Source organism: Diadema setosum, chromosome 2 (assembly GCF_964275005.1).
Source record: "Diadema setosum chromosome 2, eeDiaSeto1, whole genome shotgun sequence".
Lineage (NCBI taxonomy): Eukaryota > Metazoa > Echinodermata > Echinoidea > Diadematoida > Diadematidae > Diadema > Diadema setosum.
Window position 1 is genome coordinate 25,394,804 of NC_092686.1, and position 72,089 is coordinate 25,466,892.

At 38.0% G+C, this 72,089-nt stretch overlaps 1 protein-coding gene across 1 annotated transcript; it reads left to right on the forward strand.

Moving 5' to 3' along the window:
• Positions 1–15,028: 15,028 nt before the first annotated feature.
• LOC140241207 (N-acetylglucosamine-6-sulfatase-like) lies at positions 15,029–44,676 on the forward strand. Its single transcript, XM_072320963.1, has 12 exons — positions 15,029–15,364; positions 17,725–17,784; positions 18,935–19,138; positions 24,161–24,226; positions 27,070–27,168; positions 28,820–28,987; positions 30,128–30,210; positions 31,465–31,583; positions 33,755–33,957; positions 35,877–35,999; positions 39,625–39,735; positions 43,924–44,676. Exons 1-12 carry the CDS (start codon positions 15,128–15,130, stop codon positions 44,110–44,112), a joined length of 1,662 nt encoding a protein of 553 aa, XP_072177064.1. The 5' UTR covers positions 15,029–15,127; the 3' UTR covers positions 44,113–44,676.
• Positions 44,677–72,089: the final 27,413 nt, after the last annotated feature.

A 72,089-nucleotide genomic window follows, 5' to 3' on the forward strand; every position in this document is an offset into this window, starting at 1 on the left:
TACATTTGTATGTGAATATGCACATAAATATTACAGCGTGTATCAATGTCAGTAGAGAGCAGAAAAATTTCCATGTTATAATCTTTTAACAACAGTGATTACATTTTCTTGTCATCTTATGTTTCATTTAACAATATATTTGAGCCCCACAGATTGAAACAGTAATTAACTTATAACATACATTGTACAGTAAAGTTATCATGGTCTCAGATAGTAGGGCCTACAGTACAAGTGTACATCATCAGCAGACACGCAAACACATGGTAGGCCCTACACATTGTATTTGTACTACATGTAATTGTAGGCCTATTTCATGATATATTAAGCAAGAAATTTCCATTCTATTTTCTTCTCTCTGTGTAATCAGCATCAGGGCATGATAAAATGTATTTGTACAGAGGTACAGATCAGGTCTTCAGCAGGTATCAGCAATTCATCAGAACTGCAATTTTAATTTGGCATAGAATAGTTTATGAAGTTACGTGTACAGTAAATATCAACCACTCTTGAAATGGGTAGGCCTACAAGTGTACATGTACTTGCAGTTATTGTACATGTACTTGAAAATGAGCCATGAGCTCAATGCATGCAAGCAGATTTAAAGAAAAATAAATAAATAAATAAACACAGGTACATGTAGTGACAAATCATCACATACAATGTACCTCCCGTGAGCATGAACATTTTAGAGGCAGTATCTCAAAGAACACATCAAGAATTTGCAGCCTGGTGCTAATTCTACATTGTATTTTACTGATCATCCTACTTGAAAAGGCAGTTTCCGAACTTCTCAACCAAATGCAAACAGACAGAGGAAATCACTCCGGCCAGGAATCTATCCATTCAATTACTATGACACTATCAATGGAAGTCATCATCCATCTTGTCAGCAGCCAAGCCTTCCTGTACATCGTACAAGGGAGGGGGGGGGGTAGTAGGGGGAGGGGTTTTGATAGAAACACATACTGTACATGCAGGCAGCTACAACGTAGGCCTACAAATGTATGTACTTTGTTGGAATACAAAAGTGGTGTATTTATAAGTTAAAGATTGAGTAAAGAAAATGGGATTCATTCTAAGATAAAAATATTTGTACTTTCTCTCACACATGAAAGTAAAGTTCTGTTGTTCCAATCTTTTCATAGAATGATATCCCAGTACCATATGACTCTATTATGCCCATACAATGAATATCAACTTTACATGTTCATATGATGAATAGATATCAACTCAATTGTTATTCAGGTTAATGATAATACCACCAGTAAGAAAATAACTCAAATCACATTGCATTGATTGTGCTTCAGATACATGCTGTATGAAGGGGAAACACATTTCATATAATACAGATGATGGAGTTTCAACTGCTGTAGTCTGCCCTTGTTTGAAAATTAGTGAACACAAGACAAATTACATGTTGGTGCAAATTTACAGCTCAGACAATTTAGAATTAAAAAAAAAAATGCTGCAATTAATCATGCTCCCAGGGTGTGCTTGAGCCAGAGCCTCTTATGAAATTTCTCCAAATGAGCTTGATGCATATTACAACTGTTTTTAGTGAATTCATCAAGCTGGTGATTCACAACTGGTCCTTCATACAGTAAACTGGTCTGTTGGTACTACCAGTGCAGCAACTGATAGGTGTAATCAAATTAATGCAGTGAAACACTCTACATGTAGTATGGCATGCATTAGATAATTCCTCATGGCGGCACAGAGAACACAGTCATGGAATTAAAGGTACAACGTGTAATGTCATTTATAATACATCTGACCATGTGAAACAATAAAGATAGGGAACACTACACTACATGTACGTGGTATGCACGTACAGGTATGTGACAGATGTTCACTTCTGCCGATACCGAGTTAGGAGGTGTAAAAAACGGGGGGGGGGGGGGGGTGAAAAACTGCTAATTTTCATCAGCTTACACACAGTATTTCCTTCTTTTTCAGATTCACACTAGAGAAAGCAATTCCACTAGATGACATCACATGAAATGAATGCTTCATGACAAGTACATACAATTGTAATGTCAATGGTTAGTGATGACTTATTTTTGTCTTCTTTATGCAACTGTATTTTCTACTATCCTTATCTTTTTGTGATTCCATTGTAACATGTCTCATTGCTTCAAATTCCCATAACTTTTAAGAATTACATAAACCTTGATTCCCTGGATCTACAGCACTATTGCACTCCAAGCAGCAGAGAGATGGTTAACAAATTTTTACTTCTCTTTTGCAACGTCACACGTGTACCTTACAGCTGGATGACTGATTAATCAAAATTTGCAAACTACACTGTTCGTTATATTAAATGTTAACAACCAATGCAAAAGTGTGGGAGACCTATGAAGAATTACGAGACATTAGGCAATGATGGAAGATGATGAACATAAAATGTATAGTGTACATTGTAGAGATGGCATCTATGATTAAAATCATAATAATAATAATAATAATAATAATAATAATAATAATAAAATAGATTTAATGTGAGTTATATACTGATTGAATACAGAATTAGCTTTTACCATCAAATTTTGAAAGAATTATTTCTTTAGTTTATTTAATTGATTAGTAATCTAGAGAAACTGTTGTTATAGAGACATGCCCCATTCAAATGATTTTAAGCTGAAGCACAGTCTGTCGTGAGCACGAGCACTGTATCAAAGCAGTGCCTTTGTGACATGTACAGTGTACATGTACCTGCACAGCTGTACATCAGGACACTCCTCACAATGTATGCCCTATGTATTTGAACTTTAACAATGTACACCACAGCGATAATGAATAAATGGCAACGAAGGCAAGTTCCTTTTATTTCATTAGGTCTCAATTGTCAAAGACGAGTGTTTCCCTGCTTCTGTTGTTTGAAATGCACTTTTATACTGATCAGTAGAGTGTCACAGAAATCTATGCAACAATACAATTAGCCCGAGGGAAATTGAAACTCTTGGATCATTGATGAAGATTTCCCTACAGTAGCACAGACAGACAGACAGACAGGGAGAGAGAGAGGGGATGGAGAGAGTCAGAGAGAGAGAGATGTACATGTTGTATGATATCAACAGCACTTTTGTATTAAAGACAAAACAGGAATCTATGTGAAGCATTTTATAGAACTTTACTATTTGCACCTGTAGACACAAGGGTCCGAATTCATGAAGGTGGTACAAACAAAACCATGGCTTAAACCATGGACAAAAACTATGGATCGCCAAGTGTCGCACAGAATATTTCATTACGAAATTGGTCATTTCATCAACAAAATGACCGTTTCGTTAACGAAATTATCATTTCGTGGACTAAATGTTCATTTAGTTACAAAATGTTGTAATTTTGTTACAAAATAATCATTTTATCAACGAAATGACTGATTTCGTAACGAAATATCCCATGCGACACTTGGCACTCCATGGTTTTTGTCCATGGTTTAAACCATGGTTTCATTTGTACCACCTTCGTGAATTCGGGCCATGGAGTGTAGGACCATGAGTGGACCCACGCAATGTTAAAATGCAAACATGTGTTTTATGAGACACACTCAATCGTGATGCGATGAAGTGTGAAATCAGGTGTTATGATATTATTTTCATCAGTCTTAAAGGCCAACTCTATAATTCAAGATATGGCTGTACCTACTAAATGTACACATGGATTGACAATGTAAATGTTAAGAAAATTATTGGACATTACGTAAGTCATCACTCCATCTATAAAAATACTACTCTGATCATGAATTAAAAAAAAAACAACAACTACAGCTCTATCATAACAATTTAAAAGAAATATATATATTTCTATTCGAAAATTCCTTGCATGTAACTTACAAAGGAACCACTGGTGAATAGGTACCTATCATGTAGTTTGAGATGACACAGCGTGTACTGAGAGGGTACTGTATACCATACGTTAAATTTGAGAGCATACATTGTATATTCCACCACTTGGGACAAGTCTATACAAGATACATGTAACCACCTTGATGTAACTTTTAGAGTGTTTGAATCACAGTCACAGACGAGAAACATACATTTTAAGTAAGGATTACCTATCTTTTCAGAAGAAAAGCTAGTGATTTCCAACCTTTTAGATGATGTAAATGTATGGCGCAGGTCTTAAATGGGAGGCAATGTTTCAGGGAGTTCACATATTGTATCTGTGGACTTGCGAAATTCACGAAAATAAAAACATCCCCAAATGTGATGTGCTATACTACAGTATGAGACAACTTTTGTATGCATCTCATGTCTATTTCCCTTGCTTTGTTTTGCTTATTTTCTCTATCTTGTATACCAGCACAGAATAATGACCAGTACTGAATGTACTAACATTTAAATGCCAAATCTTCATGACACAACAAAACTGATGAAGGAAACTGCATACCATACTCTTTCCTGAGACAATCTGTCCGTAACACATTTCTTGAGAGTACAGTATCATACAATTGTATTAGGGTAATTAATGATAGTCTCATGGTGCGTATTTGAATACTTTCCTGTAATAACATTTTTTTTTATTAAAACAGGAGTGTGATGACATGTGTGTATACTTAGTGTTCATCAAATAGCATGAACAAAAAAAAAAATCACATATCCACTTTACTGATGAAAACTGGCACTTAAACAGACAACCTTTCTTCTAGAAGAAAAGATGCCATGACTCAGACAAAATGTGAAGTCATGCAAGCATAGCAACTTCGACTTCAGATTGGAAGCAATGCACTGAGACCATTTTTCTCATCTTACATTGCCACAGCGAAGTCATCCCAAGACACTGTGGGGATCCTGCCCTGTCTGGCCACTGGTGACTAAACACATCAATTCCACTAGATGCACTTCAGCACACACAGCAGGAGGGATATGGGTCAGGAGATTTTTGATTTGCAGCTGATATGACATCATCATTCTTATCCATTTTTTGGCCAGTGCATCAATTTCCAGTGCACTGAGCCTGTGTACATGTACTGTACTATACTGGAAGCTTCATTTTCCTTGACATCTTCATTGAGCAATGGAAAATGTCATGGAAGGCCCGAAGGAAAGCATATTACACATTAATACAACTCACCCGATCACAAATGATGGGAATTGAAGCATTACTCACGTACTGATGAAGGTAGTATCATGGTCGTTCTTTTTAAAGCTTGTGTCAAAAGACCACAAATTGTACATGGATCAAGTATTCAAAAAATACACACAACCTTTTTAAAACCAAAAATTTTTCGCATGCATGAAACTTTCGCAAATTTCATGAGAATTCAAGATTTGCAATTACTCAAGTAAAATGCCAGCAAAAGGTTTTGTCTACACAGTGCATTGAATGTCACTGAAAATTTGTGAATATTTTGTGCCGCTGGCTCCAATTCACAAAAGTTTCATGTCGCAAATGTTTCTGAATTTTCAGTACCATGTACATGTTTAACGCCTGGGACAAAATTGTGTAGGACAAGACTGATAATGCACAGTAATAATACACTGACCAAGGCACAGCTATTGTATGCAATATTTGGCTGCTGCTTTTTTTTTTTCTTCTTAGAAACGAACTTCTTCTTCTTCTTCCTTGTCCAGCACATGTATCCAATAACTTTATTTCAAGTTGAAAGGGAGAAAAAGTCAACCATACATTATATGTGCTGGTAATTTAAAAAAAAAAAAAAATACAAACATGCAACATGTACATACAAGTACATACAATGTAGTACATTTATACTTGTCAGTACAATCCAAATTTTGTGGCAAAGATTCAAACGATTTCAAAGTAGGAATACCCATATCATCTAGAGACACATTTGCATGCCTTTTAAAGATAGCAAATGATATACCTTTAACAACAGTTTTGTAGGGACTACACAAGTACACTGTACAGTACTTGTTGCAGTGCATAAATCAGTATCATGGGGACTTGAATTTTAAAAAAATGAATAAAAGCTCCATTTTCATCAAAAAATGATGTGCCACAAACATGTAGTTTAATTAATTGACATCGACATGGTGTACTTGTAAAAGCCAAGCAGGTTTTGATTATCATTATAACCTACAGGCTGTAAATTCTCTTAAATCTTGAATGATCAATTTGAAGTTCTATTGAACAACAAAATCTGCATTGATGCAAAGACCGTCTTTCTATGATTATAAATATTGTACAAATGAAACAAAATAGAGAACATTAATGCATATGTTTTACTTTACTTTTGAAATAGGTTACTTCTCAAACTGGATGCAAGTTTGTTTTTTGCTTTTTGTTTTTGTTTCTGTAGCTTTGATTTTGGTGTTTGCTGTTGTTGTTGTTTTGGGGGGTTGTCGCCTACTGTACTTCCTTCTGTGTTTTATTTTCAAAACATGCAATATCAACAAAAATAGAGTCAAATGACTGTGATGCCTAAGAGTGGAATACAGTGAATATCATCGGGATATCACATTGCATGCCAACAACTTTTTCTCTTTCACTTTCACAATCACGCACTCTTTTTGAATTTCTTTAGATCATAGATGATCCATATAATAGGCCTAGAAAGCAAACTTAATTGTGATACATGTGCAGACATCAATTACAAAGTTTACTGTGATCAATACTGCAAGTGTATAAATAGTATTAGATGGTCTATTTAAAACATTACCCAAGGGCATGGAATATAATTTCAGCAAATCCCTTCTGTTGTGAGATTGTAAGATTATTGATTTGAATTATGCTCATAAATGTTCAGTCATACGTTGTACAAGTACAACATATTGCCAAGGCCATGAATACTGAAGTAAACAAATTAATTATCACAGACTCCTACAATCTTTCTCATCTGTTCAACATTACAACAATCAGCAAGCTGGTGCTACATGCTGCCGCATTACCAAATTTATTACCATCCTACAATGTATTTTCTATAGTATTACTATACACATTGTAGGTCAGACATTCAAGGAGAATGTTGAGTTCTTTATATTCACCTGTTTAAACTGAATTTTGTGAAATCACAAGCAAGTGACACAGCAAATAAAAAAGGGGCAGAGCAAGCCAGTTTCGATGCAAGCTTAACGTTTGTTAGAGTAGAGATTTTTAAGACACATTTCCAAAAAGAAAAAAGAATAAAAGAAAACACACACTCACATTACGACTTACACATTATGTGTAAGAGGAAAAAAATACATTACTTTTCGTTTTACTAAAAGGAAATTCTCATAAGACAAAGACTGCGAAAAAGGAGCAGATGACAATGCAATGGTGGTGTCGTGACTCTCTCCCGAGGTCCCAAACTAAACGCGTGGTGACCGTAGGGGTTGCAGTGGTGTACACCGGTGTGGAAGCACCCTTACCACCACCACCTGCGCCGAGGTACAGCCCGGCGGACCCTAGCTGTTCCTCGCAGAGAGTCAAGAGAACAACACGGATTTCAACCTTTAACTTACAATGTATATGATTATTCAAGACATTAGATATCCACTCCAGTGTGTAAAGAACTTACCTTTCCTAATTTTCTCGTTTACGTCTATCCTTGTCAATAAGCGGATGTTGTCATCTTAGTAGAACAATTCCATGGTAATTTTCCGAATATCCTGACATAAATACTGTAGTAGACGAGCCACAGCAAACCGTTGGATGGTGGAACGATCCAAAATTTTCGGGGTATCGATCGTTTATAAAGGGCGATCAAAGTCGAAATCCCGTCAACTAATTAGACTAAAGATGGCGCTCGTTGTCGAAGTGAACAGTAGTGTGAACAAAAAAGGTTCATATGAGAAGGTACATGAATGGGTGTCACAGTTCTCAGTTAACCTCTTTGGAACTGAACCAGTAATCGTAGGGTTTCCATACTTTTTGCATGGCACTGTTTTTGTCTCTTTAAAAGAAAGATAAACAGTGATTAGGGGGGAAAAAAGAGTAGAAAACATACGGCACTGAAGTGAACTATATACAGACGAGTATCCTTGTTTAAAACCAACTCTGAAATCAACTGTATTCATTTCCTCTCCTCCAACTGCCAACTCCTTTGATCTCTTTCTTCTTTTCTTTTAATTATTCTTCTTCAACTACGCGAAAAGAAGAGGCATTAAGCCTCTATAGGGGATAAACAGAAGTCGTTGTTTTTTTGTATCTTATGGAATTGATTTATAAATCTCTTTTGAGACAACGATATAACGAAAATATAATGATAATTCAATATATTCTTATTTTTTTCTAATATGAAGAAAGAACACTTGTCTTGGCTTATTTCTTTCAAAAGGTAGGGGTAATAATCATACATGCTTTACAAACATTTTGTCAGTAATATGTAAAATGGGTGTGTTTTTTTTTTTTATGATACGAAATTCTGTGAAAAGTTTTCTAAAATGTAGTTTACCTGCTCTGGCATCACAAATGGTTGCAGTCCTCTGATCCATCCACTCTCATCGTTGCACTGAAACTATGTGAAAATTCATTTCCCTCAAATTTCACTTACCACATAAATATTTCTGCATTCAAGCAATCCATAAATACTTAGGTTCCATTCCTTTCTTCATGAATAAAGCCCAAGCTATAATTATTTGTTGTGTGCAGCCGAGAATGCGGATATACTACTTTCTAAATTCCGTGGATTGAAAGTCAATCTAATAGATTGTAGTCAGGGACCAATCCAAAATTGGATTGAAAGTTTCAATCGAATAAGATTAAATTCTATAGATATATAGATTGTAAACTTCAAGCCAACGTTTGGAATGGTCCCTACGACTACAATCTATTTCAATCTAAGAAATTTAGAGTGTAGACATATCCATTTAAAACCATATTTTTATTGTCGGTTCATCTTATTCCATTCACAATTATTTTTTTTTTCAAAACTCTTCACGCATATAGCGTGAGACAAAACTGAGCACACGCAATTTTAGAATGTCACATGTAATGAATAGCATGTGAGAATACGTTATAATGATCGTTGCAAAGAAGTAGGCCTATAGTACCAGCTCAATGCTTGATAAAGGAAACAAAATACTATACATAATTAAATTGTCGTTTGGGACAAGTGTGAATGTTTACGATGTTGATGTATGATAGGTATTTTGTCATTCCGAAAGTTTGTTATACCGAAACATCAAAAAATTCCCTGTTAATACTGATGGCTCTTATCCGAAAATGAAATACGGTTTTATTAATCCGACAATGAAGGTTCGTTGATCCGAGTATGAAAAGAAGGTGCGTATATTTTTAGGTCTATACCAACGAACCTTTGGAATTATGTAGATCTTCATTGTTTTCGGATTCGCGAACATTCGTAACAACGAACGTTCGGAATAACGATCCCTCAGAATAACGAACTGTAAACTTATAATATTATGAGAGGAGAGAGGGAGAGAGAGAGAGAGGAACCCCCCCCCCCCAAAAAAAAAGAAAAAAGAAAAAAGCACAATGTCTTTACGATTCTTATTAATAGGCATGGGTGCTTGTGATGATAATGCTTTCTTGGTTTGAATGTAGTGTTATTTATGTTGATCGTTTTGATATCTCCTGACCTCTATTTTGTAACTCTCTTCTTCTTTTTCTTCTTCTTTTTTTTGTATATAGATTTTTCCTCCCTTGAGATTGTATTCTTCTGTCTCTTCTATGCATGCTTGCTCGTCATTGTTACGGAGCATGATGGTAGTTAATAGAGGAAGATAAGCACTGCCTGATGGGCTATGGTGAATTTCCAAAAAGGTTTCGGAGTGACGTTCTGTGAAAAACAAATTTTGATGATATAGGGAAGTCGAGTAAAGAAAGTCCGCACAATCAAATTCAAAACTTCTGTTGTATGAAATGTCATGGTTTGCCTCAAAACAAATATGACATGTATTAACCATAAAGCGTCTCCTTAATTTCTTCTCATCGCTTACCATCGCTTACTGGGACCACATGTCTTGAAACCCACGATTGGTTTTTGTTTGATTTCATCGACATTGTGACATGAGGAATAAATCAATGATGAAGGTGAACGTTGTCTTTTGTTGTCATTTCATTATGTCGCCATTGTTCCGTTGTTGCTATGCTTGTTTGCTTATAGGAGATTGGATGTAAGCCACAAGCAGCTACAGTGTTCAATATTGATGAACAGTATAGATTATACATCTCTGCTTTTTTTCCTGCAATCTATGAGTGGAACAATCGATCAACCTCGCTGGTGTGGTTCATGCGTGGTTACTGAAAATCAGTTCGCTTTCAAAGATGTTAATCCAGCGCTTATATCACCAACCTAAAAGCCCGGTCACACAGCGCTTAACCGCTTAATCACGGCCAAAACACGTCAAAAAGTGGTCTCCCGTGAAGCAGACGATATTGTTCGCGTTGATGTCGAGTTTAAGACGGTAACGGTCGATTTATTGACGTGGCAGGACGCGGGGAAAAATCGGAACGGCGTCGGACGCGGTAAAAAGTTTTGAACTGCTCAAAATTTTATTCCGCGGACAACCACGGGCCGCACATCACGTGGTAAAGATCCGTGTTCCGGCAGTGATTAAAACTTGGGGAGACGCGGTAAGACGCGAAAAGTTTAGCGGTCTGTCACGGGCAGAACACGGTCATCGGACGCGTGTTACGCGTTGGTATCACGGGAAATAGCGTTTGTTTAGCGGCTTATCACTGACATATGGATTTTTCAGCGTACATACACGTGGTTGGACGTGGTTAGCCGTGCTTAGGCAGGGATTCAGCAGTGGAACAGCCGCCAACGGCCATACCCCGTACAAAGCACGGCAAAAACAAAATTGACCAAAAAATTACCTCTTACGACCACGTCCACCAGATTTTCATAACTTTTTGTACGTGATTTAGACGTGAAGTGCTGAGTGACCGGGGTTTAAAAGCCCGGTCACACATCGCTTTACGGCTTAATCACTGCCAAAATACGTCAAAAAGTGGTCTCCCGTGAAGCAGACGATGTTGTTCGAGTTAATATCGAGTTTAAGACGGGCTACGGTCGATTTATAGACGTGGCAGGACGCGGGGAAAAATCGGAACGGCGTCGGACGCGGTAAAAATTTTTGAACTGCTCAAAATTTTATTCCGCGGACAACCACGGGCGGCACACGTGGTAAAGATCCGTGTTCCGGCAGTGTTTAAAACTTGGGGAGACGCGGCCTAAGACGCGAAAGTTTAGCGGTCTGTCACGGGCAGAGCACGGTCATCTGAGGCATGTTACGCGTTGGTATCACGGGAAATAGCGTGTGTTTAACGGCTTATCACTGACAAATGGATTTTCCGCGTACATACACGTGGCTGGACGTGGTTAGTCGTGCTTAGGCAGTGCTTCAGCTGCAGTGAACAGCCGCCAACGGCCATATCCCGTATATACAAAGCACGGCCAAACCAAAATTGACCAGAAAATTATCACTTACGACCACGTCCACCAGATTTTCATAACTTTTTGTACGTGATTTAGACGTGGAGTGCTGTGTGACCGGGGCTTTACTAATGAAGCCCATTAATAGACCCTGGATGCGCCTATACGACCCGATTACTATTGAAATTTAGGCCATGATGGTGATTATACACCTCGAACATAGCTATGATAAAAGATCATATCCACCCTAAGAATACAACAGCATGCAGCAATTGGCCTATTCTAATACAGAATGATCACACCTCAAATGCTTTTAGCGTGATTTCCAAGGCCTATAATGTTAGCTATTGCCACAACAGCTACGTCTTTGCACGATGATCTTGCCATGGCCGGCGCCACTTTTTCATAAGTATGTGTGTGTGTGTGTGGGGGGGGGGGGGGGGGGAGGGGGGCACTTCAGACTCGGTCTTCATGGTGCCACTTTCGTTCCGGGTTTCTTCAGCTGACTTCAGCGCAAAAACAAAGCCTTAATTGGTATCGCGTTCACACTTCAAGGTTTCTATCTATTTCTTTCTAAGTTGCACTTACGTACTTCGGGGGGGGGGGGGTCAAAGTGGTGACACCTTATGTATTCCTTTGTATGGTGCCAAAAGAAAAAGTGGGAGGGGGGCCGAGCACCCCCCCCCCCTCCCTTTCCGGCCCGCCGGCCCTGAGCTCATAACGCCCGGATAACGGTATATGAAAAAACTGTAGTGCTGTCTGTCCTCGGTTCTTTTAGTCTATTTTCCCCGCCAGTATCATTCTCCGAAAGTGATCAATGTGCCATGGAGACCGCCCTCTCGCGGGATCATCACGGCGAACCCTCAGCCACTCGGAGATCCACTGAGCAACTTACTTTGATGTGCGACACAATCATTGTGCACGGATGTTGGAGCCGGGCGCCTTTGAATGTTTCTCAGACAAGGGCGCCGGAAGCGGGGGGAGGGGGGCAGGGGTGGCACTTGCCCCCCCCCCCCCCCAAACAAAATGTTGGGGGGACAAAACGAGTTTTTGCCCCCAAAGTGCCCTCTGTAACAACAAATTAAAATCACTGATTTAAAGACCAAAATGAACGATAAAGGCATATTTTTTTGTCTAAATGTTGTAATTTCATAACTGAAAATGCAAAAAATTTCGCTCCTAACGGGGCGAAAATTATAATACATTAACAACATACATTATAGTATCTATACACTAATAGTAACTTATGAGTAAATTTAGTGTAAAGATAGTAGCCTCGTGTCCTTGAGTGTGCCCGCTGAAACATAGCATACCTTTAGTAAACCTTACATTTTTCATTTTCTTCTTTGCTTTGCAGCAGTATAAGAATATTTTTTATTGTTCGAACGATGCGATCATGTTTAAGCTTTTAACGAGTACATTTCAGATAAATTGCAAAGTGAAAGTGGCTCGCTCGTTCTGCCCGTACTTATAGTATAAAATGAAAAGTCTTCATAAGTTATTATCATAGTCCTTCGCAGTGATTTCTTTTACTGTGTTTAATTCCTCAGAAATTTGATTTATGCTCTATAAAAGCCACTTTTATACTCTGTTTTTACAAAAAGTCCCTACCGTGGGAGGAGGTATCCCCCTCCCACATCCTCCCCCGCTCGGTCGCTTCGCTCCCTCGACGAGGATCTCACTCCATCACATAACATACCCCCGTATGTTAAGATCATAGTCCTTCCAACTGATTTTTTTTTTCAATATGTTAATTCCCTAGAAATTTGCTTTTAAGTTCTGTAAACACCACTTTTATACTCTGTTTTTACAAAAAGTCCCTATCGTGGGAGGGGGTGTCCCCCCTCCCATCACACCCTCCCCCCGCTCGGTCGCTTCGCTCCCTCGCCGAGGATATCGCACCATCACATTATTAATGTACTCCCGTATGTTATGATCATAGTCCTTCCAACTTATTTTTTCAATATGTTAATTCCCTAGAAATTTGCTTTTAAATGTTCTGTAAATGCCACTTTTATACTCTGTTTTTACAAAAAGTCCCTACCGTGGGAGGGGGTATCCCTCCTCCCACACCCTCCCACACCCTCATCATCATCATCGTCATAATCATCATCGTCATCGTCGTCATCGGCGTCATCATCGTCGTCATCGTCGTCGTCGTCGTCATCGTCGTCATCATCGTCATCATCGTTATAATCTTCATCATCATCGTCGTCATCGTCGTCATCGTCATCATCATCATGCATCATCGTCATCATCTCTAAGTTAACTACATACTCAGTAGTCATGATAACATAATGCAGTGTACGTATAGAAATCAATGTTGGGATCAAGCTGCTGATCTCATTAATTTCTGGTAGATATCGCTAGCAGAGTTTATAAGTTTATATACGTATAATGTTCAATTATGATACAACATAACAAATCGAACCAAAGGACAGAAAATGGTATTATTTTTATCAATATTGATGTTGGAGGAAGCTGTAGACAGGGGCGAATCCCGGAATTCTGTAAAGGGGATGGGAAGGGGGGGGGGGGGCGAAACAATATTTGTGGTGCTACTTTCAGGTTTAATTTCATTTTTTTCTTTTCATTTCTTTTGTTTTAACATTTAATAAAGAGGGGGCGAGAGCCCGGTGCGCTCACCTCTGGATCCGCCACTGGTAGTTATATTTTGGATTATGCCAAATACTGAGTACATCGTTTTCAGGTAGCGATCTAGTTAAAAGGTTGACAGATGTTATGAATCATGATAATCTGGAAGTCACGTTATTAGCCAAGAATTAGGACCCATTCACACAGACTCTTCCCCATGCACCATTCCCTCCCCATAGCAGAAGAAAAAGATGTTATACAGGTAATATTATAACTGATTCCAAGTTATCAAAGAAAATAGAATATCCATCATCTTAAAAGACCTATCTTACACTTATTCACTGAATGTTGTTGTTGTGGTTGTTGTTGTTGTTTTTTTTTTTTTTAAAGAAGCTTATTGTGTACACGAACATGTGCTGATTGGTGTTCAGGTGCACAGAGTGGCATGCATATGTTGGCGTTTATCGCAGTATTATGATCCGCGGACTTGGAGAAGAAAATATTCGGGTAGCAAATTTGAAATTCTATTTTCCATTTTCAGTTCTCATGAGGTTACCTTCATTTTGTTCATTAATAATTTTCCAGTTTTCCGATGATGAGAAACTCGATTTTGAGACAACATTTGATTTTTGTACTTTGATACCTTGCTACCCATGCAAAAATACGACCTTACTTTACTCGTGATGAGTGTGGTTGCGTAGGAGAACAAAACTGAGACCATTGGTTACACAAAAATTAGCAACCAAACGATAACAAACCATCACCACCACCACCACCACCATTAAACAACAACATCATCAACAACAACAACAACAAAGTCGCTTATCTCGGAGTCTTTTGCATATCCAGTGGGTGAATGGGCATAATGAATGTCGAGTATAATTCTTGTCATACTTGAGTATTCTTCTTCCATCCGATACATCTACTTTCTTGTTCACTTCCCTTCGAAAGAGAAATAATTATAAACGCATTGAATAAGGCTGTAGCGGAATCATGTGATCACGGCCCTGGCCACTGCAGGATCACAGGATGTGTACCTGTACCTAGCTAGCTATGTACGCTGTGCGATAAACCATAAGGCCTACAACTACAAGCGATTTCAAAAGTCAATGTCTAACCACGTCAACGAGGGAGACGTGGTGGTATTACGCCGAGAAAAGCTAAAAGAAGGCAGCTAGTTAGCCTTGCTTATTATAAGTGTCGTTTTGCGTCTGGATTTCAAGCTAATTTTACTTCAAAATTATGGGGCCAGGGCGAAGTTATTGCGTATTTGCGCTGGTTTTCTGCGAAGTTTTCCTTCTCGTAGCAAGGCTTCCTTCGTCTGGAGCGGTTCCTGATAACTCTCTCGGCCGAACCAGCCGGGCACCGGAGAGACGAGTGTCCGCTGGCAGCAAGTCGCGTGAGCAGCCAAGAGTTGCAGATAAACCCAACATTGTGTTCATACTCACTGATGATCAAGATGTTACCATGGACGCCATTGTGAGTATTGATTTGGAAATTGAACGATGCCCATTTTGTACGTCAACACTACTTTTTCTTTTCATTTTTCTGATATGATTTCCAAAAGAATAGAAAATCTATTGTGATCTTAATTCTTTTATCATCATTTATTTGTGCCGTTGGCGTGGATAGGGCTGTAGGACCCTACATGTACGTGTTATTTACATGTGGTACTCGCTCTACTCTGCTCTGTCACCACGATCACCATGTGAGCATGATCAACAATACTGCCCTACTTTGGCAAAAGGAAGCAAAAGTGACATTTCTTGTAAAAGAGCAAAATGTGTCTGTCATTTACACTGACGTCAATGCTTGACAATGGACTATCATGATGTCTTATCTAACATATATCTCTTAGTAGGATGAGTGTTTCTGCATGAAATTTGGCCCGGAAGAAGAGTGAATTATGAAAACATCAATAACTCAAATTCGGATGGTATGTCACTTGCTTCCTTTTGCCAAAGTAGGGCAGAATAGTACTCAGCGGTAGCACGTACTACTAGGTTGTTCAACCCTTTCAGCTGAATTCAGCTGAATTCAGGGAGCTACAACAAGAAGCACTTAATGCAGAATTTGTGTGTTTGTTTGTGTGTGAGTGTGAGTGACTGTGTGTGTGTGTGTGTGTGTGTGATGTGTCATGTGTGGGTACTGTAGGAAAAGATATGCCCTAGATTAAGAATTCAAGCAACAATAAGAAAAGTCTATCAAACTACTAACTGAGGGTTATTTCTTTAAATATATAATGAAAAATTTGCTCGTTACAGTACTATGGAATATGATACCTACAACGAACGCTAATAATAGTACCTTTACAGGTACATTGTGCAAAACACAATATTTTTATTGCATGAAATCTTTGTGAATTGGAGGTGACTGCCTTTTTCGTGGCATGAAATTTTCGCAAGTTGCTTCTAACATTCAATGTGTATAGTGTAGATTAAAGAACTTTCATGTGCACGTTAATTTCAGGAATCTTGGCTCTCACAAAATTAAAATGCACGAAAAAAATTCCTCGTTTCACAGTACCAGGTATTATATTTTGAACAAAGTTTTGACATAAACTTTCAAAATTTCATTAATTGGAAGTGAAAATTTACAGGCAGGGTCATACATCCACATGCCAGGGTGCTACATAACTCTTTCTTTTCTTCTTCTTACCATTTGCCCGGTTGGGCATGCAGTTTTTAGATTGTTGCAGAACACTTGCCCGATCATGAATTTTGCTTGCCTGAGAAGAAATTCCAAAAACATACAGGAAACAGATAAAACAAGGCAAGGCTTAATGAAACAAAATAATTTGAATAAACAACGTACAGACTGTAGGTTGATTCCTATGCTTTAGCACATTAGAATAACAAACTTGGTTTGATCAAGTCTTGGTGTTGGACTTATTTACATACAGTTTGTGTACAAGTAAGTGTTGGAGAGTTGCTGAAATGAAATTAAACTGCATTGCACCACTAAACAGTCGTTATCTTTTGGCTTCTGTATGGTTGACTTCACAGCTTTGAAGGGGGCAAAATTGAAAAGAAGGTAGCTTCAAAACTTGTGCTTGCCCAATTCAGGCGAGCATTTTTTTTTTTCTCATTGTTCAAAACCCTTGCCCGACTTTCACTTGCCTCTGGCAATCCAGCAAGTGCTTGGATAAATGTAGCACCCTGGCGCACATAATCAAAGTACATGTCATATTCTATGATCACTGTCTTGCTACATGTAGGTACAGGTTGTAAGCTAGTAACAGACTACAATCAGGACATGTGTAAGAAGACCAGAAAAGTAAGTAGAAAAGATGGTGAGAACTAAGTGGGAAACCATTTGAAGCGCATAAAATTGTCCAGAGTATAAGAAAAATAAAGTTACCGGTAGTTCCTTCTTGATTGAGCACTGCAGTTGGATTTATGTGTACATGTACATTGCATACTCTGTGTATCCAACCACTCGTGCCATTGATACAGTCACACACATGTGATTGCATTTAAAACTGCCAAATTTCGTATATTGCCCCAAATGCATATCCATGCTGATAAAAATATTTGCACATATGGTTCTCAGCCAAGTTTTAGTCATTCATAACTGCATCTTTTAATTCTATTCACAACAAAATGTAGAGACTGACTGTGCTCATACTGAAGAAAACTGCTGGCATACATGTACCTGCTATGTATAAAGCTTTTGATACTATATGATTCCTGTGCATTCAGTGTTCTCTTTAGGAGGCACTTTTGATGTTTTTTTTTTTTTTTATATTTCAACTATGCAGTAGCATGGAGATACCATACCATGGAGTGTTTCATTCAATACATTGTTTCAAATATTGACTTTCTTTACTTTCTCCACAGACTCCAATGAAAAACACTTTGAACCTTCTTGGCAAGCAAGGGATGACTTTTCAGAATATGGTAAAGTAGAGTGATATTTATTCTGTCTTCAGAGCTTGTATACAGTAGCTCTCACCACAATTTCCATTGTAGTTGGTTGTTGTTTGTTTGTTTGTTTTTTATTCCTTTCATTTTTTTTTTCTTGGTGCCCACTATAGATGACATAAAACATAATACAGAATGAAATGAAACATTAGGTACATGTATGAATCTGTCTTCAGTTACTAACAAGAATCAATAATTGTATTCCAGAGAACATACTTATAGATTTGGATTCTTTGTAAAAGCAAAATATTTAATGAATAAAACTTTGTCTGGAAACAACATGTCTTGAGCTTTCTCATTAAGAAGAAGGAGAAAAAAAGAAAATTCCAGATTTACTGTGAAGGGACAGAATACTTTATACCCTGTGATTTTTATAATATTTCTACAAAGTATGCAGACGTTAGTGTGATTAAGATATCTATTTTGTGTGTGTGTATATATAAGCTTGGTACGCTGCAAGGCGCATTCACAAGATTGTAACATTGTGGGGGTATTTCTATGTGCCAGCAGAATATGAGAATGCCAAAATTGGTCCTTCAGTCATCGGTGAGAAGAAATTCTGACTTAACATGTATCACTAGAAGCTCAAGGCACAAAAGTCACAACACGTCTGTTGATTAGTGGTCCCACAGGCACATTTCATTGTATTTTCTTGTCAGTTTCAGTCAATACCAACATCTGTGCCTCATTTTAGAACTGTAAGTTTAGACAGTAATGCTGGGTGAAAATCTGTTTTTCAGCCGAAAGTGGAGGCTGATTTCAAACAGATTGTGAATATATGACTACCAAATTCAATTGGCTCATACAGTATTTTCCGTGGAGCCTTCTTGCTGTAACCTTTACTGTACATTCATTCTTCCAACCATTATAGTTCTTGTTTGACCATGGCCCTACCTCAAGGCTCAGGACTGTTAAAGCTGTCAAATCTTTGTTTTGTACATATAATCAAGGAAAACAGTTTGGAGGTCCTACTGGTGGCTGTAATTCGTTTTAGTTACAATTTTCTTCCTTTTATTAATGCTGATGTTTGAATTTCTACTGTATTTCAATGTTGATGTCTGCAAATTAAGATGTGCTGTTGTACAGGCATTCACACTAAACACATGTATGTCATGTGCATCAACAGTTTACCAGTAGTCCCCTATGCTGTCCAAGTCGGTCAAGTATCCTCACTGGTAACTACATTCACAACCATGGTGCCATGAACAACACATTGGATGGCAACTGCAGCAGTGTTGCTTGGCAGCAGGGTCCAGAGCAGAACACGTTTGCCACGCACCTCCAAAAAGCTGGCTATACAACCTTTTTTGCTGGAAAGTACCTAAATCAGGTATGAACATTCTCTTCTCTCATTGCTCATATCCTCTGAAGGGGAAGTGCCTAGAGAACTTTTGCTTTTATAGTGTTTATACATCAACTACTTCAAGTAAGGTGAAATTCATGGACCCTTTCGTTTTGATTGGCTCAAGTGAGTAGGGGGCTCTACCTCTTTTGTCAGTTGTTTTTCATATGCTATTTTAATTTTGACCCTGCTCCACAAAACCAACAAAAAGTCGCCAGACATGGATTTTCAGTTACGGGGAGATTCTAAGAGAGCAGACTCTAAGCTTTAAATATTGTATTTAACTCTATACAAATAGACTGTCCCAACCTATCTACTCCTACCAACTTTCAAAGTACATGTATTTGATTAGCATCAATTCTTTGAAAAGTTATTAGAGTTGAAAGTGAAGAGTGTGTAAAAGGTTTTTGAATTATGAAAAGGGGCCTCCAAGACATTTAGAACTAATCATACTATTTTACAAAAAAGGTGTTCTAGATAAACTTAGAACACCATCCTATTCATTCTATAATCCCAAACTTTAGAATGATGTAGAAGATTTGTTCTTTCAGAAAATATATGAAAACTCAATATTGACTAGATTGACCCATTTCACCTTTTTTGAGTCCTCATGTAAAAGCAGGGTGTGCGACTTTTTGTTAGTTTTCTGATGAGCGGTCACAATTTTGTGTATTTGTATCTCTTGGGTGCATCTGTAATAATCACTGTCATTCTTGAAAATTGAGTTTTGTTTAAATAAGTATTAAAAAATGAATAAAAAAGAATTGTTTATTTCATAGTCATGGGACATGATCTTCATGGTCACCTGACTGAGCCATCACCACTTTCTTTGCAAATGAAATGCTGTTTGTTTGATAAAGTTGTAAAGGATTTACAGGTGTATATTCTTTTTGACGGTGCTCAAGATTCCTGATGGATATTATGTCATGGTTCTTCCTTTAGGCAAATGGCTGTCCTCTTTTATTATAAGAGATCCACTTAATACATGTATGATGTATTGAAGCTTTGCATGCTTACATTGTAGCTCATCTCATCCATAGGCTTGTGAAAGTGAACTTTTGTGATCATTCATCGTCCGTAGTGCATCATCTGTTGGGTGTAAACCTTTTACATTTTCAACTTCTTCTGGGAAATCCTGTGATGGTTTTTCATGCAAATTGGCAGATTAGCTTCCCTAGTGTGATGGGATGTTCAAATGGGCTCTGGTACAACTAATACATAAAAATGCATCTTTGATAATCAGCTTTTATGATAGCATTTGTGTGTGTAATAGTAGATTTGACATACCGGTACCAACTGGGCCCTGTTTCATAAAGCTGTTCGTAAAGTTACGAACGACTTACGAGAGACTGGTGATCAGTTCTTGTGCTGAATTATTGAAATTCTAATAAGTATAGCACATCAGAACTGATCACCAGTCACTCGTAAGTCGTTCGTAACTTTACGAACAGCTTTATGAAACACCCCCAGGTAGATCTTTTCAGAGTCACTGAAGCCACTATTAGTGGAAAGTGATCACTACACGGCAAATATTTTGAGGACTGCACCAGTACATATATATGCATTATTGATAATTTGCTTTTTACCATTACATAAAAGTGTCACGACTGTGTTTGTAATGGCAGGGTTGGCATGAAGGTCTTTTCAAAACCATTGAAGCCTGATCAAAATTATAGCTGGGAAGTTTCACATTGGTCACTCCACATCAAATCTGTCATGGACTACATGGTTGCACACTAGTAGGTACAAGTAACAGACACATTAGTGATAATCTGCTTTAAGTGGTGATTCAATAAAAGTATCACATGTGTGTGGAATTGCAGGTATGGCATGGCTCTTGTGAGAGCCATTAAAACTTACAGTTTTTAGTGCCTATTCATTGGCCAGTAAACCTCTAAAGGCATTGAGGACAAACTAATTTTGCTATATTACGAATGTTCCATAGACACCTCGGGACTAGTCTTAAATGGGTTAGTACATTTAAACTTTAGACTACAGCCCACTGATTATTGTGTGGACGGCAAGCTGTGACTTTCTGAAATTGTTTCAATTCTTACATCCCAATTGGTACAAGTAGACATTATAAAATATTTGTTTGTGGACTATTGATAACATTTGGTTGTTGTCTGTTTTCTAGCTACAATAGCAAGAGCCATCTCTGCTTTATTATTAGTTTAATGCTTCCGTGATTAGAACATGATACATTTTAAATTTGAAGGACCCCATCAGAATATGAAGGGCTGGGAGGGGATAAACATGGCATTCGTGGTAGAACATGGGCCAAACTGTAGTGTGCATACAGTACTACAGTACTGCTGAGACTCCAGTACTTGGCATCCCTTTTCCCAATGGTCCAGCCTGGACACCTTGTGATAGACAACAAGAAATCTTAACATGAACACAGAAGGAAAACAAAAAAATTGCCCAAATCACACTGCATACTACGTTTTGGGCAAACGGATCTGCGGTTGCCACCATGATTTTAAACATGGAGTAATTCCGTCCCATGGGCATCTTAAAGGCCTTAAAGTGACTCTGTGTGGAAATCTTGTGTGTCTGGTATGTACCCAAGACCAATTCATAATTTCCCCTGATGTACAGTGTATGTTGAGGATCAGTTTCCTTTTGTAGTTTGTCTTGAAGAATGTGTTATGCCGGCAAAATACCCTTAATATTCATTGACATCTTCAGCATCCATGGTTATAGAGTTTGCATGAAATGTATGAAAAGTTAACTTGTGAGTCTCTTGCACAATAGCTCAGGGGTTATTTGACTTTAGTCACAATTTGTGTTTGCACTGATACAAGCTTGTACAAGACCTTCAATTGATACTTGTAGATCCGTATCTAGTCAAGTGGCTAACAAAGCTGTTTCCCAGTGATGCTCATATTTTCTAACAATTATGGACCTGCATTCTGTAAAACATGATATTTTGAAAGTTTTTGCAAATTGGAGCCGATGGCCTTTTTCACGACATGAAATTTTCGCAGGTTGCCTCTGACATTTAATGCGTATAGTGTAGACAAGAACTTTCATGTGCATTTTCATTTTGCAAATCTTGGCTCCTGCGAAAAGACCTTCAATTGATACTTGTAGATCCGTATCTAGTCAAGTGGCTAACAAAGCTGTTTCCCAGTGATGCTCATATTTTCTAACAATTATGGACCTGCATTCTGTAAAACATGATATTTTGAAAGTTTTTGCAAATTGGAGCCGATGGCCTTTTTCACGACATGAAATTTTCGCAGGTTGCCTCTGACATTTAATGCGTATAGTGTAGACAAGAACTTTCATGTGCATTTTCATTTTACAAATCTTGGCTCCTGCGAAAATCGTGAAATTAAAATGCACGCGAACATTCCTTGTTTTACAGTATATGGTTACATTTATAAATATTGTTATAAGGAATGTCCTGACATTAGTTACATTTAGATAGTGATCCGTAAACTTCAAGGTAAGTTAACTTCAAGATTAAGCTGTTGCCCCTTTACTTTGACACGCATCCACATGACGAAGCTGGTAATCGAAGGTACAGTATCATATCAGCGATGATAAGTTTCTGCCCACATATTTCTATGAGCGAGTCCCACTCGATGATAAAACCACATAACCGAAAGTTTGTAATGACCCCAGTACGAGGGGCACTGTATCTATATTCGGGAGGTTGACCTGGAAGCTACAGGGAATGGGGGCTCATGGAGAGGTCATGCTTACCTTTGAGTTGGTTAATTATTGAGTCCACATGATGCTTAACTAGTAATGGGGACCTTGACTGCTTGTGGATAGAGTAATAACCCTGAGATATTTTGTGGTTTTATTATCAAGTTAACCTCAAGTTAGCTTAACTTTGAGTGCGTCCACACAGCTCTACTTAACTATGAACTTATCCTCAAAGTTAGCTTAACTTGAAGTCTGAGCATAACTAATGCTTTTATGCTGCTGTAGTTCTTCACCTGGCAAACATGATGGATACTATTAGTATACAGCTGTAAGATGGAGATTTCAAAACCAGTCCTGGCAGCATACAATATAAAAGTGAAACTAAGTTCAAGATTCTTCTCAAAATATTATGACAGTTTTTTAGTTTCACTTACATCTCAACATGGGTATGAGTGATTTACCTAATCTGTCTTAGCTATGACCATGAATTATTTTTCATACTTCATTCAGTGGCAAATTATTATTGTTATTTTTTTTTTTGAAGTCAAGACTCGTGTCATTTACAGTGAGTAATACTAGTACGGTATACAAGTATATACTAATGTTGTTCTGTTTATTTGTAAGCCCAGTCAGTTGCTGTTTCCTTTACCCTGCTTTACAAGGTGGTTTTATATACAAATTTGTATGATGCACATCCCTTCATACAAATCCAAGTACATGAATAAGATGTCTTGGTCATAGAGTACATCAAAGTGTGATGTCATAGCCATTCATTGCCATGGAAACTGGTTCCAAACAACCTCACCTGGCCTGAATATCTGTGAACACTATTGCTGCTAGCCATGCTCACACCTGCTTCCAACCTATTTGTCAGCTCCTATATACCAAAGACTGTGACATTATCACTTCAGTACTTTATTGTGGTTTATGAATACTGATAACTGGGTTGTTGTGCAGTCACGTAACCTTGTAAATGATAGGTTCAGACACTGATTTGATCGGAAACTGTATTGTCATTAGATTTAATGGAGAGGTAATTGCAGATATTACAGACTACAGCCCTTCCGTGTCCATGCATTAGATCAGTTTGCTCTCACTTTCGAAGCATGACATGATGGCCAGGATGCACAAAGGCAGTTTTGATCTAATCTGTCGATTATAAACCAGGATTATTTTTTGTCAATATTGACCAGATTTTAACCTTGGATATACTGTATTGTAGAATACTTTGTTCAGTTTTTGTGAGTTTTCTAATGTTGCAAGTTTTCACTAGCCTTTATGGCTGTGGTATTTAAATTGTTTCAGTGTTTGTTTCTGCTTTTTCTTTCTGTCTTTTAAAAATCATTCTAGTATGGCAGTCCCAAGGCTGGTGGTCTGGCTCATATTCCCCCGGGATGGGACCATTGGACTGCTCTGGTGAGTAAGCCAGTTGACCCTTGACCCCAAGGACTTTTCAGGTTTGATAAGCTAAAGGCTGTATCACTGTCTAACAGCTTTCTTCAGTGAAAGTGTGGGCAAAGTACTTTGATGTACATGTATAAAAAGTATGTAATTATGTGACCCTGCACCACAAAACCAGCAGAAAATGGCCAGACATGGATTCTTTAGTTGAGGGCATGTTCTGAATGAGCAGATTTTAAGTTTCAAAATGATGTATGATTCAATTCAAATGGTCTCTTATACCCTACCTAGTGTGTACTGAGAAAAGAGGCTCTGAAGTACAGGGTCTACTCAAGCCCTTATAGTCTCTGTAGACGAAACTGTGCTCTGTTCAATGAATGGGACAAAAAACAGGATGTAAAAAGCAACAATGAAGGGATTATCAGATTAGGCTGAAATTGAGCATGCTCTATTAACACATTCTATCCCTAACTAGCACCAAGTTTCAAGGCTGTAGCATTATCTCTTCAAAAGGTTTGAAGAGTTGAAATTGAAGAGTGTGTATTAAAAGGGTTTCTTAGAAATGAAAGGAGCCCCTGATACATACCTAATCACACTATTCTGCAATAAAAAGTGTTCTAGAAAAACTTCTGAAATCACAAACTTAAGAATAATGTAGAAAAAGAATTGCTCTTTCAGAAAGTATGGAAACTTAAGATTAACTAGGTTAATGTGTTCCACCTTTTTTGAGTCCTCGCGTAAAATGAGGGCGTGCGACAGTTTTGTTGGTGTTGTGATACATGGTCACATTAATTTGCAGCTTTGCAACTTTCAAGAGTAGACTACTCCGTTTAGCTTTTCTATCTGTTTAACTTCAGTCATCACTGTAAATGTTTCACGCTTCCATGACACAGTGATACTTGTTGCATCCACATTTCTAAATCAGTCAAGGTTATGATTTAATGCCTTCAGAAATCTCCTCTTGACTTGCGTGCATGTCTTCATGAATTTCATTTTTTTTTTTTCACATGAGTGAAAACACATAGAAAAGCTTTAATATGTTGTGTCAAAGTGTCATTCTGTTGTGATATATCCCAACAATGATGACAGAGGAGTTGCTACATTGCAATTATCACTTTCACTTGATACTATTATTATAGTTCTGTATTAAAGAGTTATGAGGTGGTGACATCATCACTGCGCCTGAGTTCCATTTGTGACTCTGCATCACAAAACCAACAAAAAGTCGGCCGACGTGGATATTTAGTGGAGGGCAGATTCTGAAAAAGCAGACTTTAAGCTTTGAAGTTATGTACATAGTATGTATAACTCAATTCAAGAGGACTCTCCTAACCTATCTAAATATTGGAAAGAAAGCACATGCCCTGGAAAAGTGTGTACTGAGAAAAGAGGCTCTTACATGTACAATGTACATAAGTATAGGGCCTATTCAAGGGATTAATCTTACCAAACCATGCTCTGTGCCATCAATGGGACAAATACAAAATGTAAAACTCCTTAGTAATAACAATGAAGGAATTATCAAATTATGCTGAAATTGAGCATGGTCTATCAACACAAAGAAAATTAAAAATCAGTACAAGCGACTTTCCGTTGGTTTTGCGATACACAGTCACATACATGTACATAGTGGTTGTATGGAAACATGCAAAGCCTGAAATGTCCAAACTTTATTGTGTTATATGCAATTCTACTGAAATGTCCACAATTCTGTTCAGTATGATTTCACTCAGGATGTTATATAGTCCACTTGAACATGGAATGAAATTGCACTAAAAGCAGTATGCTGCTTGGTCAAGTGGTATGGGAGCGTGTAAAAATGTCCATACCCAAATTGGCCAGCATGATATACTGTATACGAGATATATTTCGTGAGTCTAAATTTTTGCGAATCTGGAATTCCCGACGATTTCGCATGTGGTTAAATTCGCGATCGTGGAGTCCGGTACTGAACGGAGAAATGTACATGCATGCGTCACATCCACATTGGGATCAGAGTCAATATTTTTGCGTGTCTTTAATTTTGCGAATAGCACCTGACTCACGAAATTCGCGAAAATAAAAACCTCTCGAAATATTCGCCGTATACAGTAGACTTTGAGAAAGGTACTGCTCTCACAAAAAGATGAAAATAACAGTTTTAACCTGTTGAGCATGAGTCCTGAGTACTGTAGGAGCTGAAATTTTCGCGGTGGTTTTATTTTCGCGAATTTCGCGAATCGCCTTTGAACCGCGAAAATAACAACACGCGAAAATAACAACGTGCGAATAGATAAGTACAGTTAGACCTCGCAACCGCGAAATTAACAACACGTGAAAATGTCCTCCTAGTAGCAATTCGCGAAAATATCTGTACGCGAAAATTTCAGCTCGTACAGTATACTCAGGCAGGTGTCGATAGGAAATGTGTGTTGTAGCAAAATCAGCCCGTCCTCAACGGGTTAAGAAACCACTTTAACTTGCCAACTGTGAAACATAATCTTGTCTTGGGCATGCTTTGCAAAGACTCAATAGCATGGGGAGACATGGATGGTTTGATTGATTTAATCTTCATTCACTGCTCACCATGGTACATTCGAAAACCACGAAAAGCCCCCTTTAGCGAATGTGTGCATCAAAGCGTACGTGTACGCTCATCCGTAACAGCCAACTCCATTCAAAGTTCTTGTGCTGTATTTACATGGAGATCAGTAATAAAACTGCACATACACAATTTTTAGTAAGGGATTCTCAAATATACCCAAGGTGGACCAGCCTCCCCACTCCCTGGTATCCCCACCCTACCTAGTCTTTAATTGTAAACACATTGTTGGTATCCGCACCATGCGCAGTCACATTTCTCTCGCTCCTCCTCACAGAAATACAACTCGGTCTACTACAACTATACATTGTCTGTGAATGGAGTGGCTGAGCAGCACGGAGATGACTACCATAAGGATTACCTCACAGACCTGATAGTAAGTTTTCCTGTTGCCTGTACCAATAGTCCATGCTAGAAGGCACCCAACCTTGTTTTTTGAACAATATTTTTTGATGGTTTCTTGTCAATTCGAGGGTGCTGATTCCAAATCCAATTGATGCCACTCGCATAACCTTGAGCATTTTCGGCAAGATGCAAAAATGCAAAATGGCCGCCAGATATGCTAATTCGGCCGTGATAAACACAATAATGTTCATTATATGACCAATTATTCCACCAGACTTTGTACATTTCTGTTCCTAGAGTTACTCCATCTGTATTTGCAAGAGAATTTTCATTTCATATAGGTTCATTTAGTATTTACAAAGTGTGATGTCATAGCCATTCATCACCATGGAAACTGGTTCTAAACAACCTCACTTGGCCCAAGTGTTTATGTGCGCCAATGGTTCCAACCCAAGCTGTAACATAAAGACTGTGACATCATCACTTTGGTACCCTGTAATGAGTGGCTGCTCGAAGCGTTGAAAGACATGTTGATATACAGTCATCAACAACAACTACAAAATAGTATTCACAATGTGACAGACCAGCTTAAAACTCTCAATGAGTCACTAATTGGGTTCTTTGTAATAGACCAGAATAGTAATTTGGGTTGACCACCTCAAATTTTTCAAGTTTGTCTTTTCTCTTTCTCCTGGGAAAATCTGGCAGCTTTATATCAATACTGAAATTAAGATACAATTGTATTAGCAATTTTTCTGAACCATATTTTCCCAGACATGTGATGCTTTCACTGGAAAATAGAACATGTTCTCATTCATAATTCTGCATAACATGCCTGAGTGAATTCAATCTTTAGCCAAATCCTCTTTTCTCCCTTTTCTGTGAAAATGCACCTCTTAACTCTCTCTTATTTCAGTCACTTTGTGAATGGGTTAGGATGGTCAATTTTTTACAAGTTATGTATCATTTTAAAGCTTTACAGTTTACTCTTTTAAACTACATACAGTGGCAGATCCGGGGGGGGGGGGGGGGGGGGGGGGGGCGCACCAGGCGCATTCCCCCTCTTTATTTTTTGTTAAAACAAAAGAAATAAAAAGGAAAAATTGGGGGGAGGCGTGCCCCCCTTTAATTTTTGTAAAGGCTCCTCCCCTTTACGGAATTCTAGGATCTGCCCCTGATATAGAAAAGTGGAAATTCATTGTCGCCTACTCTTGGTGAGTTTTGAGCTGGACTCAAAGACCTGAATTCATGAAAATGGTTCAAATCTTATAGTTGTGAGTAGGTTAGGATGATCAAGTTTGACAAGTTATAACGTTTTAAAGCCTTGCAGTTTACTAGTTCAAACTATATAGAAAAGTGGAATTTTATTGTGGCCTTCTCATTACGGGTTTTGAGCTGGAACAAATTCATGAAAATGGTTAAAATCTAAACCATGGTTAATGCAAATTTCTTCTGCGTAAATAGATTGACATATTGCCATTGAGATCCCTGCTGCATATAAGTAGCTCCCTGGGAACTCTTTTATACTTCTCTGATTTTGATGGGTGAATGTTGGCAGCCCCTCAAAGGATTTTGCAACTTTCCTGTATTAGTGAAAAGTTATTGTTGTTATTATTACTATTATTATGGTTATTATCATTTTTAATACTTGCTCTGCTAAATCCCCTTTCTGCTCTCTCCAGAACAACAGGTCCATGGCATTCTTGAAGAAACAAGCAAGTGGTGCCCCATTCTTCATGATGCTCTCCACCCCTGCCTGCCACTCCCCCTTTGACTCCGCCCCCCAGTACATGAAGGAGTTCACCAACAAGAAGGCCCCTCGTGGGCCCAGCTTCAACATCCCAGCAGCGGTGAGGTGTCCAGACTTTTGTTTGTTTGTTGTCTGTTTGTTTGTTTGTTGTTGTTGTTTGTTAGTTTGTTTGTTTTTTGCATAGTCCCGTATACTACTGCTGGTGCTGTACATGTGATGTTTGAGTAACCATTTTGAATAACTGTAGCTAGGGTAACCCTCTTTAAAGGACAAGTTCACCTTCATTAACATAAGGATTGAGAGAATGTAGCAATATTGTACAACACATCATTGAAAGTTTGAGGAAAATCGGACAATCCGTTCAAAAGTTATGAATTTTTGAAGTTTTTGTGCAGTCACCGATGGATGAGAAGACTACTGCAGTGTATGATGTCACATGCGTACAACAATATAAGGAAAATATAAAGAGAATTTCACAAAATTTCATCTTTTGAAAAAAAGTACACATTCCCTTGACTCGTTACTGACATATGTTATGGGTAATATTATTCCCATTGCCTTTAGAAAGAGGCAAGTCAAGTGCTCTTTTATTGTGCGAAAAAAGTGAAAATATGTTGAATTTTCTTTACATTTTCTTTATACTGTTGTACTCATATGACATCACAAGCCTTAGTAGTCTCCTCATCCAGCAGTTCCAACACAAAAATTTTAAAAATTCATAACTTTTGCATCGATTGTCCAATTTTCCTCAAACTTTCACTAATGTGTTCTACTAATATTGCTGCATTCTCTCAATCCTTATGTTTATGAAGGTGAACTTGTCCTTTAATTACTTTCCCAGCAATATTTTGTATGAGTCAAAATGGCATGAGCTGGTGCAGTGTCCATTTGCCATTTCTGGTCATTTTGAATAAATTATGATCCTGATAATTGTAGCTGTTTGTTTAAAAATGTTCTCCCCAAAAATGGGAGAAAATGAAGTTTGTTGGCAAAATTCAGATTGATTAAATGTGATGAAAGTTCTGAATGGAATGAAATTCTTTCTCATTTTTTTTTTCTTCTGTTTTTGGTGTCCAAAATCTGAATGTGGCTTATATGGAGGTGCGGCCTTATTGCAGGCAAATTCAGAGTACAGTATGCTGAGTGTGGTTGACCCAGGTAGGGAGAAACATGCTTCTAGTGCATGATTAATGCGAAAATTGACAAAATTGACTCATCTCTTTCTTTTTTCCATCTTCAGGATAAGCACTGGCTAATCAGAAGAGCCCAGAACCCTATGTCCAACACTTCAGTCACATACCTGGATGACGCATTCAGGAAACGGTCAGTGGCTCTCATTTATATTTTAGCACTTCGATACGTCCGTTATGGTCAGTCAGCGCTCAGGAATTAGAATTTTGTATATTATGTACACCCTCCATGTGTGAGATTACCTCAGTCAGTACCATTGTAGGAAATACCAGTAGTGTGTTTCATTGGGAACCAATACCTTCATGTGAAGTTATTCTTATTCAAATACTTGATATGTTGAAAGTAATCACTGCAAATTTGAGCCACATTGGACAAAAAATAAGCAAATCTCAGGTTCAAAAAAATCAACAGTCAGTAGAAGGCAGCAGACCACTTGTGACATAATTGTGGGCATGTCTCCAAAGGTTTGATTCATAAAATTTCACATTTTTCAACTTTTCTCACCAATGAGCTTAAATCCAAATATGGCATGAAGGAATGCATTTTGCAAGCCCATATTTTGAAGTTGAACCATGTTGATATATGTGAATCAATAGAAAACTTTAGAAATACTGAAATTTTGTGTAGAAAATGAATGGAGAGGTGTCCACAAATTCCACTCTGAGCTAATTTGTCGCCCTCTTTGAGTCATTTATTCAAAGAGCTGTAGCTTCCTTATTCCTTTTCCAATTTAGCTCAGATTTACAATGATTAAGTCAAATATTATGTCAAGCATTGGAATAAGAGAAACTTAATCTAAAAGCATTGGTTCCCTTTAATCACGCCCAAATGCCAAGAAAAGAAAAAGAAGCAAGCATGTAGTTCAGTGTATCAATTTATTAGTCATTGTACTATTCTATTTTTGAATTAAAAAACATGTTTTGTACAGCTTTAAAATGAGGATCGTGTAATTTTTAGTGAATTAAATTAGAATTTAACTGAATTGAATTGAAAAGGTCTTTATCAAAATTTGACTGGCGACCAAAGGTTTGAATTGCATATGTATAGATACATGTAAAAAAAAATATTCATTGGCATCAAAGAAATTTCCTGGTTTCTTGATGCTCTCCCCCCCCCCCCCATTACCCATTGACTAATGATGAACTATTATCATCACTAGTATCTGCAGTACCTCATCACTAGACCATTCTTCATGGGCACATAGGCCAAATAGTGCCAGTTTAATGACAGTCAAGACTATGTGCATTTAGTCCTTTCTTTCCAAACTAGTCATGATAGAAATTGTGTTCATTTTGCATGTAATTTTCAACTTGTAAATTTGTTATGTTTTCATTCTTGTAATGTGTTGTATTGAAGTCTTTGCTGGTCATTATTTGGTCCTTTCAGGTGGAGAACTCTGCTGTCAGTTGATGACATGGTGAAGAATATTGTTACACTCTTGGAAAGCCAAAAGCTCCTGGACACCACTTATATCATCTTCTCCTCTGATAATGGCTTCCATCTTGGTATGTTTGTGTGTATGTATGTAGGTCTGTATGTATGCATGTTTGCATGCTTGTATGTGTTCATGCATAAATGTGCATCTGTTTCTGCACTGTATAAACTGTTATTTTTGCATACAGATATTTTTGCGAATGATGAGGTCAAGGACACTTTTGCGAGATGTTATTTTTGTGATTTTGACACCACGGCTATCATTAGTGCACTAATGCCTGTTAGTCTGAGATATTTCTGTGTGCGGTTAAATTCGCTGTCCAACAGTGATTCGTGAAATTCATGAAAATTAAACCCTCAAAAATAGCAGCTTATAAATACATAATGTAAATGTGGTATGTGTTGGGGGAAATGTGTTGGTGCTTGTATTTGTTTCTGCATACACAGATGATTGTTTCCTGGTGTATATCTTTGTATTATGATATACATAGACCAAGATATATTTTCAGTGAATTTGAGGGCAATTGCCAAACTAAACAAGGAAGTTAAAACCATTATTCAATCAAATGCTAGAGGAACTAAGCAATCAACTTGGACATTATTGCCATCAAATGTGAGTATCTTGACCATAAATAGTGTTTTATGAATATGCCCATTTAGATGGAGGAAATAATTCACATAAAAGTAGATGCCTTGAGTTTGTCAACAGATGCAACCAAAGTGTGGTTTTTTTTTTGTTTTTTTTTTAAATTTTGGATTAAAAAATGATCAAGTTATTTTGCAGTAAATAAGTTGGGATATAGATTATTGTTTAATTCTGAGCGGAATCATTGAGACATTCTTGGGGGAAAATATGGAATTGCTGACCGTTATTTAGAAAAGAAAAATATGAAATAAAGTAATGACTATTTTCTTCTGTGGCATGGCTGGGATGCCATTCTGAGATGCTTGGGAGAATGACAATCGATAAATTTCTTCCATTAACCCATTGAGGATGGGCTGATTTTGCTACAATATGCATTTCCCATAGTCACTTGCCCGAGTACGCGCGGGACTCGTCCTAAATGGGTTAAAGACCCCATAGCAAGGGGATTATTGTAACGGTAAAGTGGACCCTGTTTTGATATATTTGGGAATCATCATAACAAGTCATGTACAGTTTTATCAGTGGTCTCTACGCAAGTACACACAGTCAGAGAATCTCGACTGTAGTCAACCATTACTGATGAGTGTGCACTTTGATGCACATTACCAATATGTGGCTGATGGGCGCTAGTTATGATTTTGAATGTACCTTGGTGGGCAGGAAATGAAGACCAGTTCAATTGGACCACCCATGTTTCCCCATGCTACCATGTCTTTGACCCTAAAAGGGCCGGAGGGGGGGGGGGGGGGGGGCAGAATCCACCCCCTCGACGTTTTGCGCTATAATTCTGTAATGCGAGAAGGCCTCGTCGCGAGGCTTCTTGACTTTCTTTGTTGAAGTCTCGCGCAACTTTTGAGACCAAATTTGCAACATCCGCGCATACTTTTTTGAAGCCACGCCCATTTTTGTAACAGCATGTCACCCCAAAACGGGCACAATATTTTCGGGGGGGGGGGGGGGGAGGGTGGAGTGGGGGTGGAATCTGCCCCCCTCCTGTTTTAGCATAACCAAAAAAGCCCAGCCTGATTAGGGTTAACCCTTTCTGTGTCAGTGAATCAGATGTGCACAAATTTCACACACATACCTATGGACAGGATTTTACTGAGGCATACAGAGGGTTAAAGAGCTTAAAGGGGAAGGCTAGTTACTGATCAGTGAGAATCAGTGGAAATGGTGGGAGATGATTGTTCCAATCCTTATGGGATTCATTCAAGAGTCCGTTGTATATCTATTGTTGTGTGAAAATGATTTGCTTCAGAACGGTCTCATATTCAAGTAATGTGCAGATTAATGCTCCGTCACTGACCAGGGACGCTAACCTGGAAGCATTAAACTGCACATTACTTGAATATGAGACCATTCTGAAGCAAATCATTTTCACACAACATTAGATATACAATGAACTCTTGAATGAATCCCATAAGGATTGGAACAATCATCTCCCAGCATTTCCACTGATTCCCACTGATCAGTTACTAGCCTTCTCCTTCCCCTTCCTCCTTTGTTGACTTTCACTCAAATTTTATACTGTTCAGTTGCCTTTATTGTTTTTACCAAAACAACAATTTTTTTTTTCTTCGTAACTTTCCGTTCCAGGCCAGTTTTCGTTGCCAAATGATAAACGTCAGCTCTACGAGTTTGACATTCGCGTTCCCCTCATCGTGCGAGGGCCTGGGATTCCAGTCGGATCGACGAATGCTTATATGGTAGCCAATATCGACATCATGCCCACGATCGTCCACCTGGCAACCGGAACAGCTCCCTCTGATGTTGATGGCTTGTCGCTAGTGCCACTTCTGGTAAGAGAGAAAGAGAAAGAGAAGTACAATGTAGAGGTTCCATGGTTTATATCCCATAATCATCTTCTCTGTCGTATATCGTCTTGGCATGACATCTGCAATTTGAGAAGCTGATCATGGAAAGCCAAATATTGCCAAATTTTCCATGATTAAATCAGGGTAGTACAATGTGTAGAATCGTATAGTGCTATATTGTATTTGAAACAAATTCCTTTTGATAACTTTTGAAGTTTATTTGAATTAAGAAATATTTCTGTAGGCACCAAAGATCAAGCATATGGAGCTGTTTTGTCTTTCAAGTAGGACAAAGAAGATCCAACGAGTAGTTTGCTTTGCAGAACTAATAATAAGTTACTGAGTCCGAAACTTTTTTTCAGTAAAATGATATATACTGTAGGATAGTTACCAGGCAATCAACATGATAATCTCCACATATACGCCCTGATTTCAGTCCAGGGAAGAATCTCTTGAGATGTTAACCTGTCTGTGGCTATCTTTGCAGGTGTCCAAACTCTGGAACACTTTTTCTTCCAAATTTCTAAATATTCCCTCTTGAGTCAGATGAAGAATACAATTAGCTTGATCACTCTGATGTTTGAAATCACAGAGTAACTTACTTTTTTTTTGCAGATAGGTTGCTCTCAGTTTTAAATCATTATTTCTTGTCTTGTGGAGAAATGACTTCAGCTGACCATAGAATAATACAATATGGTATGTGTATTACAACTTTCACAATTTAGTGATCATTTTAGCGTAAACCTTCACTTTTTTTTTTCTGTCTCTCTCTCAGGTAACTTAAAGATGCCCCAGCATTCAAATAAATTAGAAGAAATCCCCAAAATGTTTCATTTCGTCTCTGCTAATCACAAAAGTAATTTCAGCCCCAGATTGACATATTTTATGACAATCCCATGCACCGTCTTCACAAGTTTGGAGTACAGTTTAAAAAAATGTAATTCTGACAAAGTAGGGCTGAATCTTTGTGTACGATTCAGTTGTCAGTGATTTGGTTGTAAGGCTGGCATGCTACTGCACAGACTGGCCAGTGACATGAAGATGAAGCTTGATGTCATTTTGTGTGTGTGTGTGTGTGTGTGTGTGTTTGGAAAGGATGATTGTTTCATTTCTTTTAGACCATACTTATCCTTTAGCTTGAAAGCAAGACAAAAATACAGTCTATTTATGTCATACAGCATTGATGTCCGAATCAGGACCATATATTAAATTGCATTTTCATTCCTACTATTTGTAAATTATTTGAAATGTCACACGCCAGTGGCAGTTGCGTTTGTCAATGAGAATGAGAGAATGAAACAAAAAGAGAAAAAATATTCCCAAATGCAAGGTACAGTATGTAGGACTGATCATACTATTTTACACCTGTAATGTAAACACAGACATCCCTTGGTGAGCAAAGATCCTACTAGAACACATTGGAGAGGGTAACCTCACCGAGGACTGTCCTGGATGTGAGTGTAAGACTTCCATGATACCGAAGACATTCCTGGTCTGTGCCTTCAATGCCTACATTTGACATGCATCCCTCCACTGCAGTTTAAACGTGACATCAAAAATACAGTGTTGTTACGTTTGATCATATAACAAATGGATATGAGGGTGCCCGCTATTCTAAAGCAGTGATGTCATTTTCAAGGTTCTTGTCTGATCCTCAAATATATCTTTCTTTCTTTCTGTCTGTCTGTCTGTCTGTCTGTTCTCATCCTCTTTCTCTTGATTTCTCTTTTCCAACTTGACACATTGTCATTCGTCAAAATGCTGATTTCTTTGGGCCATCAATGACTCCTATGTAACCGTGTTCTTCGTCTTACCCAACATCTTTCATATCAAACCCTTTCTTTGTCTCAATCTCTCATCCTGGCCTCCATCCTTCTTTGCATCATTGTCTCTGTCGTTGTCAGATACCAAAAGGGTCCAGAGGGAAGTCGACTCTGATTCCCTGGAGGAACAAGGTTCTGATTGAGCACAATGGGGAGTATCGAGCGGCTGGCTACCGTGGCTGTCCACACACAGAATTTCTAGATGTAAGCAAAGCTTCCGATGTTGAATATAATACAGAGATGAAGAGCAGAATATTTGGGGGGGGGGGGGAACAAATGTGACCCGCTGCAACAAAAAGATCCGAAAGTCGGGGAGGACAATTTTCTAAAAATGACATGCCATTATTCCCTTACTCTTCCACTATAATGCCATATATAACATGACTCATAAAGTGCTCGGTTGCGGAGATATCAATGATTTTATTAGCGCATGTCGAGTCGTTTAAGAAATCAGCGTTTCGAGATAACCTCCTTCAAAGTTTTCCTTCTGACGCTGTCGTGATCAAGGGGAAGCAAGACAGTTTTCACCGTTTAACAATAGAAGGTACGCTCCTAGCAACCTCCATGATGTTCATTCAAGCTTAGTGCCAGTGGTCTACGCATGGCCAATCAGTAACCAGGATGCCACGCACTGACCAATGAGATCACTCCCTTGTTGCTTGGGGCGGAGTCTAGCTGCGGCGCTAAATCCAAATCTTCGGACACGTTTCTGTTCCGTTGAAAGTCGAAAACTCATGGGCCAGAAAATTGCTATTTTCATGCCTTTCCTTTCATCATTTAGCTTCGAAATTTCAGCAGATGTTAGAAGATACATTAGACTACAAAATTATGTCAAAAACAAAAATCCGAAAGTTTTGATTGATTTTGATGACCTGACTTCAAACTCGATTTTCTTGGCTCACCCGTCAACGACTTTAGGATCCTTTTGTTGTTGTGGGTCACAAATATCTTAGCATGGGGACTGAATAACTTTACATGTGTTCTGAAATTTATTCCCCATAAATATCTTCATAAAAAGTACAGAGATGATATGTCATGTACTTTAAGAGGGTCTGGATTTGGGCACAATTTTTTGGCTCTATTGATTAAAAAATAAAAAATAAAAAATGTGTACTTGTAGTAGTGGCCCTGAGTGGTCCATCTATTCTTACAAAGAAGAAGAAGAAGAAGAAGAAGAAGAAGAAGAAGAAGAAGAAGAAGAAGAAGAAGAAGAAGAAGAAGAAGAAGAAGAAGAAGAAGAAGAAGAAGAAGAAGAAGAAGAAGAAGAAGAAGAAGAAGAAGAAGAAGAAGAAGAAGAAGAAGAAGATGAAGAAGATGATCATCTTCAAACGAGCAAACAACCCAAACAATTTGATTAATTCTTCAGAACCCATGGTTTACAGCAATTCTGCAAATTATGCAGTTAATTCATGGCAAATACACTTAATCTGAGGTAACAGGTTAACATCATGATATCATTTCGTATATACTTGGTATAAATTGTAGTATTAAAGGAAACACATTTCAGTACTGAAATAAATGTGCATTAAATGTCTTTCTGACATGCTTCAGAACATGCTTCATTACTCTATAGTAGGTAGTTTTAAGGTTTTCTGCAGGTGTATTTGTAAAGCAGAAGGAAGGAAAAATTCCATATTGCATGCTCCTTTGTGAAACAGTGGTATTCTGTGTCTTAATCTATAAAGTGAAAATGCTGTGTAAAATGTAATCGGGCATTTTCTCCCACACTTGGGGAAAAATGGAGAGAAATTCATCTTCAACTTTTCCCCAATTTCATGCCACAGTGGATGTGTATGATTAACAAAATTTGGAATCATGTGTTGAAACAAACACAGAACAAATTGCCTCGCATATCAATGATTTTTCACAAAAGAGAAAAGATATAAACTTACCATTTTGGTTGGTACAGTGTATGATAATGTCTTCTGTAATTCAACAATGTATTGTATGTTTTTTCAGAGATATGTTCTGAAAATACAATGTAGGAAAAACCTGAAAAAGTTATTTCAGTTATGAATAATATTGACCATAATTATTTAAAGCTTACAAAATGCTTCACAGCTTTTTAGCGCACTCATATCACTTTCATGCATGATTTAGCACACATATTTGCTATTGCCATTGGCTACATGTATGTCACCATTGGTGTTTCTTGAAGTGACTATTCTGTACCTATCATTTTTTTGTTTTGCTCAGTTATCTGCTTTTTCTTTTACTGCTGCCATGTATTCCTGTTATTGTTTTTGTTTTTTCCATTCATCACAAATGAAACCACATATACATGTACATCAGTGGTCTTCTATGTCGCTGATTCATTCATATCACGTATTGGGTCATTAAAGGCCGTGTCACACCTTTCCGGGCAAGCTACGCGGGCTTGTGGCGAGGAGGTATTTTCTAGTACGCAGGAGATTTTCCGCGGGTGAACAAGAATGTTTGCAAGTTTCGCACTTGTTTCTTACCTACTAGACGCATGCTACTTAGCTTCTACTTAGGTGCATTCTATGTGACCTGCATGAGAGCTTTGAAACCGATCCGTTTTCTGTTACTGAGAAGTACCTGTGTTGGAGTTGCCTGCGAGGTGCTGCCGGTAAGGGTCTCCTACTGGTGTTCTGTGTGTACCTCTGCGAGTAAACCCCCACGACTCACTCGGAACAAGTTTTGAGCATGCTCAAGGCATTGTTACACTGTATCTTGGGAAGTTTTGTGGCTTGACATGCGGGGAAAAAAATTTGCTACCCGGAGCTCTCCGCAGTTGGTCTGCACCTGACAGTACCTAGCGCGTATCTCGCCTGTAGTTGCCCGGAGGTGCGCTCGCAAGTCCGATTTAACTCACAGCCAAGTTTTGAGCGTGACCAAAACTTTTTCCGGGTGAGTCGCGGGGATGCCCGGAGAGGTCCATGCAGAACGCCAGTAGGAGGCCCTTAGCGGCAGCACTTCTCAGGCAACTCCCATGCAGGTACTTCGCAGTCCCCATATGCAGCCAAGATAATGACATTCCGTGGGACTTTTGCCATTCCTTCAGAGGATTTCCTTCACTGAGTTGTCAGCCCCCACGCGACTGGTACACAGGTCACACAGTATACCCGCAAGTAGAATTTAAGTAGAACACTTCCAGCAAGTAAGACACATGCACTGACTCGCCCAAATCCTCGTCCGCCCTCAGGAATTGTCCAGTATGCTGGAAAATCCCTACACGCAACAATCCCGCATAGCTTGCCCAGAAAGGTGTGACAGGGCCTAGACATGGTTGAGGGTAAAAGATTTGCGTACGAACCTCCAGGCGACTACGGGTGAGATACGTGCTAGGTACTGTCATGTGCGGCTCATCTACGGGGACCTCCGGGTAGTAAAAATTGTTCTTTACAAGTCGCAAGCAAGGCTTGCCCGGAAAGGTGTGACACAGCCTTTAGATATTTAGGCCCTTTACATTTCAGTATAATCTTAGTTGTATGCACTGATATGTTTGATATCAAATTACTGTCAGTATGAAATAGTTTCTTAATCAATTGTATATTTTCTTTTGTCAGTCTTTGCACTGTTAGGAAGAAGAAAATTATGTAACATGTAATTTTTTTTTCTCCCTTCACTTATTCAAAGCCGCCTTTGCCAGGAAAAAAAAAAAGGGAATGTCCATGTACATATGGTTTAATTTCATTGCTTGAGAACCGGTGCATATGATATGTGCATTTATGGTGCTAGAGGTGAATCACATTTTATTTTCTTTTGTATTTCTCCGTCTGCACTTGCCAAATCCTCGCAAACTCTTGCCCCTTTCCCTTGCCCCACCCCCATTCCCACTCTCTCCCACTTTGCAATGCCCTGCCAGAACTGCCAACCGTCCTGCGTCTGTGAAGACAGCCGAAACAACACATACACCTGTCTGCGCAGCATTGCAGATGGGGACAGCTCCATCTATTGCGAGTTCAGTGACAAGGAGGTACAGTAAAGCTATGCCAAGTGGTTCCCAGCAGCCCCACTTGGGGTTGCCATAGCAGTGTTGTGTGGAGGATGTATACTACTGAAGTCAATTTACAAAGGCTGACTAAACCTAATCCATGGTATGAAAGAAGAAAGCCCCAAAGTCTAGATCAAACCATAATTTTTGTAAATCATGAGGGAGAACTAGACTTGTTAATTGAAGTTTTAATCTTCTGTAAAACATGAATGTGAAAGAAGAATATTATTCAGAGGGATGAAGGTTCAGGTGTGAGTTTCTTCAGCTTGTCTCCCTCTACAAATTAAATTTGTTAAGATCGCAACTGCTGATCTATAAATTAACAAACATGTCGGAAAAAAGGAACCAGTGGGACTCGAACCTGTCATCTACTGCTTTGCGGGCAGCGACACTACCACCAGGCTGTCCCTGGTTGCCGGCAGTGACACAATGAACATGGAACAAATACCCAAGCTCTGAGATTCCGACATTGTTATGTTAAGTAGTCTAAGGCGGACAAGTCATATGATAAATGAAAGAAGAATATTATTCAGAGGGGTGAAGGTTCAGGTGTGAGTTTCTTCAGCTTGTCTCCCTCTACAAATTAGATTTGTTAAGATCGCAACTGCTGATCTATAAATTAACAAACATGTCGGAAAAAAGGAACAAGTGGGACTCGAACCTGTCATCTAGATTTGAATTCAAAGTATGGCTCCTTTAAGCAATGACTAAAATAAAATATAAAACGTCCATGGGTTAGATCTATTTCGCCTTTGTAATTTTGGGTCTATTAAAGTCAGATCCCAAGGATGGAGGAACAGAAAGTGGGATCGTGTACGTTGAGCGCAGTTTACCTGCTGCCTAGAATTCTAGAGAGAGGTAGGATGGCCTCTAAGAAATGAAGAAAAAAAAATGCAAACATCTGAAATGAGTCCAACGATAAAATCTTGTCATTCCAGTGTGACATTTTGTTGAAAAATTTAAGGCACATTTTGACTCCTCCCTCCCCACCCCCTCCCCCAACACCCCCAGTTCCACCTCAACCCCAATTTCTAACATTTAAAATGTTGGAATATCAAAAGGAAGATGCTCTACCTTTCTTCTCTCCTTCAACCTAATGAGCAGAGAAAGCCACAGACCCTTCCCCATGTCTGCACCCACTCCATCTCCCAACTGTCTCTCCTCTATTTTTTCTTCTGCCACTGTTTTCTTTTGTTTTTTTAACCATTTCTTCTTTCCTTCGTTCCATCATACTTTTTTTCCTGCTTTGTTTTCTTTCTCATCTGCTTTCTCAATAGCGAAACAGCTGAGAATTATTAAATGTTTTCTCCTATTTATGAACTACTTTATATGAGCTTCAGCTGGTTGATCATTGTCGATTCTACTAATAACATCAAGGCACAGTTATTACTGAATCTCAAAGGCGACTGCATGCAGGTTGGGTTTAATTTTGCACAGAAAAATCATTTTAAAAAAGTGCTCCAAAGCTTGCCACCTTCAGTAACTTAATTTATCATGTTTTGTTTTAGTTTTTTTTTGTTGCTCTGCTTGTGTATGCTTCAATTTGGAATTCAAATGACCTTTTGTTCCTTACTTTTTCTTTTTCTTTTGTTTTTGCTTTGCTTGAAAGTGTGTCTCATTAAAAAAGAAGAAGCATGAAATAACCTTCCACCCCCTATCTTTGCTTGTGAATGCTTGTTTTTTTTAAAAATGCATAAAATGACCTTTCACTCTGCACTGCTTGGCTGGCAGGTTCTGATAATTAATATACCCATTGCTTAAGGAAGGGTCCATTGTCAATGCTTCAAATATCACCCACACGCACACACAAGAAGAGAAAACTTTCAAAACTCATTGCCATCGGTGTTTTAAAAAATCAACAAAAAACAGATTTTTTTTTTTCCCAGGAGGTTGTGATTCTCCATTTGGTCCTCTTTCTCTTTTCAAGCAGACTTGCTATCCAAGCTGTGTGTGTGAAGATGGCAGAAACAACTCATACACATGTCTTAGGACCATGTACAGCAAAGAGGACTACAACTACTGTAACTTTCGAGACAAGGAGGTACAGTCTGTACATGTCCATGCCAGCCAGCAGTTATGCCACAGATATGTGAAAAGTGCTTGCATTTGTGACAATGCTAGCTATGGGCAGAAAAGTTATTGTATGGTATACTTCCTTAACAAAAATAATGATAAAAGATAATCTTGAATTTTGCAGTTTGTGTAAGCCCCAATTTACAAATGTTATCTTAGGGGGCCATGAACAGAAATTGGATATTTGGAGCTGGGTGTGACAGGCAGTCCATCAATTTAGCTTGCTATTCAATGCAGTTGTCATGCAACATTTGAAAATAAGACATATTTGTTTCCTTTCTTACATGAGGTAAACTGGAAGATGCCCAAGGCAATTACAAAATGTTCTTGAGAGGTTGAGTGAATATATTTAGCTTTTTGTCTCCAAGATGTTATAGGACAAGTCCACCTTGATATACATAAGGATGGAGAGAATGCAGCAATATTAGTAGAGCACATCAGTGAAGGTTTGAGGAAAATTGGACAATCCGTTCAAAAGTTATGAATTTTTTAAGTATCTGCGCAGTCACTGCTGGATAAGAAGACTACTACAGTGTATGATGTCACATGCGTACAACGGTATAAGGAAAATAAAAAGAGAATTTCACAAAACTTTACTTTTTGAATAAAGTGCAAATTTCTTTTGACTTGTTACTGACGTATGTTAAGGGTAATATCATTCCCCCTGCCTTCTGAAAGAGAGAAGTGGAGTGTTCTTTTGTTATGCGAGAGAAATGGAAATATGTTGAATTTTCTTTATTCTTTCTTTATCATGTTGTACACATGTGACCTCACAAGCTATAGTAGTCTTTTCATCCAGCCGTGACTGAGCAGAAACTTAAAAAATTCGTAACTTTTGAACGGATTGTCTGATTTTCCTCAAACTTTCGCTGATGTGTTCTTCTAATGTTGCTGCATTGACTCAACCCACATGTCTATGAAGGTGAACTTGTCCTTTAATGTCTTCAGACCCAGAGACAGTTTAGATTGAGATCAAACACATGCTATTTCAGCACCACAATATCATATTATTTGCTTGAAATCAGAGAGGGCTCAGAAAAGACAGCCACCTTTATATTTCTTGAATGTCTTTTGAATACTGTGTATGTGATAGTCTCTTTTTTTTTCCTATTCTGTTCTTCCCTTGCTGACTTATACTATCATCTTATGTTTCTACCACTCCACTCCCCCTCCCCCTCCCCCTCCCCCTCCCCCTCCCCCTCCCCCTCCCCTCCCCTCCCCTATTTGATCCCATGTCCCAGCCCCTTCACTATCAGTACCATCTAACCAAGCCCAGGCCCGTTCCCATTTTTGAATAACAGCCATGGAGTCTCGTTTGTGAGGAAAACTGCCAGCAGAGAAACATCACCCATTATGAGCTGTTGTGTTCAGCATCTAGGTTTTTTGTTCTGTATTGTTTGTTCTCTCCCCAGTGTGCACTGGATAACGGACTAGAGTAAATTGTGAAATAAGTTCCAAGTATATTGTGAGAGTATACCAACAGAAATATGATTTATACCTAGGAATATTTCTTCAAGGCAGCATATCTAAGGCACACTTTGCAAAGTGGCATTCAAAGCTCTATTATTAAAGCCCAAGCTGTTTTGGTCCTTCCTAGGCCCAAGGGGGTACATTGTATCACCCTTTATAATGTCTGTACTATTTGACAATCACTGTCATATTTGGCACATGGCAACTAAGAATATTCAACATAGCCAGATTATATGTCAAAATGTTCCCAGTGGAAAAGTCACCAAATTTGTTTGAAATTGAGTTAAGGTACACTGTATAAGAGTGGCAAATGAAAACATGGTGGGGGAGGGGGGACAATGGGCTTTACAGTTTTAACTATTGTTAGTAGGGTAAGTGAAATAAGGGCTGTCACATATTGAATGAAAATTTCATCATTCTATTATAACAAGATTACATTGAGAATATTACAACGGATCTGTCCTTTTGACTGAGAACTTATAATGACCATCCATGCTAGAGTAAAGCGGTAGTTCTCATTGGCAAGATATCATGTTCTTTTCCCCTCTCAGTTCAGTGAAATGTGTTTGAAACTCTTGTGTGTATTTGACTTGACCTTGACTAAAACCTCCCTTTCCATCCCCACAGAACTTCCAAGAGTTCTACAACATGACCGCTGATCCGCACCAGCTCGCAAACATCGTCAGGAAGCTGGACCCCAAGTTCGTCGCTGACCAGAACGAGAAGCTGATTCTTCTCAGCATGTGCAAAGGTCCCTCGTGCAGACAACTTGTCCCCCCACCCAGACGGGACGGGAAACCAGCTGATGTCGTATGAAAGCCTCTGTCAGATCTGCTGTTCCTTCCCCATTAACCCCCTTAAAGTTAGATGCTATTCGCCCAGTATAAAGTCCTGGAGTAACCTTGCTGCCAAAATTGCCGGCCTTAACCCCAGTAAATTGGCAACCATAAACTTTAACTGAATGCCTTGTTTTGAAAGAATACTGTATATGCCATATACATTGTATTCTGCGAATGCAATATTTCACGAATCGGGACTTCCCGACGTTTTCAAAAGTGGTTGAATTCACAATTGCTGGAATACAGCAGTGAACGGGAGAAATGAGTGCATGCACATTGCATTGATGTTGAGATGAGAGTTAATAATTTTGTGTGTATTTAAATTTGCAAATAACACCTGACTCACAGAGTTCGCAAGAATAAAAACCTCATGAAATGTTTGGCGTATACAGTATTAGATGAAACTGATTAGATGCATTCAATGTGTATTAGAAAAACAAAAACAAATTCCCCAGTTTGATACGCAAATATTGATTTTAATCTTTCAGCATTAATGGTGATTTGAGGATCAACTATCGATCGTACTGTGTACAGGCTTTGCATAATTCCGCAACATGAGTGAATAATGGTATATGACCAAAACAAGGACGTAAATAAAAGACAATTTTTATTCTACCTTTTTTGATCAAAAAGAGGTAGCATCAAACCACAAAATGTGGTGTTGGGGACTTTACTGATCGGTTCTTATGATATCTTGTGTTCTCACCTGTAATAATTTGAGTGGGAAGTTTGGTCCTATAGCAAAGACTGTTTATGCTTCATGATTGGTTGTGATTCATCGTCATTATGTACAAAATGCAAATGTGATTAATCTAGAGATTCTAACTTTGAATAATCATTTATTCATGATTATAAGAAGACATGATTAAAAAATTAAAGAAGACATGATTATTACATAATTGGTAGTCTAGATGGACAAGATGTTACTGCAGATGAGAAGTTTTAAGACACCTTAGGTGGAATATTCCTAGAATATTTGCTTTATTTGATATTTTGTACTGAAAGTAGAACTTGGTTACAAAACCTACTGACCTTATGTCTGCAACACAAGTCTTTTGTCATGTGGAAAGGAGTAATGCTACTCCCTTCTGGTCTTCAGATGAAGGTCCATATCATCGCTGGGGTGACAACACCTCGTATCTACAAAATGTCAAGTGTTCAGGAGGGCAAAAAAACATGGCGGCCAAAGCACTGTGGCGAATGGGATAGCCTTTCATTTGACATGCCGTGGTGGCTTCATTTTTGGAGTAAGACAGTTGGGATTTGGACAGGACATCACTTAACCCATTATTTGACCATTAATCCAAAAAAGTCATTTTCACCAAACTTGCAGATACAAGGTCTTGTCGCCCCAGCGACGATATGTTTACACTGTACACTGTAGATACCATGGCATGGAGGGAAAATGGTTTATGCGAGTATCCATGCATGTCATAACATGTACGTATGTCTCTACCTGGCAAAATTATTTTCATCAGTGTAAATGTATTAGCCTTCAGGCTGTGAGCAACCCAGTTATATCTCCCACTGATGATATGAACACTACTTCCCCGTGGAGTTCTACAAAGGCATGTTCTCCCAGAGCTGCCATGCAGAAAAAAGAGGTATAGGGTACCAAAGTGTGATGTCATTGCCATTCATCGCCTTGGAAACTGGTCCTCGACAACCACTACTGGCACACGTACCTGATTTCAGCCCAAGCCGTAAAAAACCCCACCATGATATCATCACTTGGGTAATCTGTTTGCGATAGTAGGAAGATTTGACAGGAAGTGACAACTGATTTGGTGATTGCGCCACAGCAATGCTGTGACCATGTGAGCCATTTGTGTTGCTGTTGTTGTTTTTTTTGTGTGTGACTAGTCGCCCATTGTCAAATGAAGAGGTGGATATGTTTTAAGTATTTGACACTGCAAGCAAAAGTGTGTGCAATAAGAGTTCCAGTACCTCTTCAAAAAGAAAGATAAACAAAAAACAAAAACTATAAACTATGCCTTGCCTCTTAATTAGCACCAAAACAACCCCCCCTTTACAAAGGGCAAGTACAAGTACATGTATGCCTTGTGTGATGACCGAATCAAGGTATGATAATCTCAAGCTATCAAGTACTGGGTGCTACAAGTTTTGACTGGAGTGAAGGCTATGGCTCTGTAGCTAATTTTGGGAGGAGATGGTATGAACGAGTATGCTGCTACCTTTTTAACACTAGGCTGTTGCAGAGCAAGATGTTCACTCGTTAAAACCAGAATGGCAGTGATACTTGGGTAGGTGGGCAAGTTGAAATATTTGCTGGAGTACAGGGTGCAAGAGCCCTCTGTGAGAAAAGTGGAATGGAATGTGCTCTGTGTGGTGTACACTAACTTGTCATGAAACTCGCTGTAAGGAATAGGTCCTTGTCACCACACAACCACCTAAATGTTTTGCTTTCAAATATATATGGGAATTTCAGCAATGTCCCAACATCTTATGGCTAGATATATACAAGTATATACATGTAGAGCCTACAGTATGATATACTAACAGGCCGACTTGGCTTTGCAAAGACTCCGAGGCATCACTGTAATAGAGGCTTGATTGTGACAGCTCTTACCGTGTGTTGGCCATCTCTAAGCTGGCTAGATTTCATGCTACTTAATAGTAGTGGACTAAAAGTCGCTAATATTTATTCTTTCAGAAACAGTAGGTGTAGATTCAGATTCAGCTATGTGTTCTGTGAATTTAACCCATTGAGGACGGGCTTATCTTGCTACAAAATGCATTTCTCATAGACACATGCCCGAGTATACTCGGGACTCATCCTCAACAGGTTAATGTATGTCTACATACACCAGGAGTGGCTGAATCAACCTGATTAAATTCTTTCAGCTACTGAAGTACCGGTATGCTACCCTCTTCTAACATGGTAAGGTGAATATGCAAAGATTATGCACTTGGTATTGGGTAGACTTGCCACAGTTATAGCTTTTTGATATTAAAGTTTGTATGGCATTCATTGGTGATTCTGCACAAGCGATTTTAATATATCTCAGTTTCATCAGTTTGAGCTGCCATCATAATTATTACATGCAGGCATCCTTTTGTGTATTTGTGTGGTTCTCCATTTTACCCAGGTACAAGGTAACAAATCAGTAAAACATATACATGTACATGTATACAGAATTTAGTTTGCAAGTTATTGAAATATATATATATATATATTTTGCTCTAAATTAAAACACTAAGCAGACCTCCCGACCACTCTGAATTTGAAGGAAAGAAATTGAATTTTGACCTATTCCAGCTCATGTTTCAATAGTACTTTTCTGCTTTTCTTGATAATTTTATTACACACTCCTATGGGAACTGCTCTATCTTTCCTACTTTTGAACAAAATCATCCCCATTTTGGGGTCAGAAAGGTTGGGTGGTCTGACTAAGAATTCACTCTAGTACCTACCCATGACTTTTGATGTTAGTCTTCCAGTTCTTGCAGTATATCTGCTTTTACCATGTCACTTTAATACTTCGAGAAGACTTGCATGTATTACAGTATATTTCTTTCTCGGTCAGTTACACCCTTCTGCACCTAGAGATTTCTTGCAATGTCAGTCTCTCCTGACGGAAACAGTAAATCTAAATGATATTTAGCTTGGGCTTAAACAAGTCGATTGTATATTTACAGAGACTTTTTGGAGCCAAGTGACACTGAAATGGAATGCACTCCTCAACTTTCACATGCTGCTCCTCTCACACACAAAACACATAAACAGTGGCAGCAGTTGGCAGTTTAATAATTTCTTTGTTTTACTTTGTTTCATTTTTACCTCTGCCAAGGGAGGAGGTTATGTTTTTGTTACCGTTTGTTTGTTTGTTAGTTAGTTTGTCCGTGTGCAAAATAACTAAAAAAGTAGTTAACGGATTTGAATGAAACTTGCAGGAAAGGTTTAGAATGATACAAATAATAGATAATTAAATTTTGGTAGTGATCCGAGAATTTTGGGGGAATTTATGATGGATTTTTGATATTTTGACAGGTAGGGCCAATGAACTTGGGAGTTCAGGCTACGCATATTTGAGGTTTGCATGCGCGCACTAAAGTGCGTGCTCTAGTTTCTGCTAGGGCAAGGTGCGCCGTGCAGCTGAGGGTTTATGATGTAACAAAGGCTTCTAATACCATTGGAAAATCGCGCGACTTTCAGCACACAGTGCTATAATTACATATGGGTGGAAATCACTGATATCTCTATGTGGAAGAACAAGATCAGTGGTGGAAATGAGCTGCATGCTTGGCAGAAGTCAGCGCTGTCAGAGTGCTTCTCTAGTTGTGTTTTGTTTTGTTTTCTTGAGATGGGCAGCTGCAGGTGGTTCAGGAGCCAAAGGTTTAACAGAACAGTTTTTTGTCAATCTTTCCTCCGTCTCAAATTTGTTTTCAGCACCAAAATTATGCAGTGTTTGCCCAGGTGAAAGACTTAAAAATGTAAAATTTGCTCTAGATCTCAGACAGAGCTTTTCTCCCTTGTGTGTGTGAGGGGGGGGGGGGGCATCTGCTATTGCATAACCAAGTATACAATATGTAAGTGGTGTCTAATTACAGTCTTACTTAGTAATACCTGAGGAGATGAATGTGCAAAAAAATGTATTCTTTCAATCATGATGGAGAAAAATATACTGCAGTAATTATGTTTGCCAAAGAGTCTAGCAGTAGGTGCGCATTGCGCCTGTATAAATGACCGATTCGACCTTGTAACCAGCTTTGGATACCATGGAAATTTACAGCTCCCAGGTACTCATGAGCAGGTATGTAAATAAGTGGGTAGGTTATGAGCTTCTATAGATGCCATGTTACTGGAAGTATCTTGCATAGTGCGGAGAAAACTTGGCGAGATTCCACGTTACCAAAGTCACCTTTCAAAAATTCATGGGTGGTTAAACTGGCAAGATAGCAGAAACTGCACAATCAACGTCTTTGGACTTTAGCTCATGATGTCTCATACACGTTTTTGGAAAGATTAACCAAAATTTCACAAGGATTGATATCTGATGATGATACACTGCAATCATAATGGCCCAAGTGTGAGTCATGGGCCATGTTTTGTGATATGTTCATGATTTTTTTTTTAAGGTTACTTTAAGTTAACCATAAAGAGAATGAATGAAAAATAAACAGAAGATTTAGGTTTTTGTATGTCTGTGCAAATGCTCTGTTTGTTTCTTGCTCTCACTTTCAGTCTGTTCAAGCAGGAAATGTGGTCAAACACTCAATTTGCAGGTTGTGGCCACACAGTGCGGGCTACGACATTCACTGAAACTGGGACTGTGTGCAAAAATGAGACCTGTCACCTCTGAACTTGTGCAACATGTTTGCAGTGACATTAGGCATGAGAACAAAGCAAGTGGTAGATGCTCTGAAATGTGTGGAAGAGGTGGGATTTGGTATTAATAGTTTGTATTACATATCCCTCATGGATTAAATCCTGTTGGGTGATTGGTCTACACAGCATTATGTGACCAAACCTAACATTGCTGTGATGTTGATTGATGGTGCAAACAAAATGCCAATAGAGAAAAAAATTGTGCTATATCATTATGACATTTGTGGTATAGTGCACTATACCATGAATTTTATGCATATATACAATCAATTTTTATTGATAGTATGTGTACAGCTGTGTAGGGATATTAGGATCAGATTTATTTTTTATTTTAACAATTTTACTCTCTTTCACAAATACGTTGGAGAAATATTAAAGAAATATATCATGCACTGTTGTGTGCCATAAGTGAAACTTTTGGTGCTTCGTTGGCAGGAATGTAGCACTATTTTCCTCCAGGCTGCACCCCTCAGAAAATAATGCTATTTCTTCCACTGCGGAATTGACACTTCCAACAAGAGCTTGTCAGTGTGTGATGTATTTGTTTAATATGCAAGTGCACAAAAAGAAAAGAAGAATCATGAGAAGTGGCATTTATTCATTATCATGAATGTAATATAATTTGTAATTGGTGACATGTGTTACTCATGTCTTACTTTATCTTAAGTTTCCTGTGAGTTCCCATCTCTCCATATGTCGATGAAATGATGTGGAAGACTTGCAGAACTTAAAAGAGACTATAATTACCCATAATGAGAAAAAGGGGGGACCATATCATTTCTCTTACCTGTGAGAAAAAGACTTAATGTTATGGAAAGACACAAAACTTACACACTAACTTGAGTTACCTACTAGGAAGTTCTTCCTGTTCTGAGCTTTATGAGTTGATAATGGTAATCTATACTATGGAAATAAGAAGTAAGAAACAGATATGTATGACCAACGCAGTGAAAGAGAAACAGTGAGAGTGTGTGCTGTATAGACTGCATGTGTAATTCTTTTGTTGTTGTGATTGTTGGCATAGATTGCGAGTGTGCAAAAAGATGTGGATGATTGCGTCTTTGTGTTTTATGTGCCTTGCAAATGCAATATGGTTGCAATTATGGCTACAGAGATGAATGTCTACACATAGGTGGCGCCTTGTGATCTCTGTGCAAATTTACCTTTTAAAAGACTTTGATTGGATTTTGATGTGACCATATCAGTATCTGTCCTTGAAGACTAAGGTAAAGAGGCTGTGCTCAGATGTACATGTAATGGCTCTTTTGATAATATCATGTTGCTTACAGATGCAATTTTTTAAAGTGGACACAATCCATGTCTGCTAAATCTGTTTAGGATGAGCTGATTGAGCTGACGCTTTGTGCTTTTTCAAACGTAGTTAATTCCCACATACACCTACATACTCTTGAATATTCCCCAGTGGGTTTACAGGAACCATGTATATTTTTATAGTCAAGTAGGTTTGTTTTGGCACGAGTCAAGGCTTTTCTTGAGGTCAAACAAATAGAAATTCCAATGAGCTACAGTGTATTTGATTTTTCACCAGATTATGTACTCATACCTCCGGTTGCATAACACAAACCTGCTGCATACAATGTACACCGTGTAGTTCTATACGTCATAATGCAATGTGACTACGTACAGTCAAGTGTTATTTTCGTGTATGACTGTTTATAGTGTTGATATAACCTGTACTATAGTCACATTAGCCTGATGTGTCTTGTGTATAGGCAGCACATTCCACTCCTAGTTGGTATAATAATTATGCTTTGTGCGTTGTTATGAAAATAGGAATGTCAAGGCAACACAAAGTTTGAAAACAAAAATATTCCCATTATATGCAATGATTGTTGGGAATCATAAAAGTGTGTTCAGTGTGAGATGCTGCTGAGCATCGGAAAAGGCGGTGGGGGGGGGGGGGACGGAGGGGGGGGCATGGGGATGGGAAGATATTACAATTTCTTTTTTTCTCCACTTTAAAACAAAAACAAAAACTGATACAGTTGTTTGTTCAGTCTTGTGTCATGGTGATGTATTTCTTTCTTTTTTTTTATGTGGCAAGATTTGTTAGTCTTGGTGGAAGGAGGGTAGAGGACTTGAGAAGGGTTTGCTAGAGGGTCATTCCTGTATAAGGAAATCACAAAAACTGAAAGTTTTATGTTTAAAGGAGAATTAGTTTGCTTGTTAACATATGCAGAACTTAACCATATTTTTTTTTTTATTCAGTACTGAAAGTAGCTCTTATTATTTAGAAAATAACATGAAATTTTATGTCAACAATTTTACAAGTTTATATCAAAGTCAGTATGTCAAAGATTAACTCGATTATTTCATTTTGTTTGCTTTCATTTGAAAAGGAAAATTGAGTGAGGATTTGCCAGCAGGATATCATCACCCTATATCTAATTAGTTGCTCATGAGAATGTAGCCAATACCAATGTTTTGTTCAATATGTTGCTCTTCAGTTCCAGAACTTCAATATTTGTCTAAGGTTAGTGAGACTGCTGTTCATATTGTTTGATTAAAGTCATGTTGATCATGGAATGGTGCCCACTCTCAGGCAACACTGTTGACATACAGTATAGTGCAGGTGATTTACAAACAATTTTCGTTCTCCACAGATGTTAGCTAAAGCATATTACCTGTAACAAGTCCTAAATAGGGTTAAATATGTTTTTAGGTATTTTTAGTTTGTCAGCAAGAGGGTTGCGGCACATGAATTCTTGGTGTGTGTATTCACTGATGTCATATAGCGTGAGTGAGTGGTGGTATGAGTCAATTATGACAAGGAGTTTGGTCTGTTTTATTAAATGGATTTGATTTGATTTTAATTTGAATTAAATCCATTATGTCAAATGATTTTCTGCTCTTTCTCACATTTTGTTTTAACTTCAAAAGTTTGCATGTCTACATGTCGTGAATAAAGTGAGCACATGAACACAGTGCACTGATTTCAAATTGCCTTATTATTTCCCCAATCTCTATTTTTCACAGTACAGTATACTCCCATTACTGTATAACAAAGTCCACAGGACTGGCAGTTTTCCTTCACTATATCGAAATGTCTCTACAGCTAAACAGTGAAAACTCATTACAAAGAGATCTAAAGTGTCTGATATAACAAACTATTTTTTCTGCTCCCAATGAATTTATTTCCTTTTATTTTGTATTGTTTATTGACTACTGATATAACAAAACATCTGATATAAAGAACAAATTGTCTTGGTACCAATCTCATTATACTGAGTTTCTACTGTTTACATCTAAAGATATACAGATGATAATTTTGGGACCTGAATTTTTACCTTGTTGAAAAGATGTCGTGTGATTATGGTGCATTCACGATAGAAGTTCACATGTCACTTTATCATATGTTAAAGTAATAAAGTTACAGCTTCAATCACAGTTGTCATTAAATGGCAAGAGAATGATCATGATGACATTACAAACCAATTATCAAAATAGAGATGTTCATTGTGGCAATGATTTGATTTTTGTATCATTGCTTGTGTGCATTTTCGAGTGACAACATGCTTGAATTGATATGTGTATGATAAAGACAAACAAGTATAATCCTATACATCAGTTCATACAACAGCTTAAATAAATGAAGATATTGTATGTACATGTTTATATATATATATATATATATATATATATATATATATATATATATATATATAATAATAATAATAATAATAATAATAATATTAAAAGTAATAATAATAATAATTATTATTATTATTATCATTATTATTATTATCATCATCATTGATAATAGACTCTTAAAAAGTGCTCATTCTACCTAAAAAGATGCTAATGGCGCTGTAGAACAGAGTACACAGATGTATCACGTTACAACAGAGTATCACGGAAGATGATAAGAACAATAAACAATATACGTACACATATACATACAGGTAAACAATTGTCAATTTAAATCAAAAAGGTAGGTCTTGAGGTTCTTCTTAAAACCATCAATAGAAGATGCTTGTCGAAGAGATTGTGGCAGGCTATTCTTAAATTTTTGGCCCATGTATGAAAAAGCACGATCCCCACGACTGTTTGATTCGAGGTACCTGTAATTTTTGCGCATTCGATGATTGGAGATTTCGTGGTGGTTGGTGAAGATGAAGAGTATTTTAAAAATAGGCAGGGACAAATTTGTGCAATGTACGGTACACGAGAAGAAGAATTTTAAAGTTAATACGTTGTTGTTTTTTTTGTTTTTTGTTTTTTTGTTTTGTTTTTTTACAGGGAGCCAGTGTAGGGACCGAAGTATTGGGGTAGTATGCGTAGTTTTCTCCGTGAAAGCATAAAAAGTAATCTAGCGGCACAATTCTGAAGACGTTACAGTTTACATAGTTCTTTATGTGGAAGGCTGCAAAACAGAGAATTGCAGAATTCTAGATGAGACGAAATAAGAGCATGCATAAGTTTTTCTGCTGCTGATCTAGTTAGATATCTCCGAATTGAGCCCAGGTTACACAAATGAAATGTTACAGATTGGGATACGTATGAAATATGGTCGTTGAATGTCAGATTTGCGTAAAAAACAACACCAAGATTACGAACTTTGTTCGAAGGCTTGATATTACTATTGCCAATTTTAACATAACATGTATCAGAATTCACTTTAGACAACATCTGTTTGGATCCTATCATAATGAATTCTTACTTACTGTCGTTAAATTTCAGACCATTTCTTTCCATCCATGCCTTAACATCATCAATACATAATTCTAATCGTTTTAAAGCTTCAGAGAGTTCAATCCTGGCTGGTGAAAAAGACGCAAATATTTGTATATCATCTGCATAACAGTGATACTGAATGTTGTGTCTTTCAACAATGTACCTAATCCTTGAAAGATACAGGGAGATATGGTACATTTTTGAAAGACACAACATTCAGTATCACTGTTATGCAGATGGTATACAATTATTATTATTATCATTATTATTATTATTATTATTATTTAGCTGCAGATAACACTGCCTTGACAGGACTCAGAAAGAAAAAAAAATGCATATGAATAAAAATGAAATTAATATTGCCAATGTACTATAGTCATCAAAATTCCTGTCAAACAGCCCTTACCAGTGATGATGCATGTTGAAACATTACATTTTAAAAAGCTCAGTTTAAACATGGACCTACTACACATGGACATTCATCATTTCCTTGATTGATGCATGCCTCTGTCTATGTCAAAAGTGTCACAAAAGCATTTTGAACATTCTTCCCTGCTTTGATCTTATGAGCTCCGCCGCCGGCAAGCCTAGGCAAAACACAACACAGCTTTGAAAAATCTATAAACTGAATGCGTAGAAGATAACAACTGTCTTAAATCAAGGAAACTGCAAGTGCAGTTGTGGTATATATTGGTACATCACCGCTCAGACATTTTTATTAGCGAAATGCACGTACTTTTGAAGAGATAGCTAAATTTTTAGCCAATTAAACATGATTTGTTATCTCATTTTCCACTTTTTCCGCACATTTTTCCAGAGTAAAAACAGATAGCAAGGGAAGAAGATTTATGTCTGTCTTATAGGTAAAGTCATATGTGTGAGCGCTATCGAGCGAATCGGTAATTTCCAATCCAATGATACGAGATCAAACATGTATTGAGGTTTACTGCTTCTCATCATTGGTGTTTATTCAAAGGCGTTTCAGTCTGAAAAGGCACATCAGCCAAATAAGACCAGAATTAGGGAAACAATTCTTTTGTCAGTGACGATGCATGATTATGCAAACGTCATTTTTTAGATACCTGTATGTACTCATTGAGATGCGCATAGTCAGGTGGCGGCGGATCTCGTACTTCAAAGTGGTAAGTTTCGTTGAAAGTCCATTCGTTAGTAGGTCCATGGTTTAAAAGAATGAATATGAAGGCATACAGGTCCATCTGTATTTTCTTCATATTCTTTTAAGAAAAATGTTAACGTCTGTGTTGTTTTGTCTAGAGTAATATATATAATACACCGGAATATTCTAACTATTGTTCCAAATTGACAAAACAGCACCATCATCATTTGTGTCGGCAGAATATGAAGAAAACAATGGAAAATTGCAAGTATGATTATGCTTATATGAATTCACACTGCTTTTCTCAATGAATAATGAATGATACAGTATATGCATCAACTTCAATACAGAGATTCGAGCCTGGATTCGAGGCACAAACTCACACAGGCGATCATCACTTGCCATCTCTATATTCTCTAGCTCTGCCACTCTGATTGGCGGGAGCTTTTGTACCGTTTTAGCTCAAGGCCCAAGTGAGCTATTGCGATCATATCGTCCCTCGTCCGGCGTGTGGCGTCTGTAAACTTTAATCTTCCTTTATTTAGCACAAGGACCCTATAACCCCCTATTAGAGAATCTGTCAAATACATCTAGTTAAAAACTAGAAATGTGAACGTGCATCACAAAGCCAACAAAAAGTCGCATCCCTTGATTTTACGTAAGGACTAAAAAAAAAAAAAAAAGTGGAATGGGTTAACCTAGACAATCTGAGTTTTCCATATTTTCTGAAAGAGCTATCCTTCTACTACATTATTGTATAGTATGGGATCATAACATGGATGGCAAAGTATGTTTTCAGCAGTTTTCTGCAATCATTTTTTTTTTTGGGGGGGGGGAGAGGAGAATGATCAGGTATGTCTCAGGGGCCCCTTTTCATTTTTTGAAATCCTTTGCACACTCTTCACTTTCAATTCTAATAACTTTTGAAAGAATATGGCTACTGCTTTGAAAGTTGGCATCAATCATGGATAGAATGTGTTACAAGCACATGCTCAACATCAGCTTAATTTGATAATCCCTTTATTGCTGTTGCTCCGATGGTTTACATCCTGTGTTTTGTCCCTTTCATCGCAGCTAGCACGGCTTGGTAAAGATTAAGCGCTTGAATATAGACCCTGTACTTCAGAGCCTCTTTTCTCAGTAAACACTTTTCCAGAGTGCATGCTTTCTTTCATTGACAGATATTTTTACATGTACATTTCATGGACATGGGACCCCGGGAGGCCCTCAGATTTCACCCTCCAAGTTCGCTCTGTTCCCGGATCTAAGGTTCTGCAAGAATACGTGCCATGGAAGGCCGATGGAAGGTGAATTTACGATACTGAAGTGAGCGCGAGACCCCCGCCCCCCCCCCCCCCCCGTCTTCTTTGTTCTCCCTCTCCCTCTCTCTCTCTCCCTGCATTTCAACATTCTCTACCAGGGCCTTTGCCTGTAAATGGGAAACTTGACCTTAATGTCGTTCGATGATCTCTCATGTCTGTACACAGGCCAGCCCTAGTTTGCAGGCACAAACCCTTGTTGGTCGTATAGGAGTCTGCATGCGCCAAGACTAATACACGCACCACTACACTGCAGCCTCTCCCTTGTTGGGAGAAGCTTCAACACAGGGCCTATGGGACAGTGCCAAAGTGGTGCATGTAGTAGTCTTGGCGCAGACTCCTTTACGACCAACAAGGGTTTGTGCCTGCAAACTAGGCCAGCCCTGCGCGATGATGAACAGACTGACCCGAACACGGCGGGCACGGCAACAGGTTATGACGCAGACTCACTTTAAAACAAAAGAAAAGGTATGAGAACTTATATTGTGAAATCCATGAGAATTGCCACTGAACATATAATCTTATCTCCACCGGAGGGAAATCCAGGTAAATCAGTAGACTGCGAAACGTTCAACAACAACAACGACAACGACAATAGCAACACATAGCGATGATGAGCCAGCTCCAGATTTTTCTTTGCCCGTAAGAAGGGAGTTCACGGTTGCCATTTGCGCATGTGCAAAATAAAGGTCAAATGAGAATGTTTGTGTATTTGCCATTGACTTTCAAACGAAAAGAATCCTCAGGCAAATAAGGATTTGGAATGTTAAGTTGCGTGTTTCACCTTGTTAGAACGCACAGGTGAAAGTGATTCATCAATAATGTTTAACAAAAGCTGCACACGCATTTCATTGACATTGATTACAAAGGTGGCATGCTTCGCCCAAAAAAAAAAAATACTCTGTCACATGTCCTTTCCATGTTATGTGAAAGTCTGTGGTGTAGGGGTCAAATGAGACATGCGCTTACCATGTACTCCCTTATATCAGACTCACAGTTGTACATGTACAGTCAGTGGCGTATCTAGGGGGGGGGGGGGGGCAAGGGGGCACGTGCCCCGGGCGCCACTCCTTGGGGGCGCAAAAAAAAACGGGAAAAAAACGAAGAAGAAAAAAAAAAAGAAAAGAAAAGGAAGAAGAAGAAGAAAAAAAAAAAGAAAAGAAGAAGAAGAAGAAGGAAAAAACAAACAAACAAACAAACAAACAAACAAACAAACAAACAAACAAACAAACAAACTCGCCCGGAAGGGGGAGGGAGAATGGTGGGGGGGGGGCAGAAAACCAAATCAAACAAGATAAAAACTAAACATGATGATGACGCGGACAAAATGACAATGTTTATTGTGTTCACACAAAAATTCCATGTTCTGTGAGCTGAAATACAAAATTTTTCCGCTCGCTCGCTGCGCTCGCTCGCCAAAATTTATATAAAAAAGAGGGTAAGAACAAAATGTTATGATGACAAAATGACAGTGTCTATTGTGTTCACACATGAAATTTTATATTTAGCAGGCAAAATGTTTCACGGAGCAGCGGCTGCCATTTCTTTCGTTCTGAAGCGATCGCCAATTGGATCAAAAGAAGGCGCCAACGGTTTCGAACATACGGGAGGGGGGGGGGCGCAAAAAACCCCGAATCAAACAAGATAATAACAAAACGTAATGATGACGCGGCTCACTCACTCGTACTAATTTAGATTATTTTTTCAAGTCCTCGGTTTGTTGGTATAAATCGTTATCTATAAGGCCGTCACTATTATCTTGATTAGAATTGTAAGATTTAATAAGCAAAAATGACAAGAGTTTCATGATTTGTAAGCTGAAATACAAAAATTTTCGGCTCGCTCGCTGCGCTCGCTCGCCAAAATTTGTATAAAAAAAAGAGAAGAAGATAAGAACAAAACGTGACGATGACGCGGACAAAATGACAATGTCTATTGTGTTCACTCATGTCATTTTATATTTAGCAGGAAAAATGTTACACGGAGCAGCGTCTGCAATTTCATTCGTTCTGAAGCGATCGCCGATTTTATCAAAAGAGGACGCCAACGGTTTCGAACATACGGGGGAGGGGGGCGCAAAAAAAAAATCCAAAAAGATAAGAAAAAAAACCAACAACGTAGTGATGACGCAGAAATATACAAATTTCGGCTCTCTCGCTCGTACTAATTTAGAGTATTTTTTCAAGTCCTCACTTTGTTGGTATAAATTGTTATCTATAAGGTCGTCACTATAATTGTGAGATTTAATAAGCAAAAAAATGACAAGAATTCCATGTTTTGTAAGCTGAAATACAAAAATTTTCGGCTCGCTCGCTGCGCTCGCTCGCCAAAATTTATATATATAAAAAAAATAAGAACAATACGTGATGACGACGAGGACATATACAAATTTCGGCTTACTCGCGCGTACTAATTTAGAGTATTTTTTGTAAGTCCTCAGTTTTTTGGTATAAATCGTTATCTATAAGGCCGTCACTATATCTTGTTTAGAATTGTAAGATTTGGTAAGCAAAAAATAACAAGAATTCCATGTTTTGTAAGCTGAAATACAAAAATTTTCGGCTCGCTCACTGCGCTCGCTCGCCAAAATCTATCAAAATTCATTACATTTAAATCACCCTCAAAAGATCCCTTTTAAGTGCTTGAAAAAGCATCATGTGGACCTTGTTTAAAGTCCCTACCGGGATGGGGTTGGGGTTGAACGCTTTTTCAGAAATTAGGGGCGCAATTTTCGTGCTTGCCCCGGGCGCCGTTTGCCCTAGATACGCCACTGTGTACAGTCCAACCTCTCCTATCCGAACATGTCGGGACTGGCGCTCATCCGGATAAAGTGATTCAGCTGGATATGGGAGACACAACTTTATCGATACACGCAACTGCCTACCCAATGGTAGCTAGAAGTCTGCGTGAACATGTCACGTTCTCGTCAGCTGATCTGCGTTCAGAATTCTCATATAATTTGCTCAATAAACGATCGCCTGTACCGTGCTCTGATTTAAAGAAAAGTTCTCTGCCTATGTTCTCGCTGTGATTTGGGGGTAGTGAATGTCTGTATGCATGTTATTTAGATGAAAATTACAGATGTGAATGTATATAAATTATGTTGGGAATAATATGTAATTCATGTGAGTTTGTGTATTATAATAGGAATTTTGTATGAGTTTGAAATCTAGAGTAGAAAACTAAAAAATCACGCCGAGATCGCATCCGGATAATAGAAAGATCCGTATAAAAGGGAGACCGGATAGGAGAGGTCGGACTGTAATCGTAAATGACTCGTGTTTACGTTGTACCTGGGTTGCAGCGACACGCAAGCACTATTCGGGGGAGTCCCTTTTCTCCGGCAGCTTCAACACACGGATGCGAGAAGGTCACTGGTGAAATGCACCCATGATATCAGGTGGTGTGTTCTGGTCGACTTCGAGGGGAATGAAACACAACTATTATAATCAGGTTGAACTGAGGAAATATGCAGCAACACTAGCAGCACACATTGGCAGTGAGGTTTGAAGAAAATCGAACAATCGTTTCTTATACAGTTATGAATTGCAAAAGTTTTGATACAACCATATAGCTGGATGTGAAGACAACACATTATTTTGTGGACAACGACATAAAGAAAAAATACAGAAAATTCAACACATTTTCACTTTTCTAGCATAAGAACAGAGCACTTGACTTATCTCTTAGAAGGAAGATGGTATAATGTCAGCAGTGGCGGATCGAGGCGGGGCGCACCGGGCGCCCCCCATTTTTTTTTTTGTTAAAACAAACAAGCGAAATAAAAAGAAAAAAAATGTAGGGGGGCGTGTGCCCCCTTTAACTTTGTAATGGTGCCCCCCCCCCCCCCTTACGGAATTCCTGGATCCGCCCCTGGTCAGGTAACAAGTCGAGGCAATGTTTCCATGCATTTATGCATTCAACTTCTGTAAAATATTCATATTATGTTCCTGCTTGAAATGGAAAAATGGATTAATTCAATGAATGAAAAATTAAAAGTAGACCTACATCCGCATCGTCCTCAGTTTGAGACATTTGGGGTCAATGCTCTCTCAACCCCCCCCCCCCCCCCCCGAAACCGGTGGGAAGTCATGAATTTTCTCTCTTTTTTTTTTCTTGTCTGGATTTAACTTTTAATTTCAGTTTTAAGATCAATGGTGATGCGCGTGATCATGATTTGTGTGTGTGTGTGTGTGTGTGTGTGTGTGTGTGTGTGTGTGCGTGCGTGTGTGTGTATTTGTGTGTGTTGAGCAATCTGATGAGCAATCTGATTTGATATTGAGCAATCTGATCAAGTTAATCAAGATTTTTTTCCCTTTTAAGAGTTATACTTTATCTGATATATTTATGTATATAGCGTGTGCTCTGCCAAAAAAAAAAAAGAAGAAAATACAAATTTCTTATTGGGTGTGTGAGTGATAAGGCACATTCGGATTGGCTTTATTAGGCTGATCAAAATAGCTTTTTCTGAGAATTATGCAGAATTTCATGTCATTTCTCTTATGAAAACAGGGTATGATTTGGTAAAAAGACCCAATTATATCGTAGTGTATGTTTGAAAAATGTTTTAGCAGCGCAAGAAAGAAGAATATAGCCGCTTTTTTTTTTTTGGTAGACATATTAATTTTATTGTTAATATGGATTTGACATTGAATGAAACTCAAATAAAGAATATTATAAAACAAAAAAAAAAGTGTGTGTGTGTACCATTAAACGCTATGAGGAATGATGATGAGGATGCATTGTATACAGCCCATTTTTGTTTATTTTGTCGATCTCATGGGCCTTGTTTTCTTTTAGTGTCGAACTCGTGTCTCGTACTATGGGAGTGTCTAACTCACGGGCCTTACGTCTGGCGGGCTGTAAAGCCTTTGGGCTATATTATTCGTGGGTGTCAAATTCGTGACGTGCACCCAGATATAATAGTAAATGTATATATGTAGGTCTACATAATTAAGTGTACATTGGAAAAAATTGGCATACACATTTTCTAAAGCATGTCGTCCTGTATACTGTGTGCTCTATTTCGTCCCGTGCATACTTCTCCATCAATAACAAATTTCCTGGTATGGAACGCTATATCGGTGAAAGTCAGAACGCGTATGCCTGCAATATTGGTTGAGCACTGACCACAAGACGTCTTCGAACAGCCAGTTAACTAGTGATATAAGTAGATTTCTTCACAGAAACACAAGGTTCGACGAAGAGGTATTCAAGCAAAAATCCGCTCCCATCATGTTCTAGCTGATTTCACATTTTGTATGAATGAGGATAACACTAAAAAGACTGAGCGGAACAGAATAAAGAAGTTTTCATTGAAATCGGCATGATCGGGTGATATCCACAGCCAGAAAGGTTCACACAAAACCGTGATACCAGTGACGATTGTACTCGAATGAAATTAAATAAGGATGTGCTCGCCTTACAACCACCGTAGGTTTGTACCTGAAGAACATAATTGTAAAACGAGAAAAAAACAAAACAAAACAAAATAAAACAATACAAAACACATTTTCCCAAGAAAAAAGAAGAAACACTAAAGATCCAAAAACAAATAAAACAGTTTTTTTTTTTTTTTTTTCGGGGGGAAGCCAATGGGACACTATCTTGTGAGGCTATTCAAGCAATATTGCAATATGAACGCCAACTTCACTATTATTTCAAAAGTAAAAAACGTGAAATTTGAAACTCGTATACTTCCTCATTCTTTAAATTGATTACTATTTACAATTACTATTTACATGACACTTTCACTGTCCTGTCTGTTTGACTTTAATATTATCTCAAGTGAAGTTTCGCTTGACATTGAAAACATCACACTCTATTTTTTTATGATTATGTCAGAGTCTGATGTCGCTGTAATTTCTGCGGATGTACCGTTTCACATAAAATGTGTTAATAAAGGAGACTTGTGTAAATAAAGAAGACTTTTTTATGCACCTTTCGGTATTGTATCCTTTATATGAATGAAGCCCCAACGGTTTATGATCCATTGGGCTTGTACACAAAAGAGATGGGGGAGGGGTTAAGAAAGATAAGATAAATACTATGTATGTCTCGTTTCGCGAAGTTATTTGAAGAGATTCTTTGGAATAAATATAGACTGCTTCACAAATAATGTCTCCCTCTTTTTTAATAATAATGATAATTCATAATATCAACATGTATAAAGCGCTAATCACATTAAAATGTCTCTAAACGCTGAGAAAATAGAAAAAAAAAGAAGGTACAGTTTCAGAATATTCAAACTTATGAAACAATTATATCAACTGCACATGCTTACGCATAAAACTATTCAATAAACAGATGCGTTTTTGACATAGATTTGAAATTTTCTGTTGAGACAGTTTGGTTTTTTACATTCAGGTAGATTACTCCACAGCTGATGGGAATTACTTGTTTTTATTTCACTTTCTGCACTTGTGCGTGTGTGTTTTCAGCATAATTATGTAATCGTTATGTTGATCTAATAGATGTAACTTGTGTTACTGACCTTCGAATATTGAATTCTACTCGTTCGAACTAACTGAACATTCATAATGTCAAATAAGTTTTAATAACTCACATAACCTTTCCCACTGAAGATTACCCTAATTATAACGAATAGGAGATCTTGCATGCATAAGCGACAGCGGTGAATGAAATAGATTTACATGTATAAAATGATAATGGAATATGCTCTGTATCAAGGCCACCCAAATTACCACACTTTATTCACTGATATTGGAGGAGGGAACTACACTTCCAGATAACAACCCCTTATTACAACTACCCTCTTATAGGACAACTAGCCTCTGACATTAGGAAAACTATCCCCGGACAACTGTCCCCGGACAACGGACAACGGGTGATGTTCGTTATTCAGAAGGCTCATTTGTCCGAAAAAGAAATAAAGTTCGTTATTCCGAAACACAAAAATACCCTGTATTTAGATGCTCGTTAATCAGAAAATGAAATAAGGCTCGTTAGTCAAATGAAAAAAAATAATACGATAACCATGTACCTATTGTAGGTCCATGCTATAACGAACCTTCGGAATAACGAACTATATTTCATTTTCGGATTAACGAACCTTCGGAACGAACCTTATCATTTTCGAACTGACGAACCTTTGAAATAACGAGCTGCAGCTCGAATAAAAACCCCTAGCAGGCCCATGGGAACCGAGTGCTGAGGATGCGGCAGCATCCCTAACTTTTTGAAGTAGGGGGGCATAGCACCCCTGTGAAAAGTAAAAGTTGGGGATGCACCCCCTCTTCAATTTTTTCACGGGGAAAATTGCTTGCTTATTTTTGATAGAAACTTGTCCAAATATTTCATCCAATTATAAGTGTGCACCAGATCATGAAATTTCAATGTTGAAAACGCAAAATCTCCCTCTCGTAGAAGGGTGATACCCCCTCCGACACTCTCCCTCGCATGGTCACTAGTGTTTGTTTGTTTGTTATTTGACTAATTGCACTTATGGGAGAGTGACAAATCCTAATATTTCGTCAAAGTGTGCAGCAGATTTGTCACTTTTTCAAAGTAAAAAATGCAACGTTCTCTAGCGTAAAAGGGGGATATCCTCTTCTGATTAACCATTCCCTCATTCCGCTCCTTTCCATAGATTTATTCCATTTTTTTTTAATTGACAATATCTGAAACATTTCATCCAAAATACGTGTATTTTCTTTAAATTGCAAGCATGAAAATGCAATAAGCTCCGTCATGTGGGAGGGGATATTACCTCCCACACTCTCCCCCTTCCACTATACACAGTGATCATGATGCACACACAATAATTGGGCTTCATGGTGAAGATCATTTATTTTGCCGCTTAGGTCCACCTATTCATTCTAAAATTTGAACTTCACGAGTAAAACGAAGGTAAAATAACAGCCATTATTATACGCGCACATCAGGCACTATATAAACGAGCATAGGCCCTAGTAGGGGAGGTTGATTGATACTTTAGAGAAAAAACAATTTCGACTTCATTAAAACTTTCAACATGAACACTGTGTACGTCTTGTTTGTTGTTTATCGACATCTTATTGTTTTACTTTGTGTGATCATTGTGGGCCAGTTTGTCTTTAAATTGATGCATTGTGTGGTTAGTGTTGAGCGTTGTCCTGTCTTTAGTGCAAGCGGTGTCATCAAGGAGTTTGTTCAAACTGTCGTTGCGTAATTGTTAAGATGCACTGCTGATTGGACCTTGTGATTTGAATTTTCTTGAAATGAAAAACCAAAAATACATGAACACAGAAAAATACAGAAGCAGTAATCATAACTGAATGCATATACGTCTTGGTTGAGAGATTTTCTCCCTTATCTTCCCTCATCCTCTCACCCCATTCTCTTATCTCTTTCTTTAAAAAAAAAAAAAAAAATCTTTCATTAAATGTATTGCACGAAATAGGAAATTGATCATCTGAAAATGAAATTGAACGTTCCAAACAAGCTCATTAGTGCTACCGCTTTAATTTAGATGCACGAGTAGGAAATGCAGCGTTCGTATATGAAAATTGAACGCACATGGGTGACTTTCATTTGACTGAAACGAAATAGAGCTCCCATAATAAATTGATCGCTTCTACATGGATTCTGAATTTGAACGCCCGAATATTTCCTCGTGCGTGCATGCGCTGTGTGAATTTGAACGCACATTCATGAATTGGAATGGCAAAAGTATCAAATTGACAGGGAAAACGTATTTTTCACCCAAAGTGTGCACCAGATCACTGAACTTCAATTTTGACAATAAAAAATCTCCCTCGCGTGGGAGGGTCCTTTCCCATAGACTTAGTTCACTTTTAGATTGACAGATTTTTGAGTAGGCCTATCACTTTATAAAATAAAACAAAAACATGTATCAGAATCTGTCACTTCAGTTCGAAAAATGCAAAAGTTAATTCGCTCATGACTGTGGGGGAGAGATATCTCTTTTCAATTGACACTTAATTTCCCCGCTTGGTTTCCCTCCATAGATTTAACACACTTTTGGAATTGACAGTTTCACAAAGTCCGTCAAAAATGTTGAGATATTTTCATTTGAAATTTAGAAATGCAAAAACTCCTTCAAAGGTCGTCGATCCTGGAGAGCAAGGAGAGCAGGGGTGCTGTTCGTTATTCCGAAGGTTCGATATTCCGAAGGTTCGTTATTCCGAAGGTTCGTTAATTCGAAACACGCAAATTCCCTATACCTAGAGGTTCGTTAATCCGAAAATGAAAAAAGGTTCGTTAATCCGAACATTTTGTGGCGTTATTCCGAAGGTTCATTATTTCGAAGATTTGTTCATCCGAAAATGAAATTCGGAAAAACGAACCTTCGGAATAAGGAATCTTCGGACTGAATAGCCTTCGGAATAACGAACCTTCGGAATAACGAGCTGTAACCGAGAGCAGTTGCCCCCTCACCTTTATTTTTGCTTTGTTTTGTTTTTGTTTTTTTTTTTGTTTTGAGGCAGGCATACAGTGGAAACTCAGTATAACGAGATCCTTGGGAACAAGACAATTTGTTCTTTATATCAGATATTTTGTTATATAAGAAGTAAAAAAAAAAACGATACAAAACAAAGGAAATCAAATCATTGGGAGCGTAGAAATAAGTTTGTTTTATCAGGTACTTTGCTATCAGATCTCTTTTTATTGAGTTTATACTGTGTGTAACAAGTTTTCCCCTGTGAATTCCCCGAGATCCGGAAAATCTTTTTGTTTATTTTTGATAGAAAACTGAGCAAATATTTCACCTTTAGTGGTCACAAGATCGCTGAATTTCAATTCTGAAAAATGTAAAAACTCCCTGCATGTGTGGGAGGGGGATAGCCCCTCCCACATAAGACTCATAAGGTGATGGCATACGTTGCATGCCTCTCTCCAAACAAATAGATCCTTGTGGTACAAGTCTTCTTCACTGCTCCAATTTGCGCACGACAAAGTAAGTTACTCTTTGTATCGATCACTGTTTCATGAAAACTTTGAGTGAAACTTTTCCGTTCGAATTTGATGAAACTTCTATACCGATTCTCATTCGTCTAATTTCACCCTGTTCATGGAGGGAAAGTAACTCATAGCACGTCATGAATATCCGAATTGACATCCATGCTGGTCGGGCAGACATGAAATTAAGTTTCCCAGTCCCATACTGCAGGTCTAGGCCCTAAAGCAAGATATTTTCGCGAATTGCCACTGGCAAACAAATTAATGCATAATAGTGTAGACGAAAACTTTTGCGTGCATTTTAATTTTGGCTCTTTCAAATTAAGCCAATTAAAATTCATGAAATTAAAATGCAAGCGAAAATTTCTGGTTTTACAAGTAGATTTTGAACCAATCATTAACCTGACCTTGATCTGTGCAGCTGGTGATCTTTCTTTAAAAGTTTCCTTAATGTATGGGGCAGGCAATTTTATCCCTTTCTGTCATACGTGATGTCAGTCGGAATGAAGCCAAAATATTCTAGCTGTAATGTAGGTTGAGTGAATGCAGAAATATTGATAGAACACATCAGTGAAGTCTGTGGAAAATGCGGACAATCCATTTAAAAGTTATGGATTTAAAAGTTCTGGTACATCCATTACTGGATGAGTAGACTACAGCAATTCGTGATGTCACATATATTGACAACGATACAAAGAAATTATAATAAGAGAATTCAACATTACCATGCATTTTCATCTTTCCATCATCATGAAAGACCAACTGGCTTAGGCCTACCTCTTTCAAAAGGAAGGGGGAATAATATTATTATACCTTCAATAGTTGTCAGTAACAAGTGAAAGGAATGTGTACTTTATATAAAATATGAAATCCATATCAACCGACCGATTATTTAAAGAGCGTCGTATATCGCCCTTTGGCGGCAGGATGAAATATTTTTAGTGCGATGTACTAAGTAATCTGACACAGGCACATCGGAAAAAACTGGGCATCGATACATTGGTGTAAGATCCGCTTGCTTGATGTCTAGCCAGCCGTCTCAAATCAAGAAGCTCCTTGCTCAAATCCAGGGAGGAGGAGGAAAAAATATTTTAAGATCATTCTCCTCTGGTCGGGGAACTTTGATGGAAAGGAATGCAATGTAACCAAACAACTGAGATGTAGCGATATGGCAGGGAGGTGCTATATGGATATGGTCTGTCTAGTTCGGTGCTGTGACCATGGAGCTATGCTGTGACTTTCCTTCGGCACGCAGTGCGGAAAGTGGAGCGCTTTCATGGGTTATGCCACCCACCCACCCGCGCGCGTGACTTTACAACAACCTCGACGAAAAACTTCTAGCCCGGGACCAGCGCTGCATGGTGGTTCCGAAAGGTTTTGTACCACAGAATGGTGTTCGATCAAATCATTCATCATTTGGGGTAAGTATTATTTCTGACTACCATTCTGTGCTGTTTGTATTCAATTGCAGATGGAGCGAGCATTGCTTTACTCTCTGTGATTTACTACACTGTGTTATGGATTACGAAGGAAGTTTGCAGTCAACTCATACGAAAATCCTTATTCACGGCTGCGGCTGCGGTGTCGGATCGTCAACCGTGAATATCCGCAAATGCATCCTGGTCATCTTCCATGCGCATAATGATTACTGTTTTTGCAACCATGGATGTACTATATGGTGTAAAAACCGGAAACACAAACAACCCAACAATGTGTGGTATATTATTGTAGTGTAATTCCTCGCCGTATAAAACCCAACTGTTAACTGAGGGTGCAATCTATATCTTGAGTTCATACCAGAATCACCCTCATGTTCATCTCATTCTATAAGACAACTAAATATATTATGTATGTATCTCAGAAATTATCCTCCATATCTTATTATGAGTGAACCACATACCTATGAGGTTGGGGCCTCCATTTCCAAGTAGTTTCATATAGGTTAACCGTTTACATGTTTGTATTACATTAGCTTTTCATTTATTCATTTTTTTTTGCAGAAATTGAGTGTATAAATTACATTACAATGTACAATAAAAAAAAATTATGACTATAAAGTTTGCAAAATATTTAGAGTACATACATTTTACTGGTTCCCCACTATAGTAAAATAGAGTTAAAAAAAATGTTCATAAAAAGGAAAATTGAATGTTTGACAAGTAGTCAGCAGTACCTCGAGTTATATGCATACATACCAGACCTGCTATAATTTACCAGAATAGCATAGATCAGGCTTGGTCCATCATGTATCAAAAGATTATTGACAGACTTAGAACTGTACAATGTAAATGAAGCTAGGTGGTCAGCTCCCACTTTTTGGCTTATGATGTAATATATTTTCATATATATTTTTAAAGATGTTGGTACAATTATGTTCCGTGTGAATGTATGTTATGTTAATGTTAAATGTATTGTCATTTTTATTGGCTGAATAAATAATGATGATAATAAATAATGATAATAATAATGATGATGATGATAATGATAATAATGATGATAATAATAAAGTAAAGCTAGCTGTACCTGGCTAACTGATAAGCACAATTTTGAGGGAGAAAGGACTTTTAAAACTTTTATAGATGTCAAGGCAAGCATGCGGGTAATCATACATGGTTCGCTTACACCCTAAATATTTATCTTTTTATTTGCATTTTTTCCATGTGCACTCTACAAACATAATGTTTCCATCATAGTTTGTTCTTGTATGAACTATATTCCTCATCATTTTACTAGTTTATGAATAATTCAAATTGTTGCAGTAATTGTATAGGCCTTTAACATGTCACCATTACCATGATCAAGTTACAGACTTTTGAGAGGAGAAAACTGCAAAATAGTCTCCCATCCATATTTCAGTGTCAGGGAAAGTTTTGATTTTGTTTTGAAATGACCCAATGTGTTCGATAAATACCTTACTGCATCTGAATTTCAACCCAATTTTCACCAAACTGTGTTTACGGGAGATCATTACTGTTGCACAATCATTGCTGTGGCACATTTTACAGAGATAGGCCTAATTATAGAATGCAAATCTTCACATAGTATATTATTTACAATCATGGAAACATTAGGGCCTGGAGAACTGAGTGTTACCAACTCAGAAAATTAATGTTACATAATTCAATGCTGTCTTGGTGATGGTTTTTGACAGGGTTTCCATTTTTATGATAAGTGCAGTGAGCTTATATTGTACGTACAAGACTTTGTCAATATATATATGTATTTATTAAGAAAGAAAAAAGGATACTTCCCTGCACTCAAGTTTAGCTTAAAATCCCAGAGAAATGTCTGTACTCTAGATGTATAGGCCAAGCACCAAGTACTAGACTTGACCACCAAGTGTGGCTTTGGAAGTTTTGAAATGAAATGCTTTTCAGGGAATTATGTTCATTCCATTACTAATTAAAAGAAAATCTCCAAATTATGAATCTAAGTGCACGTATGGCAATGTCTATATCCGGTTGAAAGTGATTCTTGATCTGTGACTGAAATAACATACAATGCAATTGCTAGTACTTCAGGGCACGTTGAAGTGCAGTATGTGTGCATGTGTAGATACAGCTAGGTAGAGATATACTTCACAGACTACGAGACTGGTAGAACATTGTGGAACAGTGGAAATCTATAGGGCTTTTTACCAGGGAAACATATGAAATTGAAAAAGATCTTTATCTAACCTGTTAAATGATAAATTATCACTACTTGTAGCTTAGTTGAGACTTGAGAGAGAGAGAGAGTGAGAAAGAAAAAAAAACTCATGGAAGTGATCAGCATTATTGCCGACAGTATACCTGCAAAAACTGCTGGAAAGGATAAGTTAGCCCAAGTACTTGTGTGGATTGAGTGAATGGAGGAATATTAGTAGAACATATTAGTGAAATTTGAGGAAAATCAGACAATCAGTTCAAAAGTTAGACTTTGTGATTTTTTTAATTTTTAAAGTTTCAGTCAATCAGATTGTCATCACTGGATGAGAAGACTGCAGCAGATTGTGGCATAACACAGGGCAACAATATAAAGAAAATCATAAGGAACATTCTACAACAGTTTATTTCTATGAAAAGTACACATACTCCAGACATGTTACTGATACATGTTTGTTTGTTTAATAGATACTTTATTTTCTGAAAATCAATATACATAAGGCATATAATCATGAACATGTGGGAAATATACAGAATAAATTCAAAACAGAGTCGTGTGACTTGCATATAAACAAAGATATAAAAGGTAATTAATGATACAATATACAGTATGCATGTCTATGCAGCGGGGATTGCAACGACAATTATAATTATGAAGCGATTATGCAGAGGGTTGCCATTGTAAGCATAGCTTGAAAAGATGGCCGGCCGGAGGGAAAGGTAGGGACGTATACATGCTAAGGGTAATATTGTTCACCTGCTTTCTGAAAGAGGGAAGTAAAGTGCTCAATTTCATTTTGCTTTTCACATTTCTAGAGTAGCAAAATAAAAGAGCATGCACTTTGAACTTACCTTTTTCAGAAAGCAGGGGGAACAATATCACCCTTAACATGTGTCTGTACCAAGACTGAGGAATGTGTACTCTTCATATAAACTTTTTTAAAACAACTTTTTCTTTAAATTTTCTGTATATCATTGTTCTGCAGTGATGTCAAAAACTGTTGCGGTCTTCTCATCCAGCAATGGCGGCTGTGAAACTTTTTTTTTTTCATCTCTTAAAGCAAATTGCCCAGTCTCTTTTTAGTTTTGCGAGTGTATTTTTTTGATTGATTTATTTATTTTTTTTAATGAGGGGACTGCATACTACAAGCTCTGCTTTTTAGCAGTCTCCTCCATTTCCAACAACTTTGTTTCTGAGTTTACCATAAAGATATAGGTATTTATCTCTGTTAACAATTACCTGTGTCTTTATTACATGTTTATGTTCTTTACATTGTTGTACCAGGGAGGTGAGCCACCTCCCGTCCCTGGTTGTACTGATTTCATGACATACAATATTTGTATACCCAAACATTTCATTGTATCTTCAATTTGTTGGAGATGAAATAAAACAACTTGAACTTGAACTTGAACTTAAAAACTTTATAACCTTTGAATGGATTGTCCAATTTTCCTCAAACTGTCACTGACGAGTATACCTATATTACTGCATTCACTCAATCCAAACATATATTTGGGTAAACATGTTCTTGAAAGCCACTGTTTCCCATTGGGAGCAGTGATTAAAAAAATGTTTGAGTTGTTAATTTGATGCATACATGTATGTATAGTTTAGTTGTGTCACAAAACATCTTACCATATAAACTTTTTGCAATAAAGCCACAGGATAATGTAAGGAGATATCACCAATTTTCTCTATAAACCATAAATGTAGACAATTTATTCTATCAAATGATTTTGATAAAACTATTGTTCACATTTTGTATATTCATATGCTTTTTAAAAAATACTTAATATTTACTATACTGATTAACATTTTAACATTGGTTGTTTCTATCTCTAACTCAAATGTTAGAAATGGTTTGAAGCACTAAAGCTGTTTTTTTTTTTTTTTCATCTGCAAATTGT

What these genes read in the sequence shown, in the direction of transcription:
- LOC140241207 (XM_072320963.1), top strand. Translation starts at nt 15,128, where the DNA reads ATGGGGCCAGGGCGAAGTTATTGCGTATTTGCGCTGGTTTTCTGCGAA. An exon ending in GGATGACTTTTCAGAATATG is followed by an intron (nt 17,785 to 18,934) that starts GTAAAGTAGAGT and finishes GTGCATCAACAG; the next exon opens with TTTACCAGTAGTCCCCTATG. An exon ending in CTGGAAAGTACCTAAATCAG is followed by an intron (nt 19,139 to 24,160) that starts GTATGAACATTC and finishes AAATCATTCTAG; the next exon opens with TATGGCAGTCCCAAGGCTGG.